The sequence below is a fragment of the Podarcis muralis genome, chromosome 7 (genome assembly GCF_964188315.1).
Source record: "Podarcis muralis chromosome 7, rPodMur119.hap1.1, whole genome shotgun sequence".
Lineage (NCBI taxonomy): Eukaryota > Metazoa > Chordata > Lepidosauria > Squamata > Lacertidae > Podarcis > Podarcis muralis.
The window spans coordinates 23,291,724-23,348,566 of NC_135661.1; the positions used below are offsets into that span (position 1 = coordinate 23,291,724).

The 56,843-nt window shown below is 45.7% G+C and overlaps 1 protein-coding gene across 3 annotated transcripts; it reads left to right on the forward strand.

Annotated features, from left to right (window-relative positions):
- The first annotated feature begins 1,065 nt into the window (after window positions 1–1,065).
- TMEM201 (transmembrane protein 201) lies at window positions 1,066–45,515 on the forward strand. Of its 3 annotated transcripts, none has more exons than XM_028740727.2 (11): window positions 1,068–2,378; window positions 11,932–12,052; window positions 15,451–15,645; window positions 18,288–18,464; window positions 19,760–20,160; window positions 21,961–22,164; window positions 35,722–35,945; window positions 38,448–38,519; window positions 39,800–40,078; window positions 41,819–41,950; window positions 42,477–45,515. In XM_028740727.2, exons 1-11 carry the CDS (start codon window positions 2,263–2,265, stop codon window positions 42,572–42,574), a joined length of 2,019 nt encoding a protein of 672 aa, XP_028596560.2. In that variant the 5' UTR covers window positions 1,068–2,262; the 3' UTR covers window positions 42,575–45,515. The 3 variants fall into 3 exon arrangements, with proteins under 3 accessions (XP_077787509.1, XP_028596560.2, XP_028596561.2); XM_028740728.2 differs by lacking the exon at window positions 1,068–2,378 and adding an exon at window positions 14,828–14,997 and having other exon boundaries at window positions 11,993–12,052; XM_077931383.1 differs by lacking the exon at window positions 11,932–12,052 and having other exon boundaries at window positions 1,066–2,378.
- The last annotated feature ends 11,328 nt before the right edge of the window (window positions 45,516–56,843 follow it).

A 56,843-nucleotide genomic window follows, 5' to 3' on the forward strand; every position in this document is an offset into this window, starting at 1 on the left:
TCTGAGATTCAGAATATTTTTTTTCCTTGTTTTCCTCCTCCAAAAACTAGGTGCGTCTTGTGGTCTGGTGCGTCTTATAGAGCGAAAAATACGGTAAGTACTTAACTCGAGGTACCACTGTACTTGAATCCATTAGTCTGGGTCCTAGCCACACAATTTGAATGAATTAGTCAGTTGGGTGGGGGTCAGCTTGCGGCAGGGGCATCTAATTTTTCTTGACCCACCCACCCTCCTCTGTGCAGTTGCTCTACCTCAGGGGTCAGCAACCCGCGGCTCCGGAGCCGCATGTGGCTCTTTTACACCTTTGCCGCGGCTCCGGGGCGGATACTAGCGAGGGGAGGAGGCGCATTGTGCGCCCCGACACTCCCCACTGTGGCGGGCGCTGTACTGGCTGTGACATCGCATGGGGGCGGTGCGTGCGTTAGTCACGCACCGTCCCGACGTCACCTTCCCAGTTTTGCGGCTCCCAGTTTTTTTTCCTTCGGAAACGGGTCCAAGTGGCTCTTTTTGTCTTAAAGGTTGCAGACCCCTGCTCTACCTCATGCCTGGTGTACCAGCCCTTGAAAGCTTCCCCATGCAGAAATGCAGCTCCATTTCAGTTCATTAGAAGCAGGAAAAATAAAAGTAAAATGTATACAAAATGGCCCAGCTAACTTTTTCTCAGAGTAGACGCAATGAAATTTGTTAATTTGACAGGTTAGTCCTGTCCTTGGAACCTTTCAGCGAAGCCTTATAAGCCAATGCTGGTCCTACTCAGAGTAAACCCACTAAAGTTAATGCACATGACTAACTTGGGTCCATTCATTTCAATGGGTCTCATCTGAGTAGGACTTAGATGGATGCAGCCCACAGCATTTCCTAACTCCTGAGTGTGCGGGGAGCCTACAACCCCTATGAGTCATTCCCACGATCTACTTTTTTCTCTCCTTCCCGGTTGCCTCGACTCCGCGTTACAGCGAGGGAGTCGTGGACCGAAAAGGTGGGCGACTGGGGGGGGGAGTGTTCGTGCTCGCCGCCGCGTGAAAGGCCAGCATCGTGCCAGCCTGCGCGCGTGAATCAGCTTTTGAGAGGAGGGGAGTTTTTCCAAGCACGAAAAGCCAGCTTTAAAAACGGGGTCTCGCTTCCTCCAAGGTCCTGCCACAAGCACGGATCAAGCATTTCAAAGGCGTGAGTCGTGACGGATATTTTCGATTTGCCAGCCGGGGGCGTGGAAGTCTCTTGCTTCCTTTTAGAATTTATTAGACTGAGCCGCTCAAGCTTTTTTTTTTAAAAAGATAAATAAAGGGCGATCCGCTTGATTTTTGACGCCACTCTGCGTGAACACACATAAAAGGTTTGCTTATTTTCGTCATTATTCCACAATGGGGTGAACAGTGCTTCAGTGTGCACAGAGCTCGTGTGCAAAGCTCCCACTTCCACAGCCACGTGCTGCGTTCACCAGCGCTTACTCCCAAAGGGGGAAAGCGTGCGTAAAAGGATCGCCGCCTCGGATTCTTTTTTTCCTTCCCCGCGCCGCCTCCAGCCATGCTTACCCACGCCTCGTGCCGGTGATTGGAAGGCGAGGCAGCCAGCGGCGGGTACATGCGAGAAGGGGGCGGATCGGTGCCTCCTGGAAGAGGAGGAGCGGCGGCGGCAGTGGAGGGAAGGTCATACCGCTTTATAGAAAGAGGGGAGGAGAAAAGGAACCGCTCCAATTGCCCGCTGTGTCTACTGAACCGGGCGGGGGGTAACGCTCTTGATCAACGCGTTTCGCCTTTGGCGCTTTTTCTGGATTTGCTCTGCCACGCGCGGGCGCGCTTTCTTCTAATTCTTCAAAGCGTTGGAGCAGAGGGCGCCGCGGGGGGTGGGGGAGTGAGGCGTGGAGGTGAGAAAGGGAGCCGGGCGCGCGATTGGACACTCCGCGTTCTAAAGAGGCTGCTCGTTACTCAGCGTTCCGAAAGGCTCGGCCGAGCATTCCAATCCGCATCCGGCGCTTCTCTCCTCCTCCTCGCGCTCCGAAAGCTGCAACTGAACGTTCTAAGAACGCTCCCCCTCGACGCGTTCTAAGAGGAGGCGCCGTTCTTTCTTTGCTGAGCGCGCGGTGGAAACAGCCTTTTATTATTTTTTTTCCCCTTCTCTTTTCGCGACCGCCCCCTCGCACGAGGAATCCGAGCAGCGGTCGTTGCAATTCCGTTTACTCCCCCCCCCCCCACCGCTCCCTTTTCAGTTCCCCTTCCCTCCTCCTCCCCCCCTGAGCCTTTTCTTCCGCAGAGCCCAGCGGCCATGGAGGGAGTCGGCGCGCTGCTGGCCGGCTGCCCCACCGCCGGCCTGGCCGGGGGCCTGGGGGTGACTGTGTGCGCCGCTGCCGGCGGAGTCCTGCTGTACAAAATCGCCCGGAGGTAAGCCGTGCTTTATTTTAAATGCCTACAGTATCCCATGGAATTGCGATCGAGGCAGTAATACAAATGATAATGTAATATAAAAGATCCGCCGCGCGGATTAAGCTGCCTCCAGGAGGCGAGCATGCTTTGGGAGGCCCAGCCAGGCAAGCTGGGCGGGGTTGCCGCCTTAAGCCTTCGGAAGGGGAGCGACCATGCTTGAGACTCGCCTCCCTTCGATTTGAACTGCCGGGATCTTCCTGCGGGAGGGCGAGTCTTTCCTCCCGCCTCTTTGCTTCTCTTGTTTCTTTTTGGGAGAGAGGAATATTTTTTTAAATGTCCGGGTTTTTTTCGGGGAGGGGGGTGAAGTCCCGCCCCCTTCCGGAGTCAGGAACCGCTTGTAGAGAAGCGTGCCATCCGAACGGGTTTCAATGAATGCCGAGTTAGCTTTATTAAAAAACGACCACAAAAGTTTTACAGTGATGAAAGACTGAAGCTGTATTTTAATTAAGGCGGAACTGACAACCTACCTGTCTCAGTGTTGTCAGCACGGACTGGCAGGTGCCTCTCCACGCCCTACCTGGAGGCTCCGTTGGGGATATAAAAGCTGCCTTGAGTCAGACCCTTTGTCCGTCTCGCTCAGTATTCTTCTACTGTGATTCCGAGCAGCTTTCTAGGGTTTCAGCCCTTCCTAGCCATACTGATTGTATATTAAAATTTACACGGTCCTGTGTTGCTCAGTGGATTTGAACCGGAGTTATGAGCGGATAAGCATATAAAGGGCGGTTTTGTTACTGAGGTTGTGATTTAGGGAATCCTGCCCAAATATTGGTGGTTGTGCACAAGAAGTGACCTTACAGTATCCCTGTTCTCTCAGCTTTGTTCCATATCCAGTACAGTGTTAGAAACTCTCATATACAAGCTTGGATGTGCATCTTGAAAGCCTGCTTAAAAGGTGGGTCTAATCCAGCCTTCTGTGGTCCTTGCGATGCTTGGGACTACAACTCACATCATCCCAGCCTGTTGGCAATGCTGGCTGAGGCTGGAGGCAGTCGTGGAAACTCAGATATATAAGCTAATCGCCAAATAGCACCTTAATCCTGGGTTGTGGTCACCACAATGGAATGTCTGGGCATCTTTTCCAGTGAATTGTTAATTATTTATTAATTTCATTTCTATGCCACTTTATATCTTTAAAAAATCTCAAGGTGGTTTACAACACATTAAAACATCAAATCAAACAATCCAGACTAAAACAAATGCAAGCTTTAAGGAAAATATTTCAGATCCTTCTCCAGGTGACATTTTGCTTTCCCCATATTTACTTACCTACGTAATTTTTAGAGCTGTTGCATAGCAGCAGGACTCTAGGAAGCCAGTGTGGTGTAGTGGTTAGAGTGTCAGACTAGGACCTGGGAGATCAGGTTCAAATTCCTCCTCAGTCATGAAGCTCGCTGGGTGACCTTGGGCCAGTCATAGCCTCTTAACCTACCTCACAGGGCTGATTTCTAACACTGGAGGGTGTTGGGTTGGCGAAAGCCCGGCCCAACTGTTGGATGCTTTGGGTAATGTTTTGCTTCTGTGGATCACTGTGGACATAAGACTGCCCAGGTGGACACAAGCTAGCTGATCCCATAAGGACTGCAATTCTCAAACTGTGCCTTGAGAAAGAAGTTGATGAGTCTGAAATGAGTAATATGCCCTTGGAAGTTTCCTAAAGAACTTCACGTTATGCGGTGACATACAAATGTTGTAAATAAATAAAACAGTCTAGGGAGCAGCCTGCTTTGAACTCCAGTGAAAGCTGACTTGGTAATTCTGCTGTTTCTGAACTAGATAGGCTTCAGTCAGTCAGTCACTCCCAGTTGCAGAGCTACGGCAAAGTGTCCTTGCTCTCAAGGGTTGTGCTTCTGTATGAGTTGCTGTTCTGGGCTTCGCCTCCTTCCAGTCCTAGAATCCCAAGGTGAGCAATGTATACAGAAGCATGGGGTGGTAGGAGGAAAGTAGAACACTTTCTCACACACACACATCCGTGTGTAAGATGTGGTGTAAGATTGAAATGTGCTTTCCAGTTATAATAGTTCCTTTGCTGCCAGAGGTTTAGGAAGAGTAAGACGTTCTCAATGGAACCAAGTCAGGTTTTGTTTTTTATAGATTGTAGAGTTGGAAGGTGTACTCCAAGGTTCATCTAGGTCAGCCCCTTGCAATGCAGAAATCGCAGCTAAAGAATCCACCCAACCCCTGTTTAAAAGCCTCCATTGAAGGAGAGTCCACCACCTTCCAAGGGAGTCTTTTCCACTGGTTTGCATTCTCTCTGTGTAAAGGCAAAGGGACCCCTGACCATTAGGTCCAGTTGTGGCCGACTCTGGGGTTGCGGTGCTCATCTCGCTTTATTGGCTGAGGGAGCCGGCGTACAGCTTCCGGGTCATGTGGCCAGCATGACTAAGCCGCTTCTGGCAAACCAGAGCAGCGCACAGAAACGCCGTTTACCTTCCTGCCAGAGCGGTACCTATTTATCTACTTGCACTTTGACGTGCTTTTGAACTGCTAGGTTGGCAGGAGCAGGGACCGAACAACGGGAGCTCACCCTGTTGCGGGGATTCAAACCGCCAACCTTCTGATCAGCAAGTCCTAGGCTCTGTGGTTTAACCCACAGCGCCACCTGTGTCCCTTCTCTCTCTGTGTGGAAACACATTATTGAAAGCCACGTCCTCTGCTGTTGCATGTTTCTAACTGAATAAAGTGCCCTCTGAGAACAGTTTGGGTCTGTGCATTTTAAAAATTTTATTGTTACGAACCTGTGTTGGTCCTGTGCTAATTCAGCTGTCATTGCTTCCCATGGTGGAGGTGTCAGGACTCGAGGAAGCTAGTAAATCATAAGATAATAATCATTTCCTCACGTTCCCAAGGGCCATATTCCCTTCTGAGGGCCACATCCTAGTATGGGTGGGGCTAGAGGCAAAAGTGGGCTGGGCAACTAATGTAGTTTCCTCCCCTTTCATCCGCGGGCTTGTTTCTCTAAACACACCTCTCCCAATTCTCCATCCAGGCAGGCAAAATCAGAGTTCAAGGCCACTCGAGGGTGCAGAGCAAGGCTCATGAGGATTCTGACTTTGGGGAAGGGGGTTCTGAGGAACAGATCGTGCGACCTGGAGGGGCCACCCTTTGCATACATGATAGATTACATGCTTTACAACAGCCCTGTAAGGTGGGATGGTAGCACAGGTAGGTTGGAGGCTGAAAGGGAGAGCGGTGACTTTGAATGAGGTTCCCCTTCCGTCTACTCAAAAGGAGGTCCGTTGATTGTTAGTCATGATGGCTGGGCTGTTCCTCCACAGTCAGAGGTAGCAATGTTTTTGAATGCCAGTTGCTGGAAACTGGAGGGGAGAGGGCTCTTGTGCTGGGGTCCTGCTTTTGCTGGTTTCTCACAGGTTGGCCGCTGTGAGAACATGATGCTGGACTAGCCACCAACCTGGGCTCTCAGAATGGAAATTTCAAAAAATTCTAGCAAAGCAGAGCTTATTTTGTTTTCACTCTGAAGCAGATGCTGCAGGTGAGCGTTAAGATTCCTGTTGTTTGACTAGGAGAATGATTAGAGGAGGCAGGCAAAAAACACACAAGTGAATGGTTTTTTTCATCAATTGCAGGCAAAGGATCAGCCTTGAGAATGTCTCTCTGGTGGAATGTGAGGAATGCCTTTCGTTTGGGGAGGAGGTCTTGTACAGCCACTTTTCTCCATCTTCCTCCAGGCCTGAGCAGAACTTGGGAAGAACATTTTAAAATGTCCACTGCCCTTTTTTGCAAGTTAATAACTGCTGTCTTGCATTGCAACAGTGGCCCCCAAAGTTTTAATCCTTAAAATGCACCTCACCCCCGATTAAAAAAAAACCACCACTTCTGGAATCATGTTACTCTTGCCTCTTAAATCTGGAAAAATATGTTTCCGTGTATTTCTCCATGAATCGTTATTTTGGACACGCAGAGGTGCAGTGGATACTCTGAGTGTAGCTGATTCTGGCAAGGAAAGGTTACCTTCCCAACAGCCTTTTCAGGTAGGCTAAGTGACAGCCTGATTTGTCCAAGGACCCCCACTGAGCTTCATGGCTGTGCAGTGTATTTTCCCTTATCCAGGATGTCTGACCTTGTTACTCATCATCTACGCTGCCTGCAAGTTAGTAGGGTTTTCGTTGAGCTTCTGTGTTCTGGCCCTTAAATTTTGGCTCCCTGCTTGAGCTTTGTGGCCCAGGAATCAGCCCCAGCCTTCATAGTTTTGAGTAACTTTGGAATGCCGTTTGTGGGGCAAGCAGCTTTTCCCAGATAAGAGTTTAATGTGTCTTTTATCAGCGCCTTTGCCTTTCTGCAGAGTGTCCTTGAATTGTGATAAAACTCATTGCTTTTCTGGTTATAAAATTGGGTGTAGCTCTCTGGCTTTTGCATGACTGGAATATAAGCTTACTTTGCAAAGGGAAGAGTCGCATCCCTTAACTGCTCACCTCTGCCTCTGGCATGTGGCCCCCAGAAGGTTACTAACAAGGGAATGTGGCCCTCAGGCTGGGAAAAAAGTTTCCTCTTCCTTGTTCTAAGATATGTGTTTTGCTGGGGTTTCATTGCACGTGGGGAGGGGGTGCTGACTTCAGCTTCAAAGAAAAAATAATGTGAGGCATCAGTCTATCAATGGCTATTGCTTATATTGATGAAACAGAACCTCCATATACAAAGGCAGCATACCTCAGAACCCCATGTGCTGGTAACAGATGGAGGAGTGTAACAAACGCTATGCAATGCTCCTGAATTTCTTGCCCTCTCCTAGACACCATGCTTGAGCAGACAGATTTGCAGGGCCTGTGATTTGCCTGATAATCTCCATCTTGTTCAGACCAGCCACCCCCTTCTGCGTTTTCTTGATCTAAAACAGCATTGTTTTTGTTCTTAATGCGTCTGTGGCCCCAGATAGAGTAGGATCACGGAAATGGTGCCATGAGATTATCGCTTCTTCGTCTGAGAAAGGCACAAGCCGAGGAAATCTCCACGCTGCTCCCAGTTTGTCTGAAATGAAAGGACTGCCATACAGCCTTCATTTGAGGAAGCAGAAGGTACAAGAGAGCTGAGTAGGGGCATCTGGAGCCAGAATGGCTGATAAGGCTTGACCTCGGTGGAAACTCTTGATTTGGCCTGTTTGTTGTTCTCTGCGGTTTGTGAGGAAGAAAAGCCATCTCTCGGACAGCTCTCATGTAGAATCCAGTAAGACTGGCTACCGCTGTCCTGGATTTTGCTGTTGTGCCTTCTAGATGTTGTCAGACTCCTTTGCATCAGCCCTGAGCAGTTTTAGAAACTCAGATATATAAGCTAGGCACCAAATGGCTTCTTAAACCAGGATTACAGTCAACCAAAATGGAACGCCCAGTTGCCCTTTTGGGGCCAGACGGCTCGAAAGTCATTTTTTCCCCATGCGACTTTGGGGTTCCTGAAATTCATTCTGATTGTGCAGATAAAATACAATGGCTAGAATTCCACAGGATGTGTCTGAAAATGGTCACGCTGCAAGAATCCCCAGGCATGCACCTCCAGGTGGGGGAGACGTCAGGTGCCATCCTGGCACCCGGGCACCTGGTAGCCGGGTGCAAAGTGTGCTGGGCGAATTTAGAACACTGGCCCTGACCATTATGCATGCTGGCTGGAGCTGATGAGCATTGGAGTCCAGCAGTGTACAGTGGGACCTCGGGTTAAGAACTTAATTTGTTCTGGAGGGCCATTCTTAACCTGAAACTGTTCTTAACCTGAAGCACCACTTTAGCTAATGGGGCCTCCTGCTGCCGCTGCACGATTTCTGTTCTCATCCTGAAGCAAAGTTCTTAACCCGAGTTTCTGGGTTAGCAGAGTCTGTAGCCTGAAGCGTCTGTAACCCGAGGTACCATGAATATATAATATTCATTAAGTGCCCTAAGGTCCCAATTTAAACACAGTGTTAAAAACAGTTAAAAACAACTTGTGATTGCAAAAATAAGGTGGGTCCTAAAAGTGGACATCACGAGTGTCAAAAGCTCAGGGTTAAGAGGTGTGAATATATACACATACACTGTTTAGCCCTTCTTAAAATAAGTTTTAAAAATAGTTCGGGTAAATTAAGTGGATTATTGTTACTGATGCTAAAAGGTGCCCCCTTGTGATAGATTGGTTGCCAGATTTTAAAGAAAAGTTAAGAGAGAGTGTGTGCGACACACACAGGTGTTCTCTCTGAGTCTCAGGGAGAGGAGGAAGAATACCTCTTCTAAAACAATGCCTGCTGTGGCAAAACGGGATTCATTATTTGTGACTCCTTTATTGCTGGGAGTTGGACTAGATGACCCTTGGGATCCCTCCCAACTGTACAATTCTGTGCGCCCTAATGAAAATAGTTTGTTAATTAATTTCAAGAAAGAAGGGTCTGTGACGCCCAAGCCTGCTGGTTGAGGACATGAGCCCAGGCAGGAGGTATGTCTGGCTTGCATTGCAGCAGATGGATGTCCCAAGCATTCCTTTGGCCCCTGTTTGCATCAGCTGGGCCTTTGTGCTCTGTGGTGCTTCCGACAGCTGTAGTTCAAAGGAGCCCTTGTGCTGAAGTCATGTGGAAACAGATGGTGGAGAGGTGTGTTGGGTAAGGGGAGCGGAATTCCCATCTCGGGCAGCTGTGCTTGGCGGAATTTGAAGTCTTGTTTTGCCTGGAGCAATACCTGGCACTATATTATTGCTGCTACTACTGTTGTTGTATTTATTTATATCCCGCTTTCCACCCAGATCGGGACTCAAGGCGACTGACACAGAATAAAACAACATTGAGATGATGATGATAATAATAATAATTAATTCTGCACCACCCTTCATCTGAGGATCACAGGGTGCTTTACAATGTAAAAACACAAAAATATATAACATCGTAACAAACAGAAACAATACCATCCCATCCTGCACACACAGTTTAAAAGGCCATAGATTGTTTAATTAGCCAAAGGCCTAGGAGAAAAGGAATGTTTTTTGCCTGGCGGCTAAAGAAACGTAGCAAAGATGCCTTGGGGAATACCTTGGCCGCGGACACACTTTGGGTGGGAGCAACTAGATGGCAGCTTTTTAGAAAATGTATTATACTTTAAACACAAGATTATGAACTGACCTGGACCCTGCAATTACAATCTGAGGCTCCTTTTCATGAGAGGTCAAAACAGAAAGCTAGAAGCATATAAAAGATAAAACTAATTGATCTCTAATAAAAAATTTTAAAATATATAAAGAAAACAAATCTATTAAAATACAATTAAAACAGCACAGCCCTATTAAAGGCCCTTTCCTTAAAAACCAGTCAATTCCCAAAGGCCTTTTGGAACGAGACAGTCTTTATCTGCCAGTCAAAGGACAACAAGCAGGGAGCCTGTTGAGCTTCTCTAGGAAGGGAGTTCCAGAGTCTGGGAGCAGCCACCGAGAAGGCCCTTTTCCACATCAACACCAAGCGTGCACATGGTGGTGGCACTGAAGATCACACAGCCCAAGCAGGTTCATATGGGAGAATATGGTCATCCTGATAGACTGGGCCTAAACTCTGTTGGGCTTTGTAAGTCATTAGCAGCACTTTGAGTTTATAGAGAGGAAAGCTGTGCTGATGCAATAACTAACTGGCATTTGGGTCACCCATAATTTTTATTTTTATTTTGCATGGCTTGGCTCTGCATATGCACAGACCCAAATACAAAACACATGCCCCCTACTTAAACGGGGGGGGGGGGGTATTTTTCATCCCAGGTCAGGTCTTTGATGGTTAGAAAAAAGTCCCCGGGTTCAATCCTTGGTGTCGTCAGGTAGTGGTGGCGAAATCCTTGGGAGTTGCTGCCAGTCAGTGCAGACAGTACAGAGCTTGTCTGACTCAATGTAATACAATGTAATGTGCTCCTGTCTGAGATGGCTTGTTCACATGAGTCAAGTCACCCACTTCTGTAGCTGCTGTGAAATAAAAGACCTTTATCATTATTTTATATACACACACAAGCTAGGCTTCTAAGCGCACTTTTCAAGCACTGAGGCACCATGGCCCGAAGTTTAATAAAAGAAATCCCATTAAAACATGAAAATATAAATGCACCTAATTAAAAGGAACACTAAAACAGTCTCATCGAAAATATGAACACTCACAGCTAAGATACGCAATTTAAAAATTCCATTATATATATAACAATCCAAGGTAAAATTATGCAGTATAAAAGTCATTTTGAAACAACACAGCAACTAAAACAGGTTGAGTGAGCAAGGGAATGTCTGTGTGAACAAGTCTGTCTTCAAAAGCCTGTTCTTAGACTTTTGCTTATCTTTTTTGAAAACAACAACAACAAAGCAAATGAATCTCCTTCTGTCCAAAAGGGTTAAGCCCCAACAGCTGCTCATTTTGATGGCAAGTGTTTCATTCCAGTGCATAGACAGGCAATCCTTTTCTATTGAAGTTCTGCTTTTCACTTGTGGCTCTGCACATTTAATGTTTACAGCTGCCCCGTTAAGCTCTCTGGCTTGGGGCAGCGAATTCTTCCCTTCCCAGAAAAATATGATGGGGAAATCCCAGCCATGGGCCCAGGCCTCCCTGGATTGGACATCTCCAGCTTTTCCATTTTCAGGGTCTCCATCTTATTTTTCCTTTTTGGCGGGAAAGGGGAAAATTTGGTCTGTTGCCTGGTAAAGAGAGGTGGGAGGATCTTGTGGTTGCAGTACTGTCCCGAATTGCTTCCAGGTCAACCTGCAAGCATTTCTGGGGGTATGCCAAGCAACCGCAGGGTGCTTGCTTCAGTAACCCTAGAAGTTGAGGTCTTCTAACTGCTTGCTGATGCTCAAAGGGATGCCCTGTGTTTGCTGTGTACTATGGTGGAGGTTGAAGCAAATTGAGGTTGTCTAGCAACCACAGGACATGACCTTTGAAAGCCTGCAGGAAGTGATTAGAAGGCACTGTCTTGTGGTTGCTAGACAACCACTATTATTATTATTATTATTATTATTATTATTAATAAAATCTTTAATCTCATTTTCTTCCCCCACCAGGTGGGCCTAAAGCAATTCCCGCTGTTAAAAAAGCAAAACATCAACAGCATACCTTTGAGCAGGAATTAAAAGTTTGTATCTTTACTAGGTCCTACTCAGAGTAGGCCCATTTGAAAATAAGGAACCCAAATCAGTCATGCCTGTTAACTTTAAGATGGGTCTACTCTGAGGAGGACTAGCTTTTGGATAATGGCCATGAGTAACTTTAGGTCCGTTTGAGGAGAATGTAGTTGGGTGTGGCCATAATTTGCATATAAACAAGCATATAAAAAGAGTATATCAAACCAGGTATTATTATATGATTCTCTAAGCCAAGGGTGGGGAATCTCAGGCAAATGAGACTAATGTGGCCCTCGAGGCTGCTCTTGTCTGGCCCTCGGAAATCTCTCCACAACCCTCCCTGGCCCTGCTTCATAACTTCCTTGCTGTGTTTTTGCCTGACTGGAATGTGTCACATTGGGCCTCCTCCTCCCAGGGCCCAATGTGATGTATGCTTTTTTTTTTTTTTTAATGCTGTTCCCCACAGGAAGAAACCCACCCACATGACCGTGAATTGCTGGTTCTGCAACCAGGACACCGTGGTTCCGTACGGGAACCGGAACTGTTGGGATTGCCCCAACTGCGAGCAGTACAATGGCTTCCAAGAGGTATGTTTCAAGGGTGGCGCCTCATAAAGCCTCTATGACGAGATGAAATGGCGGTCAAGGGCAAGTGCTTCTCCCAAAGCAAGCTGGGTTGCCTCCAACAGGCCACATTCACATCATGTGTTCAAAGCGCTGTGATACCACTTTAAACCGTCATGGCTCCCCCCCCCCCCCAATTTTTTTTAATATAGTTTGTTAAATGTGCTGAGAGCTGTTAGGAGGTCTCCTGTTCCCCTCATGGAGCTACAATTCCCAGCATTCTGGGAATTATAACTGTGAGGAAAATAGGGTCTCTTAAGCATCCTTGACCCTTATCAGTTCCCAGGATTTTTTGCCTAGGTGGGCCATGACTGGTAAAGTGCAGTAATAGTCCTTTAAATATATGGTGTGAATGTGGCCTAGGTTTTGCTCCAGAGTAGACCCATGGAAATTAACGGCCCTAAGTTAGTCATGGTCATTGCTTTCAGTGGGTCTGCTCTTGAGTAGGGCTAGCCTTGGGTACAAACCCAGTGCCAACCCATGTGCATAGATGTCTGTTCGATATTGGTGTGTATTAATTTATGAATCCCCTTTTACATCCATCTATCGATCTATCTATCATCTATCTATCTTAATTTCATTACATTTATATCCCACCTTTTTTCTCCCGAGAGGAGCTCAAGGTAGTGCACACACACTACTCCCTGCCTCCGTTTCATCCTCACAGCATCCCTGTGAGGTAGGCAAGGCTGACGGGTAGCGACTGGCACTGAAGATAACGCAATACAGTTTGAACACCTTAAGGCAAGAGACCTTTTCGCCCAGCTGGAAAAGCTTGTCAAAGCAAAAATGTAATTGGGTTGTTTCTGGGAAGTACAGATTGTGGGTGCCTGCTGTATCTCAGCAGGGCTGCTGTTCCACAGAACAGGGGCAACCACAGCAAAGGCCCTGCTTCCAAGTTGTTATGGTGTGGGCTTCTGGTTTTTTGGGTGTATGTCCCTGTTGGTAGAATTTACTGGCAGAGGTCGAGGGTGGGAGCTTAAATGCAAAAGTTGGTGTAACGAGTGAACCACCTTTGGGATTGAATGGAGCTAATAGTTTTGGGTGTGGAATGTTAAGGTAAGTGGGGTAGATTTGGGGTGAGCATTGAATGAGAATTGGATGGCAGTGGGCTTAGTAGGTAACTTAACAGCTTCAGACCAGTTTACCTGTGAGTTCACCTACCCCCAACCGTATATGCTTGCTCCGTCTCTTCATTCTGCAGAATGTTACAAGGCGCCACATAATACTCACTCTGCATTTATAAGGAATCTGTCCTTTTGCTTGGCAACACCCACACTTTGGAACTCCCTGCCTATTGAAACCAGGGAGGCGCCTTCACTGCACTCTTTTAGGCGCCTGCTAAAATTGTTTTTGTTTAGGCCAGCCTACCTAGACATAATTTTACCTTTCTAAAATCTGGATTTTAGGTTATCGTTGATTTTAACTATTATTCTTTATTGAATTTATATACCTCCTTATACCTAGGGGTCTCAGGGTGGTTTACAGAACGAAATCAAGATCTAAAACCACAAAATACATAATAAAAATAAAAACAACAACCCAATAGCCCCTCCCCACAAAAAAACACAACACATTTTAAAAGGGTGTAAATCAGATCAACCAAAGGCCTGGTTAAAAAGGAATGTTTTTGCCTGGTGCCTAAAGGTGTAGAATGAAGGCGCCAGGCGAACTTGCCTGGGGAGAGCATTCCACAGACGGGGGGCCACTGCAGAGAAGGTCCATTCTCTTGTTGCCACACTCCGGACCTCTCGAGGAGGAGGCACAAGATAATTACTTTTGAAGATTATAAATAGTTGCTTTTGATGGGTCATTTCCTTGTGTTATTCATTTTGTAAACCACTTTGAATCTTTCTGGGGGGTTTTTTTCAATCGAGAGGTATAATACACATTTTATGAAATAAAATCCATTGTACTTCATACTTTACTGTGAATTGGTTCCTCAAATAAACTCTGGTACAATTTTTATCCATCTTCCATACAAGAGAAGCGGACTGTTGTCCTCTCACTCAGTTCTGCCAATCTCGCCAGTTTTCCCGTAGGTCCTCCAGTTGGCGAGACTCATGAAACCAAATGCCCCTTTTAATCTTATGAATTGACTGAAAGATCCCTACTGAATCATCAGATCAGAAGGCTCATCTAGTCCAGCATCCTCAAAGTGGCCAACCAGGTGCCTATGGAAAGCCCACAAGTTCAGTGATGCACTCCCCTCTTGAGAACCACAGCAACTGGTTTTCAGAAGTTTACCGCCTCTAGCCCTGGAGGGTAGTACACAGCTGTCATGGCAAGTAACCACCAATAACCCTAGCAGTGAGAGTTGCTAGGACTTTAATTAAGGTTTGTTTTGAGGCATACCACTTGTGGGTTTTCCAAACCACGAGCCTGGGTTTGGCCATGATACTAAGCCCAATTGTTTCTTGGCTCACACCAGCAAGAGGAGCAAAAAAGAAGGGCGGGTTATAAACTTAAAACAATAATTTGAAATGATAATAAATAACTTTCCAAGGTTGCTTTTGTTGACCCTTAAAAATTAAAAGTATCTCAGGGTGCAAATAAATCTATGGATTTTGCCTCCATTTGGCAGCCATTTGTTACTTATGTGGCTGGCCAATCACGGGAATGACAAGTCCCAATGAAATACAGCTTTGCTTTGTATTCATAATATTTTGTATTCTTTTTTTTTACCACCACCACCCAATTATTTTTATTGATTTTCCAATTTTTAACCCAATTATACAGATTTCTGGGTCTTCTTAAGAGCTTGGTGCCCATGGGAAGGTCCCTAACCATAGGACCAGGGGAAAACTCTGGCCCTCCAGATGTTTTTGGGGCTGGAGTTCCATTTGACAACAAGAAACAGTATCTTCATCTCAGTATTGTGGAATGCTCTGCCAGCAGAGATTCAGCAGGTGCCTTCTGTCACAACTTTTAAATGCCTGCCGAAAACTTACATTCTATTAGGCTTATGCAGGCAGTTAAGAATCCATCTTTTCATTGTAGGTAGCTGATTTCTGATTTTAACTCTTTAATGTGTTTTTTATTGTATGGTGGCCCACAAAAGGGCCTTCTCTGTGGCAGCCCCTAAACTGTGGAGCCCCCTCCCCGCAAAGGTGCATCTGTCACCTTCATTATACAGCTTTTGACATTTGAGGTGTAAATTTTTAGGACCCACCTTATTTCTGGAACCACAGGCTGCAGATAATAAAAATGAAAACAGCGTACAATTGTTGTGAACTCCAATTTTTTTAAAAATGAATAGCAGTGTATAGATATTTTTATGAAAAAATAAAATAAAAATGTTGTAGAGCAGCAGGAAGGAGACTGGAGTAACCAATGCCTCCCCTTTTGATCCCTCTTGGCAGAATGGAGATTACAACAAGCCGATCCCAGCTCAGTACATGGAGCATCTGAACCACGTTGTCTCTGGGGCCGGCGCCTTCTACGACCCCACCAAGCCCCAGCAGTGGGTGAGCAGCCAGGTCCTTCTCTGTAGGAAGTGCAACAACCATCAGACCATGAAGATTAAGCAGCTGGCGTCCTTCACTCCCCGGGAGGAGGTATGAACTGATCTCGGGACTCAGAGCAGCCCTTCATTTTAAGGTTCTGGTACTTAACCTTCCCTAAACCCACAGAAGGGGAAGCTCGACCCAGGAGACAAATGCGACCCTCTGGATCTTAGGAAACGAACCTTTTATGGTTGTTTACATCGTTCTATTTCATGTACACACCATACTTTTAAATGTATACACTTAACGTCTCCACCAAAAATTGTGGGAGCTGTGGTTTGTGTGTGATTACTTTCATGGAAAACTTATAATTCAGCGACCAATTAAAGAGGAAACAATACAATTGCATTAAAATTACACAAAAAAGGATGCAGCTTTACATTGCTGCATTAACACTCCCTCGGAAAAATAATTATTATTGATATTGGGGTGGAGGTAGAAAGATGAGCTTTCCTTGCTTTTCTTTTTTCCTAAAGATTTGCTTTGTTAATAACTATCAAGATGTTCTTCATCAATGTCTTATGGTTGAAAAGTTTTTAAGAACTCCACAAAGAGTAGCCCATTTCACAGGAGGCTTTTGAATATTGTTATCATTTTATCTAAAATGAATTTTAATTTATGAATCTAAACTCTGACTGCATACATCTGCACCATACATTTTGAGCTTCCCCTACCAATAAAAAATAAAAAAATCTTAGGGAATGTGTTCTTCCTGTCAGAGCTGCAATTCTCCGCACACTTGAACTACAGTTCCCAGGACTCTTGGGGAGGGAGAAAGCCATGTTCTTTAAATGCATGATGTGTGTACAGCCACAGTCTGAATTTGCAATGCCCTGCAAGTGTCTTCTGCTGCTGCCTTGTCGTCCTACCCCCTTTGTCTCTATTACCTCCCTCCCCCCTGCTTTCATGTGTTACTGCCTTCCCCACTCCAGGTGGTGACATCTTTGAAAATGCCTGCCCCACTTATTTCAGGTGTCATGGCAACCAGGATAGCAATTGCAAGACACAGGCCGGCTTTCCCCATCCATGACTTAACACAAGAAGCTTTTTGTCTGGTTGGAGGGTGCCTTGAGGGAAAGTGAGCTTGCATGGCTAAGCACATGGGGAACCTTTTCCCCCTTAGTTGAGTTTCTGGGGGACGTATGATTGAGAGGGAACTGAATCTAATGCTGGTAGTTCTTAGGCCACGTTCACACAACACATTTTAAAGCACTATGATGATAATAATAATAATATAATTTATTATTTATACCCCGCCCATCTGGCTGGGTTTCCCCAGCCACTCTGGGCGGCTTCCAACCGAATAATAAAAACAATACAGCATCAGACATTAAAAACTCCCCTAAACAGGGCCACCTTCAGTTGTATTTTAAAAGTAAAATAGTTGTTTATTTCCTTGACATCTGCTGGGAGGGCGTTCCACAGGGTAGGCGCCACTACTGCTTTAAACAGCTGCAGCTTCCCCCAAAGAATCTATTTGTTAAGGGAGTTGAGAGTTGTTAGGAGACCCCCGTTCCCCTCACAGAGCAAAAATTCCCAGAGTTCCTCGGGAAGAGGGTTTTATGGTTAAGCCATTCTGGGAATTGTCCCTCTGGGAGGGTAATAGGAGCCTCTTAACAGCGCTTAGAACTCTTTAACAAGCAACCGCTCCCATAATTCTTTGGGATAAACCATGGCTGTTCCAAGTGGTATCATAGTGCTTTAAATGTGTGGTCTGAATGGGGTCATGCTTGTAACTTGGTAGAATGTTGCTCCCTGTGTTGTATACAATAAGACCCAGCAGAAAAATATTGATCCGTCAGTGAAATTTAAAATGGCCCAGGACAGTGGTTCACAAACTTTTTCTCTGGGCCACACTTTCAGAATAAAAATTTGCTCGTACCACCCTGAATTTTTTTATTGATAAGAAATACATTGGAAAACAAAAAGAAACAACTCCTAGCCCTGATTGATTTATAACATGGAACACAACTACTTCATAACATGACCATGGGACATCCAGAAAATATAAATCAATGCAGCTACATAAGAATATAGATTATTCCCAGAATATAATTATAAACGAGCCTCTTACGTATGTATCATAATAATGTATACATGAAATTCATACTTATTTAGTCATGTTCTGGATCACAACTAGGAATGTCCTCAAGTTTCACTTGATACTCTTGCTTTCTCCTTGAAAAGATAGCTGTCCCTTTTCTGCAAGAAAATAATATTTTTATACTATACCATACTTCACTACACTGAAATATTCAAATGTTTCCTTGAGTGTCTTTGAATCTCTCTGCCACACCAATGTGGTGTGCCACACCTTTTGAGAACCACTGGCCTAGGAGTTTAAAAAGCCTGAGAAGGTGAGGATCAAGGCTTTATTTTCCAGTCGGAACTCACCAGAACTCAGTTCCAGCACCTCCCAGGTGGGCGCCATTGCCATTATAAGAGAACAAGGGAGGTGTTCATGGTGAGTTCTGGCACCTTGTTCTAGAAAAATAGCACTAGTGAGGATGTTTTCTGCCTGGTACCGATGTTCCTCTCTTCTGCTTTGTCTCTAACAATGAAGTAGCAGAGATACTCATGAAATGGGAGCATGTGTCTGGTGCTCTTTTTCTGGTGTGGATTGAAGCCGGAAGTGTCTCGGCATGCAGAACTCCTCCTCTCCCGGCTAAGCTTCTGCTCCTTCTTCCGGGCAGGGCAAGTACGACGAGGAGATTGAGGTGTACAAGCATCACCTGGAGCAGACCTACAAGCTCTGCCGCCCTTGCCAGGCCGCAGTGGAGTACTACATCAAGCACCAGAACCGGCAGCTCCGCGCCCTGCTGCTTCGGCACCACTTCAACCACCGGAAGACAGACAAGACCTACATGCAGGTGAGGGAGAAGGAACAGGAAGGAACGGCTGTTGATTGGGGGTGGGTGGGGCATAGCACTTGGGCAGGAAGTGACAGCTGTTCATTGGGCAGGGCATCATGTTTGGATGGGCTGTGGGAGCAACAAGTGCTGAACCCAGAAGATGATGGACACACAGCGATGGTGGAATCTGAATCATGCATTTATTTTTAAATTGCCATATATTTTCTCTTAAGTAGGGCTTTCTGATCCAGCAGGCTTTTCTCATTCTCTGTTTCTTTACACCAGGCCTTCTCTCTTCTCCCCGTTTTTCTGCCACTGAATTTTCTCTTGCTCTTATTTTGCCACCCATGTGAAAATTGGACCTAGGGCTGCATGAAATTAGGTGTGAGGCTGCAAGTTGCCATCCATTACGCTACATCACAGTTTAGTACCATATGTGACCTGTTTCCTATGCTATGCCACAGTTTAGTGTTACATGGGACCTGGGTCATATGCTACATAAGCCCTTCATGGCCTAGGACCCTCGTACCTACGGAACCTCCTCTCCCAGTATGCCCCGCGGAGGACCTTATCCATAAATAGCAACACCCTAGAGGTCCTGGGCCCTAAGGAAGTCAGATTAGCCTCAACCAGAGCCAGCACCTTTTCAACACTGGCTCTGGCCTGGTGGAACGCCCTGTCTCATGAGACCAGGGCCCTGCAGGATCTGATTTCTTTCTGCAGGGCCTGTAAGACAGAGTTGTTCCGCCTGGCCTTTGGCTTGGAATCAACTTGATCTCCTCCCCCTCTTTCCTTTTTCCTTTCTCCTTCTGTGATGGAACTCCTATTTGGGGACTTCTCTGGCTTTTTTCTGGCCCACGTAGGACCAGTCTGGATAGTTGGCCTTGGTGAAGATTTGACGTTTTCATCCCCAAAAAGTTTTTGATTTGAGTTTCTACTGAAATGAGGCTGCATTTTAATGTTGTACCTTAATCTTGTTTTTAAGTTGTATTTTAATCATTTGTTTTTATACTTGGTGTTAGCCGCCCTGAGCTTGGTCTTGGCTGGGGAGGGCGGGTTATAAATAAAATGTATTATTATTTATTATTATTACATCACAGTTTAACGTTACATACAACTTGGGCCACATAACCTTTCCAGTGGTTTAGAAGCCTACCTAGAACGCAAGCATTTCTTGCCTGTTGGCTCAGAAGTTGCCAAGAGAGCCAGCTTGATCCCGCACAGTTGTGTTCCCTTCCATGTAGGTATACAGACGACTCACACAGCCTGCGCTGTAATCTTGTGATTCTGAAGGTTCTTCTCTTCCCCTGCAGAGTTTTTATGCTGCGGCTTCGTCCACCACCACAGCCACAACCACACCAGCCCAAGTGATTGCTCTCCGGTTCCTGGCCTTCCTCAGCTGCGTTGTTCTTGTCACGATGGCCTTGTACGGGTCGGGCAACCCGTTCTCCCCTGAGCATGCAACTCCTCCTGCTCCCGCAAGCCCTGGGCCAGCGAGGAACGACACTGGCTCATCGCCACCAGCAGTGCCACCACCGGACAATGGCACTTTCCTGGAAGTCCTCAGCTGGCAGGAAGTGATCCGGCTGTTGCCAGAGCAAGTCGTGGAGACTCTGAGAGTGGCTTGGTCTTACGGGAAGAATCACCAGATTGCGGTCGTCGTCCTTGGTCTTCTGACGTGCTCCTTAGCCATGCTGCTGGCGGGACGAATTAGGTATGGGGGATTTTGGGATGGGTTTTAAATCATTTATTCATGGCATTTATGTACTGCTTAATTATAAATTATACATTTTATGAAATAAGATTCCCAGACATGTAGAATGTTGATGTGTGTTTTAATCTTTTTTTAAAGTTTATTGCCGGTTTTTATCTTTTTAATATTTTCAAATTGTTGTCTTTACTGTTAATTTTACTGCTTTATTCTCTTCGTAAACCGCTTTGATGGTTTTGTAAGCGGTGTGTTTAAACTTTATGAAATAAATAAATTATTAACGTTTCTAAGCATTGTATGTAGAAGCCATACAGAGAAGAAAGCAGCAATAACAAAATCACCGTAAAACCATAAAAGGCTCACCTTTTAAAATCCCTGCTGGAGTCAGACAGTCACATACCTGAAGTTCCTTGTTAACTTTTTAAAATGGAAACAGGTTTTGTTTTCTTCTCTGCATTGTAGCTTGTGCAGTCCTTTTTTACTAGATTTTCTACCTGGCTGTGTGTCTTTGCAGCTGCAGTCAAAACTGACTTTTGCAAAGTTAGTTGGCATGTTAATTACGTTCAAAAGAGGAAACCCATCTGTAAATCAAACCCTGGGGATTTAGAAAGCGAAAGAATGGGGGCTGCTGGTTAAAGGAACCCTTCACCCATCCTTTCCCTGCTGTGGGAATTGGGAGACCAGCAATATCTAGGGGGCACAGGTTCCCCACCCCACTTCTAATAGGATGGTGGAGTCTTAGGATTGTGGCCAACACTATACCTACTCAGAGTGGACCCATTGAAATGCATGGGCTGTAGCCACAGCCACTGATTTTAGTGGGTCTTTGAGTAGGACTAGTGTTGGATACAACCCAGCACCTCCCTGTGAGTGTTTCTGTTCAATATATGTGTGTATTATAGGATGTATTAATTTACATGTTGCCTTTCACATATGTTTCAAGTTGACTTAAACCAAAAACAGCTAAAGGAACAGCTAAAAAAAACAGCTTGAGTACGAAACTCAGATCTATAAGCTAGGCGCCAAATAGCTCCTTAAACCATGGTTACATGGCCAAAACGGAATGTCTAGTTTCCATTTTGGGGCAAGACGGCTCTGAAGTCTTATTTTTCAAACAATGAACTGAATGTGATTGTTTCTCAGTTAAACATCTGGCTAGTTCAGATGGCAACCTTGAGCTAGATTAGGAGCTTTGAGAACTTAAATAAAAGTCACTTGATCCAGGGACAGCGTACATATATTTTGGCCTGTTCCAACCTCATTTTCTTAATGGTGACTGCTCCTGCTCAGGTTACACAGAAAATGCATTTTGGTTCCAGAAATTCATTCTGATTGTACAGATAAAATATAACTGGTAGAATTCTACAGGATGGGGCATTAATGTGTGAAAACAGTCCAGTTCCAATGATCCCCAGACATGCACCTCCAGATGGTGGAGATTTTAGGCGCCATCCCGGCACCCAGTCATCTTCAAGTGATTGAAAGTCAGGTGCAAAATGTGCTTGGCTCTTGGCTAATTTTGAACACTGCGTGCAGCTGGAAAGGCTTGTTGAAACAGAAGTGTTATTGTTTCTGGGAAGTACAAATAAGGGGGTGCCTGCTGTATCTCAAAAGAGGTGCTGTTCCACAGATTGGGGCAGCCACCCAGAAGGCCCTGCTCCGAGTTGCTCTAATCTCTTCCCCCTGAATGATCAGGGGGAATGAGTTGCTGAATGATCTCTTCCCCCTTCTTTCCATCATTGGTTATTACTGCACGGTGTAGCCAACAGAGGCTGGTTTCTAACTCTCCCCCTCATGTTTCAGGCTTCGCCGGATCGATGCCTTCGCCTCTGTCCTGTGGCTCCTGGTGATGGGCTTCCACTTGGTGGAGCGCTACCTGCAGGCAGACACCCCCAGCTGGCTCGACACAGCCAAGTTCGGCACCACCTCGCTGTGCTGCCTGGTGGGCTTTGCGGCTGCTGTGGCCACCCGGAAACCAACGGGCCAGCGGAGACCCCGGCCCCGAAGGTCAGAGCCAGAACAGTGACTGTCGGGGGTGGGACAAATACCCTGAAAAATCCAAGCCTTCAAATTCACTGCCGCTGGCGCTTCTCTTTTCTCTCCCTTCCTCTCTCTTCCTCCCTGCCCCCTTTTAATTTTGTTTTAGGTTGCTTCCCTCCCCCACACACTTTCTTCCCTCCTTTCTTATTATACCTTTAAGAAACTGTGAAGCATCTTCCTTCTCCTAGCTGGCTGTAGCACAATTGCAGACCTCTCCCAGTTGCTCCAGTACTCCTCCATCTAAACCCCAGACGCTTCCAAAACAAATCACACTCCGTGAATTGCCCCGCTCTGTGTGAATTGCCCCATAACACGTCGTCCATCTTGGTTTTTGTTTTCGTTTGGAGGTGGGAAGGCTCTCTTTCCCCCCTTTTTTTGTGGTGTGTGTACCACCAGTTATTCACAGTGAGAATCCCTGTGTGTTATCTCAACTTGCCGTCAGTGCTGCAGACTCTAAACCAGTTTGAAATGGGTTTCGCTGTCGCGTCTTCCCTCAGTACTCCCAAGAATTTTGTGTGCACATGCATTTTCTTTTTAAAGATTTTGCGAGTGTTGAGAATCAGTAGTTGGCGACCTTTTAGAACTGAACTGTATTTCCCAGGATTCCTTCTTTAGTTGGGAGCTGTGATGGTTCCAACTTGATTGAAACTAGTTTAAATGTATAGTGTAGGTGTGCTTTAAGGGGTTAGGTCTGCTTGCGTTGTGTGTGTGGGGTTAGGTCTGCTTGCGTTGTGTGTGTGTGTTTTGGAGGTTCTGATTTTTATACTGACGTACATTTTTATAACAAAACTACATAAATAGTGGAGTGGACTTGAAGTGGCTCTAAGCTGGACTCCCCCTGCCTTCCTTATTCTCAGTTCTTTATCCTCTGTTAACAGCATGTTGCTGCTTGTGTCTTTTTAATTTCAGAAATAATGGGGCGTGTGTGACTTAATTAGCATCAGCAAAAAACACCCTCTTTCAGTTCAAGTTGTGTTGTGCTAACCTTTGTTTAATGTATGGCTACTTTAGCCTCCCCCCCCCCCCAGTCTTCTCCCCTCCCCCCCCAAAAAAAATCCCCGCCCATAAGCTTTAGTTCCAGCCATCCTGGGATCCAAAGTGGATCAGGATGCTTGTCGTTCTGTCAAAGATAGTGACATCAGCCACACTCTGATGCTGATTTTTAAAAGGGGAAAGGGCGCAGTGATGTTGGCAGCTTCCTGTACGCTGAGCTAGCCGAAATGAGCCAAGAACCCTTCCTTTCTCCTTCTCAGTCCCGTCTATAATGTCTGCCAAGAATTCAGTGCTCAAACAACAGGGGGCCTGGCCGAGTCTCTTCCATTCACTGGAAGCCCTATCAGTCTCAGCTCTCCCCCTGCGTCTCTTTATTGAACATAATCTTTGCCTTATTTGCTGGTATGGAGTTGTACGTCATTTTTTTTAATTTATTTTTTTTAATTTCATAACATTTATACACTGCTTGATTGTTAAAAAATAAAAAGGCTCAAAACAGTTTACAAAAAGGTAAAAAGAGTTAAAACTATTTAAAACCTCCTACGAAATAATCAGTGATAAGCTAAAAACAGATTAAACACCTGTCAGCAATCTACATGTCTAGGTAGGCTTTTCTAATCTGAAACGTGTTTAACAAGTGCTGAAAAGACTGCAGCGAAGGCATCTGTTTGGTGTCAGTAGGCAAGGAGTTCCAAAGTGGGTGCTGCTACACTAAAAGATGAGTTTCTTGCAAATACAGAACAGGTATTATGTGGCACCTGGATCAGTGCCGGTTCTGCACTGGCATTTTTAAACATAACCATGCTTTTAAAAAAACTATACTTTGCAGCACACATCAAACACAAACCCCAAGGGGTAGAGTCCCTGCGGCACCCACCCAATCCAAGGGCTCAATCAGCCCTCTGCTGTTTGCCTTTAGCAAAACTACATCATTGAGCACTCCTGTGACCCTCTGAATTGTCTCTTGGCAGCTTTTCCTGCTAAAGTAGTGATGCTCCTAATCCTGTAAGACAACGAAGAAGGATCACTGTTTATTATTATTGTTATTTGATTTCTTCACCATAAGGTCCCATGTGGGGTTAAAACAGTTTTTTTTAAAAAGAGATTGAAATTGGTTGAAATAATTTACAGTTGGAAAGATAGTGTGGACCTTAAATATATATTTGTTGCAGCAACTTACAGAACAGAAGTTTTTAATTCTTACAGCAGACTTCCTCATTCCCATCAGTTGCTCTGATAAGTGATGCTATTCCCAAAGGTAGTGGCTACAGAGCTTTGAGGATAGAATGCTCAGAAGGCCTTCATTTGCTATTAGAATGTAAGGTTTCTGGTTTGTTCTGTCACTATAATAGATGCGTAGTTTCAGTGACTAGCTGCATCCCACCAGGACAAACTTGTCTGAAGTGCCATTTGATGCTTCAATTGTTATATTTCTTCTAAATAGTGTCTGATGTCAGAGGCCAGGGTGAAGAGGTGCATCGTCGGCCTATGCTGAAAGCTAGGAAGGTGCCCGTTGCAACTCTGTATGAAGTTGCTGCAGTGCTTGTTGCGAAAACCTTCCAGGGGTTCCTATTTTTAATTGTGGACTGGCTGTTGCCTTTCCCCACGCCCTCGATAGACTGATGACCTTTAATGTCGTATTCCTGATTGTTTATTACCAGATTGGTTCACAGCTTGAGTGGGAAGGCTCTGCACACCTTTTATAGTCTTTCTATTTATAATATTTTAGCTTTCTCCCTTGAAGGAACACTCACACAGCTTTCCCCTTTTTATCTGCCAGAGAACTCAGCTGTGTTGTTTTCCTGCCACAAGAACACGCTTAAGGCAGAGATTTCCAGACTTGTTCCAAATCTGAAATTTGTCTTCTGAGCAATCTCATTTGTCTGTGGCTGGCTGCAGGGGATTATAGAAAACATTCTGCGATATATGCACACCATTCATTGAGGCAGGAGACGGTTAGGGCTTCTTCACGCCAGCTGTGCTGTGATTGCATGAAGCCTAACACCATTCTCCATGGCTTCATGTTGCAAGGGAAGAAGGGGTAATAGGTTGGAGTGGCCATCCTAGAGGGAAGCTTGTCTTCCACTATTGAAAAACAATAATCAAAATACTTCAGAACACTCTTAGAACCATGCACTAAAATCTAGTTTGCCCTGACAGCAGCATAGAGGTCAGCATCCTCTGCACTTAGCTTCCAAAGGCCTGTTTGAACAGGAAGGTCTTAGCCTGACAGCAGAAGGATAACAAAGAAGGAACCAGGCTAACCTCTCTTGGGAGGGAATTCCGCATTGTGGAAGCAGCCACAGAAAAGGCTCCCCCCCCCCCTTCTGATGCTGATGGGTCTGAGAGAAGGCACTCACCTGAGTATCTTAGCACTGGGCAGGTTTGTATAGGGAAATAGATCTTTCAGGTAGCCTGAATAGCTCGAGCTATTATCCCTAGCATGATGAATTTTATTCTTTATTGCTGTTCACTAAACCTTTGCATGTTCCTTTTTCCCCCCCATGTGTGTGGTTGGGGTGGGGGCTGCTATTATACTTTACCCTAAACACGTTATCCTCTATCTCTACCCTCTTTCTCTCCCTTCTTTCCAAAAGTGTGTGTGTGTGTCTCAATGGACTGATGGTGCTTCCCTTTGCTTTTTGCTTTTTAAAAACTGCTTTAACTTTGGTTGTTGTTTTTTGTTTTTTTAATAGCCTGCTTTTGCAAACACGAAACATTTTTTTTATTTCATTTGCCATTGCATGAAGGCTGGCGATTGAATTTAGCCTCATTAGCCAACGTGAATATTTATTCTCTAATATTATTATTTTAAAAGCGTATTTAACAGAGGCAAATAGCTTCCTTTAAAGTCACAAAAATAGAAGGTAGATTAAAGGGGAATGGGGTGGGGCGGGTCATATAAACAGTTTTTCCTTCTGTGTGTACTACTTACGGTAAGGAAAAGTGTAGCCATTATTGCCTTGTTCCCCCTGAAAAAAATAATGCTTGATAAAACCTGCCTTTGAAGGAACAGTGTCTAGTTCTGAAGGGTGTATATGTGTGAATATCAGTCTGTCTTCTGTGAAATTTGCTAGGTTCTATGATGGATGCGGGTGGTGCTATGGTCTAAACCACAGAGCCTAGGACTTGCCGATCAGAAGGTTGGCGGTTCGAATCCCCGCAACGTGTGCTCCCGTTTCTCGGTCCCTGCTCCTGCCAACCTAGCAGTTCAAAAGCATGTCAAAGTGCAAGTAGATAAATAGGTTCTGCTCTGGCGGGAAGGTAAACTGTGTTTCCGTGTACTGCTCTGGTTCTCCAGAAGTGGCTTAGTCATGCTGGCCACCTGACCCGGAAGCTGTATGCCGGCTCCCTCGGCCAGTAAAGCAAGATGAGCGCGCAATCCCATAGTCCATCTTGCTTGGTTTTGTCTACACTGACTGGCAGCAGCTCTCCAGGGTTTCAGACAGAGAACCTTCCCAGCCCTGCCTGAGAATGCCAGGGATTGAACATGGGACCTTCTGCATGCAAAGCAGATTCTCTACCACTGAGCTATGGCAAATCATGGTTTTCAGTTCTGGGCTGCCAGGACATTGCAAAGTGTCCATTCAGAGTCCCGCTAAACCATCATCAAGCTCCCTGGCCCATGACTGGCACAGTGCCCAAACAGATCCTTCAAAGAGCACCCTGCAATCCATCACTAAGATGAGAAGACCTAAGGCTGAAAAGGGCATGCTAGCCACATGCTCTGTGTGGTCTTAATGTGTTCTTGCTGCTGAACATGCATTGCGGGGGGTTGGACTAGATGACCCTTGGGGATTCCTCCCAACTCTACAATTCTGTCACTTTGCCTAAAGAGAGGAGGGGATCCTTGAATGGGTTGCCTCTCCCACTTGCTCCACTGGGCAGGTCCTTATGCAAATTAGGTGCCATCCCCTCACGTAGGACAGCAACATCACTCCAGCTCCTTCCTGCCTGGCTCCCCAGTGCAGGCTGAGTGACAGAAGGCACCTGTCATCCTTGTATTTTGAGGATATATTTACAGGAGCGTATGCATTCAGAAAAATGGCTCTGCCTGGTTTGGAGGACTGCTAGCCCTATCACTAGGAACGCTATCAAAGCAATACCAAATGACACCTTGTGGTGGATATGTGTGAATGCATCGCAGCCTCTTTCGAAATTCCTTTCCGGTAGGCGAGTGGGGTTCTGATATGGACTTGGGACTGTGGCACGGAGTGAGGGAGCTATTTATCTCTCCCCCAGCCTTACCCCACACCAAAGAAAGACATTCTGCAGTAGCAAAGACATAAATGTGCCTTTGTTACCAGAGCGAGCAGCAGCTGGGGAGGGGGCAGCGGAGGGTTTCATCAGGAGAACAGCACAAGGAGGAAAAATTAATACTCTCCTCCTCTGTGCCACCTGATTCTGGATTGGAGCCCCTCTCTGCTGTGATCAGATTCTCTTTTTAAAAATAAGAATGCATCCATGAACCTCTGCTGCAATGTGGTGTTTGACCCTAAAAGAGGTTATGGGAAAGCTGTAGACCTACCAGGTGTTGTTGGACTTCAGCTTTCATCGCTTTCAACCATTGGCTGTGCTTGCTGGGGCTGATGGGAGTTGGAGTCCAACAACATCAAGAGGCCCCATCCCTAAAACCTGTGTGTGTGTGTGTGTGTGTGTGTGTGTGTGCGTGCATTAAAAGTTGCTCCTTAATACATTGTGGATGTTGCAGGAAAACAACTGAAAAACAGGCTTCCTTGAGTTATACTCGCCAAGTGGATCTGAGCCATCGCACTGGAAGGTTCTGATTTCCTGGTGGCTGCTGGGAAGGGCATGGCAACCTGCTGCATGGTGGCCCTGACCAAGAAGGTGGCAGCGGTCAAACACTCCATATCTTGGCTTATTAAGTCAAGATATGCCAAAGCTTTTTGACCAGGCTCTCTTCCCCTTCACTCCTTTCTTTTGCTGCAAAACCACAGTTGGAAGCCTCTTACTAGCCACAGTTTCCTAGTTTTCTTTTTCCTTTCGAACCGGGAAACCATGGTTACCCACTTCAACACAAGCCAAGGATATTTTAAGCCATGGCTTGAAGTTGTTTTTCACAGCTCAGTTTGCTTCAAAGGTACATACTTATCTCGCCCAGATAACTATGGGCAAAGGTCAGGTGTGGGATTTTCTCCTTAGGCCCTCCAGATGTAGCTGGACTCCCAACTCCCCATCAGCTGGACCAGCAAGTATGGTCAGTGGCCTGGAAGAATGGGGAGTTGTAGTTCCTAACTACATCTGTAGTCACAACAATATCTGGAGGACCAAAGGTTCTGCACACCTGACTGATCAAATCGTGGCTTGCACAAAGGGAAGAGTGAGCAGGCTTGCACATGAGAAAATGTAAAATGGACACTCTCCGTGTTACACCAGTGACTTAATGAAGACTCCGGATGAGTGGTATTGGAGTGTTCCTGCGTCACCTGTGATCCAGAGACATTTTTTGCATGATTTGGAATGGGGAGATAAACTCACAATACTTACATTCATCCAAAGTTTCCACACCTCGGTCAGGTGCTGGGGGTGGTCTTTCTCTTCTTCCTTCCCTTTTCTCAATTTGGTCCGGATTCCCTTTGGGCGAAAAAGGTGCAATTCTGCTGCCCACACTGATTTGTGCCTCAAGGTGCATGCATCCGCTTCGGTGTGAGTTTAGCTGTCCTTTTCTCCCCTTCCTCTGCAAACCCAGAAGATATGTGAGCACATAGCATATACCTCAGCACTGTACACTGTCCCATGACCAACTTGATGTGTCTTTATTTATTATTATTATTATTATTATTATTATTATTACTAAGCTTTTTAAAAATCTCATATTTTATGTAGCATAACTGTGCCTCGTTGTTTAGTAACACACTTATCATTGTTGTAAACACTACTTGAACTGCCAAGTTTTGAAAAATAAAGGGCTCCTTAGCCGTACACCTTTTCAAAAAGCGCTTTTGACTCCACATCCTTCTTTTTTTGTTTGTTGACTTACTTTCACTGCTCCCACTCCTTGGCAGTTTTGCGTTGCTGAGTTCAAGCATGCTTTAAAGGGGTTCTTTCCCATTTTTCTTGGCTGCCAGTACTGCAGGTGGGGCAATTTGTTCTAATCGCCAACAGAGAAATTGTAGTACAAAATCAATAAATCTTGAAACCCGGCCCCAAATGCACCATGAGGACTAGTAATAGAGAGCAAGCCAAACAATAGGAAGCCAGTGTGATCTGCATCAAGGTAAATTATGCTGGTCTATTTTATGCCTGTTCCAAACTCTGTTCAGGAGTGGAGCTACTGGCAGCCGAGCTGGCCCAAGCCTGGCAGAAGGGTGGGGGGAAGCTATTAAAACAAAGTTTGACGACTTCCACCTTTTTTTTCCTGGTGTAACTTCTGTGTTGCTAGGTCACGTGACTGAGCTGAAGGGAGTTTGGAACGGGTACAACTTCCACTTCCACAAAACATCAGTCTTTTGGATTTGCCCCAGCTGTCCTAGGATAGAGGACTTAAGGCCAGTGAAGGCAAAGATCTGCCTCTTTCCATCTCTGCTCATTCCATCTGATCTCGGGTTTGAATGTCTCCCCAACTTGTTCCAAAGTGAAAGCTCTCGGGATTTGAAAGGAATTTTTTTTGACCAAGAAGCCTGAGGGATCCCTCAACCCCCTCAGAGGCTGCCCAAGACCACCTACTTTTTGTATATTCATAGAGCCGTAGAATTGTGAAGTTTTAAGGGACCCTGAGGATTATCCCAGTGCAGGAATATGCAGTTGTCCCATACGGGGATCGAAACTGCAACCTTGGCATTATCAGCACCACGCTCTAACCAACTGACTATCCAGCTCCATCCTTCAGACAAGAATTAGCATCTGCATTACTGATGATTTGGCTTACTTTCCCCCCTTTTTAGTGGTATACTTCAATTTGCTCCTTAAAACTTAACATTTTGTTAAAAGTCTTTCCTTGGTACTAGATATTCCACCCTTTAAAAGAACAAACTGTTGTATCCAGAAACAACCTCCCAGGCCCAAAAACTCAAGATTTCCCCGAGAGATCCATTTACCTAGCAATGAATCTGAGACCTGCTTCAACCAAATGTCTGTAGCTCTGTCGCTGAGCCCATGGCCTTCTGTGGGTCGCTGCAACATGTGCTTTGGCGAGTCCTTGCCTCTTATTCCACCCACCTTGCCCTTCTTGTGGTATTCTGCCTTCTCAAGCACCCCTCCCAAGCTTAGCTGCTGTTACAGATTCCTGGCTGGTGGAAGAGCTGACGCTTGCATCTTTAAAAATGTTCGTATACTGTCTTCTCTGCCCTTCAAAGCATCCTGCACGCAGCATGTTAAACAAGGAGGACTGTATTTCTGCTGCAATCCTTCGCCTACCTGGTGCCTTCTGGATGCTTTGGACTACAACTCCCATCAGCCACCTGTGGCTGATGGGAGCTGTAGTACCCAAACATCTGGAGGGCCCCTGGATTGCAGAGGCTGTTCTGCAGTGCCTCATGGATGAGACACAGAAAGAGGAGCTCTCATTGCAAAACCTAGGTCTGGCAGAGGGTGAGTGTTTTTGTGTCCAAGAGAAGGGCCATGATCCTTCCAACCAAATCATAGAATTGAAGAGTTGGAAGGTACCCCAAGGGTCATCTAGTCCAACCCGCTGCAATGCCGGAAGAATCCCAACTAAAGCATTCTCCCACAGCCCAATATCCATGGCTGGCATTAACAAACACTTCGCTTTCGCCTTCTTTGAATGAGGGACTCACAGAATCTGAGAATCTTGGGGTGTTTTTTTGTAGTTCTTTCAAGGCCAGAGAGAGAGAGAAAATCTTCTGCACACTTAATTTACTTTTTCCCAGCCTCCGTGATCCAAATTCTCTCCTGTGAAATCCCAACAGGCGATGGCTTCCACAACCATGGTTCTCCATGCCTCAAGATTAATAAGGTCTCTTCTGCATTCTTTCTGAAAGGGGGGGGGGAATCCACCTCTATTATTGCCATAAAAGTTTCTGTTCTGCATCGAGCAGCAGGAGACAGTCTGGGACTGCTTTCTGTGTTCTAAAGCTTTGAATGGCGCCCTCCCTTCCAGGCTCTTCTTAGCCAATGGCTGCGAGGCATGCAGATGAGCCCTGATAACTGGCCTATCCATGATGCCGGAATTGGAATGCAAAGCAGGTCATAAGAGTCTTGCAAGTTGGCGGAGTAGGGGGAGAAGGAGAGCATTTTGCAGCATATAAAAGTGCATTTGTTAAAAATACACAAGGCAGCTCTCCTCTCTCTTTTTGAAGTCCTGATAAGATCGAGCAGCCATCCGCACTGGAGCTGATGTCAAGTAAGCACAAATAGAGGCAGCCCAGTTCTGTTTAGGTTTTCTGGTAAGCAAATCCTATTGAATTCAGCATTACTTCAAAGTAAATGGGCATTTGCTTGCAGTTTTCAACAGTATGTTAACTTTACTGTCACCGTCTATTTGCAGAGGTGCACCCTTCTATAAGCCATGTATGTGAAGTCAAATGATTTTCATTTATGAAAAGAACCCTTGGGTTTTGGTTTGGGGGGGAAATAAATAAAATTACTTTAAGTCCTCTTTGGCACGCATCCTTTTGATATGTAGCAGCAGGTAATGGTTTTATTTTTGAAGCCATTCTGATGAAATTCCCCAACTGCTTTTCAATCCCCATGGTTCAGCCCTATAAATGGTGGTTCTTCTGCCCCACCTCTCTATTTTATCTTCCCAACAACTCTGTGAAGTGGGAAGGATGCAACGAGCCTAAGATCACCCAGTGAGCGTCATGACAAAGTGGAGTTTTTCCTGGTTTTTGGCTTCCAACATTTGCAGCGTTTCTGGCCAAGAATCTTCTCCTGTTCCCAGAGTAGTTCTTTATGTCCTAAAACTTTTGCTCGATGTCTCTGTTCAGCTCTGGGATTTTTGACTAGGTTTTAACACATTTTTAGCTGCTGCTGACACAACTGAGACAAAATCAGTGCCTAGGCTCTCTTTTTTTCCTCTTCACACCTAGGTCGCTTTTCCTTTTGTGCCATGTCTCTTAGATTGTGAGCCTGAGGGGCACAAGGGCTGTCTTGTCATGGGTATTTGGGAGCCTTTTTTCAGCTGAAGAGCACAAGAAAAATGCCTTGTCGTCATAGCCATTTTGCCTTGTAACCATGAAGCTTTAATTAATGGGAAGGGGGAATCTTACAATGAGTGGCCACGACCCACCAAGATTTTAGGAGGAACTGTGGCATGAGAAATGCACACACTGCAGGACATGGGTGTAGTTCTCTTCTGGGATTTGGATAGATGGATGGATGGATGATTGAGATCCCCAAAGACAAGGTAGGTGATGGAGGGCTTTCAGTTACCTGTATCAACCCTTTGCAAATGATGTAATAATAATAATAATAATAATTTATTATTTATACCCCACCCATTGGCTGGGTTTCCCCAGCCACTCTGGGCAGCTTCCAACTGAATATTAAAAACAGTACAGCATCTGTACTGTAGCTTGTTTTTATACTGCATGCACATGTATAAGAACATAAGAAACTGCCTTATACTAAGTCAGAGCATCAGTCCATTGCTATAGATGATAGATAGATAGATAGATAGATATAGATTTTAACATATAAATTATAAAATGTACCACAAAACTTATCACTTATACAATCTTTTTAGACTTCCATCAGCACCTCTGATGATCCACTGTTTTAACCACTTCTTATGCATTTCTTAACTTTATATTGCCTTTACATCTCTTAACAAATCATCCTTCCCCTTCTCCATTTTTGCAATACTTCCAATAATACTCCTCACAAAACTTCTTGCAAACCTACAAACGTTGTCTGATCTTCAGCATCAGTCCATTGCTAGCTCAGTAACGTCTTCATGGACCGCTATCTATTCTCCAGGGTTTTAGGCAGGAAGCAAAGCAAGTTTTCTTCCACTGAGCTGTGGACCTTCCCTGAAGGTGTAGGGACACAGGAAATCACCTTATTTTGATTCCATCTAGCTCAGTATTGTCCCCACAGACTGGAAGTAGCTCTCCAGGGTTTCAGGCAGAGCATCTCTCCCAGGCAACGTTCGCCAGAAATTAAACCCAGAGCCCATTGCATGTGCTGCACTTGCGGACCCCCTATATAGAGATGACAGGGTACTTTGAGAACATAAGAGGAGCCTGGTTGCTGGATCAGGCCAATGGCCCAAATCGGAAGCCTGAAAGCAGGTCCTGAGTGCAACAGGATCTCTTCCCTACTTGTGATTCCCAGCCAGTGATATCCAGGGGCACACTGACATTGGAGGCAGGGCAATTGCCATTGTTTCTACTTTTTATACTTTTGTTGACTGTCCTCTGTAGAATTGCGGGGGGTGCACATTCTTAGATTCGTTGGCACAGGCTCAGTTCCCAAAACATTAATAGGCAAATAATCTCATCTGCAACAATGCCTCCTCAGTGTGGTTTTGCTGAATTTCAACCCTGCTATGGCAACTTTTCCCTTTCCACCCCAGCTAGAACTTTGTCTCAGGTGCTGTTGGCCTCTTGAAATCAATAGGGATCATTTTCTCTTCCAACCCTGTTGTGGAGCAACCATTATACCCCACCCCACCCCCAGGATTGCAAGTAGCTGCTCTCCCAGTTATTTCACCACTTTTTGATCAGGGCAAGAGGAGGAGGAAGTGTCCTTGCGTTCACTGTGGGGATGTATGTGTGTAGGGGCAAGAACTTTAAAAGCTTTGAAAAGCAAAATAACGAGCACTAGAAACTTGTGTGTGCATGCATGTGCATTTTAATAATTTAGCCTTCTGGAAGTTAGGGGCTCTAAACATGCAACATGTTCCTCTCTTTTAAAAGAATTTAAGATAGAGATTTTTGAGTCATCTCAGACTAGAATCAGGCAGCTTTTCTGTTGATATCTTCAGCAGCGTGGAGAGTGTTGACATTTAGACCTCTTTCTCCCAATCTCTAGTTGTTGTTGCCAAACCATTCAACGCAGCTGGGACAGGTCTTAACAGGGGCATTGATCTTAACATAGGAGTAGGGCATGCATGGTGCAACACAGGTAAATATCCCAATAGGTTTTACCCTCTAAGTGTGTTGATTTGGTTTCTTTAAATGAAATTTCCAGATCCCAGTATTGGGAATATTGTCTTCTACACCTTTACAAACCTTTACAAATACACTTTTCATAAGTGTATGACAGCACAGCGGGATAGCTGTCGGTAAGAAAATGAGACTCTAATCTCAGGGTCGTGAGTTTTAGCCACATTGGGTGAAAGATTCCTACATTGCAGGGGGTTGGACTAGATGACTCTCGTGGTCCCTTCTAACTCTCATGATTCTTTGTGGTCTGGTGTTGCTAAATGCTTGAGTTGTGAATCAGGAAATCTCTTGTTAGAATTAACAAGGTGGTCTTGGACAAGCCGTTAATCATCTCAGCTTCTCATCAGACCTACCACCCAGCATTGTCATAACAATTTATGAAAGGTCACTCTGACGAGCTTTTGAAACCCTTTGCGATTAAAAGACTTAATGATTGTGGTGAAAACCATCTAAAGGACATCAGCCCCAGCGTCACAGGCTCTCCACCCTTGGATTAAAGGGTCCTAGGAGCTGAAAGCAACACCCAGAAAGGAGGCTCCCTGTTGTGTCTCTGCATGAGTGTCTGGTCTGACTTCTATTACTCTGTAGAACTACAATAACTAGGGTTGTATCCTGAAGCTTCCATTGTCGCTGATGGACTTGTAGGCTATGCTCCACCTATACTGTGTTCAGACCATACATTTTAAAGCATCATGTTACCACTTTAAACAGTTCTGGCTTCTCCCAAAGAATTATGGGAGCTACCGTTAGTTGTGTGTGCTGAGAGTTGGTAAGTGAGACCCCTTATTCCCCCACCACAAAGTGGCTTCACACTCAATCCCAGGGAGCTCTGGGAACTGTAACTCTGGGCAGGGGATTGCAGTATATCCTAACACCTCTCAGCACCCTTAACAAACTACAGCTCCCAGGATTCTTTTGGGGGGAAGCCACGGCTGTTCAAAGTGGTGCCATACGGCTTTAAATAGTAAGCTGTGAGTGTTTCCTTACTCAAGAGTAGACCCAATGAAGTCAGTAGGCATAGCTGACTTCAGTTCATCAGTTTCATTGAACCTGCGCCGAGGATACCTTTGTTGGATTATGACCCTAGTTCTTCAGAATACAGTCATACCTCAGGATGAATACGTTTCAGCTTAAATATTTTCGGGTTGCGCGTTACTTCCGGGTTTTGCCGCTTGCACATGCGCAGACGCTCAAAATGACGTCATGCACAGAAGCAGCAAAACGCAACCCGCAGACGCGTCTTACGTTCGCTTCAGGATGTGAATGGGGCTCCGGAACAGATCCTGTTCGCATCCAGAGGTACCACTGTACTGTCTCTGTGGACTGATAATACACTGAAATGGCAATAATTTCAACTGTGTGCTAAACTGCTCTGTGAAAATGGTTTTGCAGTGGGCTGAGCCTACCAAGTGAATTGCCCTTTTGGGTCTCTCGTCCGCAGGTACCTCTCTGGGGATGGTTTCTCTCCGTTTCCGTACGGCGTTGATCTTGGCTTTCCGTCGCCTCCTTCTTCTCCCTCCATCTTCATCCCGACTCCTCCCAGCATGCTTCCACTGACCAGCCAGACACTCTTCCGCTCACCGCGCCGGACTTCCTCTTCCTCTCTCCCTGGAAGGCTGAACCGGGCCCTCTCCCTGGGCACTATCCCTTCTCTGGCCCGAACCGGTAAGATCATAAAAGAGGCGAGGCAATAGCCACAAGCCAAAGCATTTTTTTATTTGATTTCGCACTTGCACCCCACTTTTCCAGCAATGGAAGTCGAGCCCAAGGCGGCCCTCGCAGATCATTAACAGCTTCAAAAATGAGTAAAACATTGCAAAAAAAATCTTTAAAAGCAGTTCCAAGACAGATGCAAACCGGGAAAGATTTTCCACCTTAAAAACCTTGCTGGAAGAAGAGGAAGGTTTTTCATAGGGGCCAAGAGATGGCACCTGCCTAATATTCAAGGGGAGAGGATTCCAGACGGCAGCAGCCTCCACACTAAAGGCCTGCTTCCTGCTTTGTGCAGAACAGGACTCCTCATAAGGTGGTATCTTCAGGACGCCCTCCCCTGCAGAGTTCTGTCATCGGCTAGGCATATACAGTGGTACCTCGGGTTACATACGCTTCAGGTTACAAACTCCGCTAACCCAGAAATAGTGCCTCAGGTTAAGAACTTTGCTTCAGGATGAGAACAGAAATCATGCTTCAGTGGCGCAGCGGCAGCAGGAGGCCCCATTAGCTAAAGTGGTGCTTCAGGTTAAGAACAGTTTCAGGTTAAGAACGGACCTCCGGAATAAATTAAGTACTTAACCCGAGCTACCACTCTAAAGGAGTGAGAGGATCTTTTGGGTATCCTGGTCCTGAGCTGTATAAGGGGTTTGTGCACCAGCACCTTGAACTTGCCCTGCTAGCTAAGTGATAACTTACTGCTCTGTGTAAGGCCAGTTAGGCCAAGTGATAACTGACTATGGAGGCCTTGTTGCCACAGGACTGATCCAGCTGCAGACGTGTGTCAGAAGACATCTGCTCAGTGCAAGACAGTACAGATGCAGATCCATAAAGGGATGGGCACCTTCGACATGCTCTTTAGCTGTGGTTCCTGCATTGCAAGGGGTTGGACCAAGGTGATCCGCATGGTCCCTTCCAAATCTACCATCCTGTAATCCTGTGACGTTTTCCTGGCATCTTGGGACAAGCTTCAGGGCTGCGAGTCGGAGAAGGAAAACAGAAGGATCCTTTGAGCAAAAGGGATTTAGGAGAAAGATGGTAGGAGGGAGCTGGGGGTGGACCGAGGGAGAAATGCAAGAGGGATGCGGAATGAGAGGCGCTCCCAATGCTTTTTGGAAAACGGTGGTTTGATGGCATTCCTTTTCGTGGCTGCTCTGTTTAACTTTCTTCCTCCTGGCTTGACACAACATCTTCTTTCAATATGTATATATATTTAAACTGCACAACCACCCTCTGCAGAAAGCCTCTCTGGAGAAAATCGGTACGGTCATCTCATTCCTGTCTGGAAAGCCCCAACTTCTTTGGGTGGGGTCTGCAGAACAGCAATGCCATCTAAGTTGAGCTTCCATTTTCAGGCGCAGTCTATCTCAGCACTAGGAACTGGGGAGACAAAGTGTCAGGTGCCTTCCTACCCTGATTTGGGGCTTTCTGGCCATGCGGGAGATGGGATCCTAGACTTAGATGGGCTTTTGAGCCAGCCCTATAAGGACTCTTACTTTCCTTTAGTGGGAAGGGGCAATGGCATAGCTGTCAACATTTCCCTTTTTTTAAGGGAAATTCCCTTATTCTGAAAAGGATTCCTCGCAAGAAAAGGGAAAAGTTGACAGCTACGGGCATAGGCCAGTGGGAAGGGTACCTGGTATGCATGCAAAAGGCTGCAGATTCAATCCCTTGGACCTGGAGAGAACCCTCCCTGAAATCCCAGAGAGTTGCTGCCCGTCGGTGTAGACAATATTGAGCAAGGTGGACCATGGAAGTAACTTGAATTACAAAGCAGCTTCCTTATTATTTTAGCATAGGGTATAATTCTCACCTAGACAGCATCTTAAAAAGCAGAGACATCACTTTGCCCACAAAGGTCCGTATAGTTAAAGCTAAGGTTTTCCCAGTAGTGATGTATGGAAGTGAAAGCTGGACCATAAAGAAGGCTGATCGCCGAAGAATTGATGCTTTTGAATTATGGTGTTGGAGGAGACTCTTGAGAGTCCCATGGACTGCAAGAAGATCAAACCTTTCCATTCTTAAGGAAATCAGCCCTGAGTGCTCACTGGAAGGACAGATCGTGAAGCTGATGCTTCAATACTTTGGCCACCTCATGAGAAGAGAAGACTCCCTGGAAAAGACCCTGATGTTGGGAAAGAGAAGGGACGACAAGGAGAAGGGGACGACAGAGGACGAGATGGTTGGATAGTGTTCTCGAAGTTACCAACATGAGTCTGACCAAACTGTGGGAGGCAGTGGAAGACAGGAGTGCCTGGCGTGCTCTGGTCCATGGGGTCACGAAGAGTCGGACACGACTAAACGACTAAACAACAACAACATAATTCTCACTACAGCCTTGGGCCTCCAGACCCTCAGAAATGCATTATTTGACACTTATCATTCATTTAGCATTCTCCTATGTCGTTGGTGATTGCTGTCGCTGCATGTAATTTGAGTTCATTTTTATTTTTTTAGATTCTGGCTACCTCTTCAGCGGAAGCCGGCCACCATCCCAGACCTCTCACTCCAAAGAGTCTCCTACATCAGGTGAGAAGAGCCCAGGCATTGTTCTGGGGTGCTGGAACTTGCCAGGAGGTTCCAGAAAGAGCAGAGATACCATTCTCTTTTTTGAACAAAGCACACGCACAAAAGAGAGAGAAACACCTTTGTGGTCCTAAATTGCACCAGCGTTTCCAAATTAGGCAGGTCGCAGTAGCTTGCTCACACCGGTGACCTGTCTGTCACCCTTCTGAACCCTGTCTGGTTCTCTTCACCACCTTGGATACAAAGTAATCCATGCAGGCGTCACCCAAGGAACAGATCTGCACTGGTTCTAAACCGGTTTTGCAATCGCATCTTCAGATAACACACACAGAAAAACATTATGAGCAGCGTGGCTGAAGGGTGCCAAGACTTCTATTACTAGCAGCACCATTTCCACCCCATCCCGAAAAATCCTGGGAACCACACTTCCCCCTTGCAGGGTTAGCACCCTTAACAAACTACAGTTCCCAAGATTCTTTGGGGGAAGTCATGTGCTTTCAAGGTGCAATGTAGATGTGACCAGAATTACACTTTAATGTGCTTTAAATCAGCTTATAATGTATTATTATCATTTATGATTAAATTTATTACCCACGTTTCACTAGCAAATCCTAGCGCAGGTTGCAACAATTTTAAAATTCAGAATTTAAAACCCTTTTAAAAAATTATAGCAGCAGGGTCCCAGGGTGGGTTACAACAAAAGTTCCTTTTTGATCTGTCCTTGATGTCTGTTGCTGATTCTAATTTATTATATATTACATTACCCTTGATACTGTTTTGTTGTAAGCCACACAGGGAATAATTATTAAAGGGCATCTATCTAGATTTACTACTACTGATAATAATATCATAAATAAAGGCTGCATACACACCATTACATTCAAAGCACACAGCTTCACCTAATGAAACTTGGGAACTGTGGTTTACTGCTTGCAGAGCTACAATTCCCAGCACCATTTAACAAACTGCAGTTCCCAGGGTTTCTTTCTTTTCAGGGGAAGGGAACCTGCTTCAGGTGTCCTTCCACAGTGGTTTATCGCTGCTTGCTTTTAACTTCTTTGCTCTCGAATTTGCTTTTAATTGCTTCATGCATGGTTTTCATCTTTTTAATGTAAGCCACTTCAATATATATTTTTATGACTTCACTATATATAAACATATTTTTTTAAAAACCAGTTTGGCGCATACGCAGCCAAAATCCCCACTTCCTGATTTCTACATATACTGAAGCGCTGTTCCTCCCTCCCTCTCTCTCTGTTTCTTACTCCCATTTTCCCTCTCAGAATATTTTTCCCTCCTCTCGGGGAGCTGCGTCTCCTCTCCTGTGCCTTCGCCGGCACCGTCCGTGGCCGGCTCCGTGGCTTCCAGCTCTGGCTCCCTGCGTTACCGACGACCCCTCATCAGCCCTGCCCGGCTCAACCTGAAGGGCCAGCGGCTGATGCTGTTCTCGGCCCACAGCGAGGCCCAGCAGCAGGAGGACCTGGCCCACTCAGAGAGCAACGTTTTCACCACGGAGCTGCCCTCCTTTCCGAAAAGGAACCTAAGTGAGCGGGGACTGCATGGTACGTACCCGTCCGGGAGGTGGGACTTGAATCGGCTGTGCCAAGGTTGCAGTTTATCCTAGTTAAGGCTCCGGTGGCTGTGCCTGGAAACCCGAGCAGTCCAATAATAATAATAATAATAATAATAATAATAATAATAATAATGTGATACCTTGGGTTAAGTACTTAATTCGTTCTGGAGGTCTGTTCTTAACCTGAAACTGTTCTTAACCTGAAGCACCATTTTAGCTAATGGGACCTCCTGCTGCCGCCGCGCACAATTTCTGTTCTCATCCTGAAGCAAATAGTGAAGCACTATTTCTGGGTTAGCAGAGTCTGTAACCTGAAGAGTATGTAACCTGAAGCATATGTAACCTGAGGTACCACTGTAAATTTATTTATATCCCGCCCTCCCCAGCCGAATGTGGGCTCAGAGTGGCTAACAACAGTAAAAATAACACAGTTTACATAAAATCATAATCATTTAATTGAAATACATTCTAAAATCAATTGATTCTAAAATCAATTCAGAGTCAAATTAGTGGGAACCATTGGGCTAGAGTTCAACAGTGGCTGCCGTGAGGGGCTGGCAGTGCCAGATCAGGCCAAAGGCCCGCCTAGTCCAGCATCCTGGTCACACAGTGGCCAACCAGGTGCGGGCAGGGCCTGAGCACAACAGTACCCTGGTGCCTTGGGTAAAACTGGCATAGAGTAAAACTCCTTGGAGCTATTGGCAAAGTGCCGCTGGTTCCAGCCAACTCTGTTCGTTTTTCAGCAGAGGAAGAGCCTGCTGGACCAGGCCAGGGGGGTCCCATCTAAGTCCAGCATCCTGTTCTCACAGCGGCCACCCAGATCCCACAATCAGGCCCTGAGCGCAAGAGGTTTCCAGCCACTGCCATTCAGAAATGCTAATGCCCTCAGCCCATGGGCAGCTTTAAAAGAGGATTAGACAAATGCCTGGAGGAAAAAGCTATCAGGGTGGCTGTGCTCTACCCAAGGATGTACAAAGGGGGGTGCGGGGGTGCAATTCGCTCTGGGTTTCATCCTGATGGGAGGTGACAAAATGGCGGGCGGCACTCATCAACGCGGGGCCTGCAGCGTGCATGCGGGCGTCTCAGCGCCCACAAGCTCCATGCTGTCTGCCCACTGCCTCTCCCCCAGCTATAGGGTGGCTGAGGCCCCACTGGGTGCCTGTCCTTATGGGCACTGTGGCGTGCCCCATGCCGTCCCTCTTGGCACTGTGTGCCCCACCCCTATGAGTGGTTCGCCCCTCCCCACCCCTGGGCACGTCGCCCCAGGTGCCCAAGAGCCTTCCTCCGCCGCTGGCTCTGCCTCCGCAATGCTTCTGATCTGGTGTGATCCAGCATGCCACTCTTATATAGAAAAAGAGGTCCTAAACAGCCTCGGCCCTTCATACCTGAAGGAGCGTCTCCACCCGCATCGTTCAGCCCAGACACTGAGGTCCAGCTCCGAGGGCCTTCTGGCGGTTCCCTCACTGCGGGAAGTGAAGTTACAGAGAAACCAGGCAGAGGGCCTTCTCAGTAGTGGTGCCCACCCTGTGGAACACCCTCCCATCAGACTATCTTTTAGGGGACATCTGAAGGCAGCCCTGTTTAGGGAAGTTTTTAATGTTTGATGTTTTATTGTTTTTTAAATATTTTTATTATGTTTTTAATATTCTGTTAGGAGCTGCCCAGTGTGGCTGGGGCAACAAGATGGGATGCATATAAATAATACTATTAATTGTCCTCCTTTTTTAAGATATGAGAGCCATAACGGAAGCTGGGAGCATCTGCAGCGACGGCACCGTCAAGAAAGGGGAGAACTCATCGCACTCGTCGAGCTGCGTGGTGGACACCACGACGAAAGGGGAGGAACTAACAGGCTGGAGGGGTGAGTGTTGCGCAGGGTTTTGGTTGTGGTTTTTTTTGCTTAAAACATGGTTTGCCATGGCAAGAAAGTGTCTAAAATATAATTAATAATAATTAAAATATGAAAGCAATTGAAAAACATTACCTAGATAATAGATAAAAACAAAAACAGACATGCAAAAAAAAAACCAGCATAAAAAAGAAGCAAATATTTTATTTTAAAAAATAAACTACATTAAAACATCCCTTCCCCCCCCCCCTCAGAAAAAAGAAAAGAAAAGCCATCGTTAAAAGTCAAAGACCTGGTTAGAAAGGAACGTTTTTGCCTGGCACCTCATTAATGTAACAATGGCGCCAGGCGAGCCTCCCTGGGGAAAACATTCCACAAGCAGGGTGCCACCACCGATAAGTCCCTGCTCTTTTGTTGCCGTCCTCCTGTGGAGGGGGGGCACCTGGAAGAAGGGCCTGTCACAGATAATCATGAGCAGGCTGGTTGGTTCACACTGCTAATCCTCTTCCTTCTCCGGTCTCCTTTCTTTTCCAATCAGGCCGTTTTGGCAACTCAGCGCTCCGAGGTCTCCTTGCCGTGAGCCTGACCGTCAACGCCATCTTCACGTCAGCCTACCTCTACCAAAACCTGCGCTGAGCCACGTTCCTGGGGACTGATGGCCAAACCACCACCGCCACTTCCTCTTTGTCCTCTCCCAAAGTGTCGCCACACTCCTTCCAAAGAGAGAGAAGGGGGGGTGGCGATTCTAGGACGAGGAGGACCCAACCACTGTGCAGCCCTTCCGTCGTCATATCTGCCTCCTGGCCAGCCGCAAACTGCTGATCGCAAGAGAACACACATACCCCCAATCCATCGCCGCTGACCTTGCCTAGAAGCAGAACACTTTCTCTTTTTAGGGAACTTTTGTGACCCATGCTGGGCGATGGTGGGGCTGTTTCAGCCAGTGCTGGGCTTCTCCAGTTACTTTGCACCTTTTTTTGAACCGGTTTATCGGGATGAGCTCAAAGATGCTGGCCAAGGGACTTTCTTCCTCCCCTTGTTTAATGATGAAACGTTAGCGTTGCTGACGTCTTGTTTGCAAAAGGACTGGGAAACATGCCGTTTTGGTCTCTGATAGTTCCATGCCGTTTCGTTGCTTCGTTGGCCTCGTTATCCCTAACAAGACTTTCTCTCAGTTTCCCCCTCTCTCTAGTGAGAGAAGGAGAGGGAGAACCAGCACATAAACTCAGTTGCTCTGTGGTGTTCTTTTTCACCCTGGTTCCTTAACCACTTGCCACTCAGCTGCAGTTCATTTATTGGTGCTGCCATCGTATCTGTTTGTACTTGTTTGCAATGTTTTGCGGATTGGTGGATTGTGGGGGTTTTGTTTTTTTTAAGTCAGTATCCAGTATCGTAGCTCCATTTTTGCCTCACGTACAGGCACCACTTCTACTGTAACAAGACGTTCTGATGTCACTGATATACACTCCGGCTCTCGACGGCCAGGGTGTTCGCTGGGTGTATCTGAGTTGGATTTTTGAGAAATTTGCTCTCAACGTGGTGTACTAGAAATGCCACAACTGGGAGGCAAGGGGATGTAGAAACTGGCCACTGTTTGCGGCTTCAGAGGTCTGTCTCCCGCTGCATCTGTGACGTGTGGATATCTTCATTCAAAACTTCTATATATAGCCAAAAACTGAAGTAGGTCAGGTTAAGGAATTCTGCCTTGTGCTGCAAAACTCAAAAATGAAATTGGTGCTTGCTATATCACTTGGACTGTGTTTGGATTGCAAACATACAATCTAACCCGTTAGCTGGAACGGGTTACGTGACTGTACCTCTGAGCAACAAATAAGTAAATCCCTGCACTTAAAAAGCTAGCAAGTTGGGGAAGTTTGAACTGACACTCTAGTTATCTGTGTGCAGGGATTTTATTTTATTTTTATTTTATATATATCAATCGATCAGGTATCATGTTGCCACCTGCTATCTGGTGGTAGAGTCTAGACACATGTCAACCACCTCCTGCTCATCATCTCTTTTAGAGAACCAGATCACAGGTGCTAGGTCCAAAAACTTACCCCTCTCCTAAAAGTAATTCCAAAACGTCTCGCTTCACAGGCTTCCAGTCCTACATTCTACATGCTGTATTTTTTGGTGGGCATCCAATCACCACCACTTAACATGGGCAGAAACTCAAATTTTAATTCTTCCCAAGAAATTGCTCCTCTTTCTTCGGGGTATTCCCAAAAGTTAAATTCTGCCGCCGCCGCCCAGGAAAATGTCCCATTGCCAAATAGCTCAGCTTTTTTTGTTGCACTTACAGAAAATTTTTCAGGCTTGAGGTGTGTAATTCCGTGCCGCGACGTGACTGCTCACCAACAGTGAAATTAAGCCTGTGATTTTACACCTTACCTGGTGGGGAGGTTTGTTTGTAAGCAGGCTGTATTCCTTTGTAGTACTCTATTCCAGCAGCATCTGAAGGGAAGGCCACAGGTTACCCACCACACTGTAAATATCTTTCCACCTTTCAAACCACCTTTGGCTCTCTGTGGGGCAGGTGGGGAGCGATCACTCTGCTCTCTCTGCCTAAGGAGGGAGGAGGGAGACAGAATCCTTTGCACATGGTGCTAAAACACACTCGGTCGCAATCACTCTGGTGCAAATTCTTCAAATCACAGCGCGCCCAAGTAAAATGGGGTAAAGGTGTCTTGAAAGCACCGCGTCTGTGTCTTAATTCCTTTCCGCCTTAATGCAATTGATGTGTTTCTTTGTCTTGCTATTGTCCTTTCCCCTCGCACAAAGTGTGTGGGGGAACCGCTTGATGATGCCAATTTTTATTTATTTATGTATATATATATTGCCCTGTCAGTTAGAAGCAAACGACAACAACAATAACCCACCATTTCACTCTCTTCTTGAATTTGAATGCAGCACAACCACCTGCGTTTAAATAACTATCAATTCTCAACTAAGAACCTGGGTTTAAGTGGCCAATTCCTTCATGGGAGCAAAGGGTGGGGAATAACAGTTGTTTGCCCATCAGCCTTCCGTGTCCAAGAAAACATTTAAAAACACACATGTACACTGTTCGCAACAGACAGAGAGGGGATTGGCTGCTGACCCTCTTTTTCTGATGGGGTTACAGGCACGTGGTGATAGTTCTGTACATATAGAATGCATCCTTTGAGCAGCTTATCCGGGAGCCTCATGAGGACTAGTTCCCTGACGAATGTAAAAACAACTGCCTTCAGGAGTTAACTCTTACTATCGAAATACACTGTGTTCCTGAGAGGCTTGAATTTTGGGGGTTGGGTGGGGATTTGGTGGGTGGGAGTCTTAAGAGAAGAAAAATGGCAGAGTCCTGGTTTTGATGTTCCTCCACTGGGAAACGTTGTACATTTTGTACTTAATATGACTGTGGGGTGGGGTTAACTTTGTACAGTTTGGTTAGAAATTTGTGTCTTTAGTTTGGATGCGAGGGGTTTTGTTCTTTTCCCTCTTCTTGCCCCCTACCCCTCCAGGGAGTTTATGTTCTGTGTTTGAGAGATTATTTTTCATTATAAAAGTGGAGAATAAAAATGAAATTGAATCTTGAGCATCTTGTCCCATCACTTTCCTAAATGGGGAGGAAAAATTGCAAAAGCGGTGTGGCTTTTACGTTCAATTTCAAACCGACTCACCTCTCTGATCATTTTGCAGACAGCATAGGTCAAGACAAGGCTTTCTATTCCTTTCATAATGTAGACAGGCAGGCAAGGGAGGAAATTATATTCTATCCCATCTAAGTAGCTCATGGTCAACACGTCATCCTCACAACCCTGCAAATTAGATTAAACAGAGCAGTCCAAATGGGGATTTGAACCCAGATCTCTCTTGTCCCAGGCTAATGTTTGATGCAGGTTCGAGATATAATTTTATTTATTGTTTATTTAATTTATATCCCACCCTTTATCCCCCAAGGCAAACAGGGCGACAAACACCTGTACAATTTAAAAGCGAAAGCATTCTAAAACAGACTGAAGCCCAAAAACAATTACAATTGAAAACTTTGCAAAAGCAGTTTAAGTTAAAAAAAAAAAGCATTGCAAAAGCAGCTGCAATTTTAAAAAAACCATTCCATCCAATGATCTCAGGAACAGGATTCTTCTGCCACCAAATGGCAGGGTAAACAGGTAAGTTTTCCAATTCCTCCTGAAGGTTAATTAGGATGGAAGACTGGCACACCTCACTGTTTACAAGCAATATTAAAAGTATCAATAAAAAACATATAAAGACAATTAATAAAAATATATGTAAAAATAATAAAACTTAGGACTAGAAAGGTTAAAACACGTTGCCATCTATGTTTCTGGTTAGGTTTGCCTAAAACAAAAATGTTTTCAGCAGATGCTAAAAAGAATACAAATGAGGCACCTGCCTGCCTGATGTCCATACTTGGGGGGTTTTAAACCTGTGTCCAGGCAGTGCCATTTAAGCCAGCAACATCTGGGGGACTCCCTTGACAAAATACTTCTTTAATGTAAGGCCTTGTTTGCACACAATGCTAAGCTACGGTCAATGTTAAGTTGCTTTATAAACCAACTACAAACCTTGGTTAACAAGTAGCCTTTCACCATAGTTAATATGTCCATAGTTAAGCTACTGAAATGCTGAACTATGGTTTAATAATAATAATAATAATAATAATTTATTTATATCCCGCCCTCCCCAGCCGAAGCCGGGCTCAGAGCGGCTAACCACAATAAAAGTAACACAGTTTGCATAAAATCACAATCAATTGATTGAAATGCATTCTAAAACTAATTCATTCTAAAATCAATTCAAAACCAAATTAATGGCAACCATTGGGCTAGAGTTCTGTGAGGATTACCGAAGGAGGGGGTCAGACTGTGCCTTGGCCAAAAAAAAACCCCTAGCTTAATAAACCATGGTTTGGTGTTATGTTCAAACTAGCATCTGTGCAAAAAGATTTCTCAACATACTGTGTTGAAGAGTATTGCTTTAACAGGTCATGGGACCCTGCCTGCAGCTTGTCACAGATTTACCACCTTTGTGGATGTTCAGCCTGAACTAAACCAGCTCTGGTTTTGGCGCCAAGAATCCTTTGGCCTGGCACGTTAGTCTCATTTTGTATCGGCCAGGGTGACGCAAGCAAGCTTTGCAGGATCCACCATCAACTTCTACACATCCATACAGGTTCTGCTTCTTGGGTTGTGTGGTTGTGTCAGACCTCCTTTCTGTTGATAGATGCCGCAGATAACAATTTGTTTATTGTTCCATAAGGTGTGTTGGGGATTCAGTTGCCCAAGCTCTTTTGATCATCCTTGCCAGGTAAGTTCATGGTGATGTTTGTTGATGTTTATTGCTGTTCTAACCCTTCCTATTGTGTAATTTTTTAAATTTAAAAATGTGGTTCAAGGGGTGAAAATGGAATCTGTATGGAGCTGGAACACAAGCTACCTTAGACCAAATTGTGTATATAGGCCAATATTGTCTACTCTGACCGGCAGCAGTTCTCCAGAGTCTGAAGCAAGAAAATCTTTACTCTCAACTGTGACCTGCAGGGCCACATATCAAGTGCTTGAACAGAGTATAGAAACAAAATAAGGTACCTTTGGTCAGGGCCATGCTGAGCATGACGCGTGTTCCCTAACCCTGGGAAGCCCCATCCAGGAAGGAGGCTCCCTGTTGCAACTCTGCATGAGTGGCTGCTCTGGCTTTTGTTAAGACAGATTGGAAACGGGTGGGAGAATCTTTGACCCTCCCATCAGCCTCGGTCATGGATAATGGGGCTTGTAGTCCCAGCAGTATTTGGAGGCGGGGGCACAAGTTCCCTATTCCCGCTGCTGTAATATCTGCTAACAGACAGCACTCTTGGCTTTTCAGAACACCTCCAGAAATGTACCAAGCAGAAAACGTGCTTAGGAGAGGCAAACTTGTTGGACAGCCTCCTCCCACTGTTCTACGTGCTCTTAATTACCCATTTGAACTAATACCCTTTTTGGTAGTGGCCTAATCCTGCCAGTGCTTGAAAGAGATATTTTGTATGGTAAGCAAAGCTTGTACGTACTCTGTGCTCCTAACAAATAAAAGCTCTCCATAATCTATGCCAAAAAAAATAAAAGGTGAATTGTCATCCGCATGCAGCTTGCATTTGTAAAGTGATCCTGCTTGCTTGCTTGTTTTACGTACTTTATAACTTTTTTTAGTTTAATTCTGCTAGGTGCAGGTATAGCCATCTGATTTATTCAATTGTTATGGTTATATCCTTTTATCCAGCGCTCAAGGTTTGCCACATGCAAACTTCTCTCCATTTGCATCCTCACAACAACCCTTTGAGGTAGTTTAGGCTTAGAGATGGTGACTGGCCGAAAGTCACCCAGGGGGCTTCATGACTGAGTAGGGACTCAAATATGGGTCTCCCAGGTCCAGCACTCTAACCACTGCTCTACACTGGTTCTTTGATGTTAAAAAGGTAAAGGGACTCCTGACTGACTCTGGGGTTGCGGCGCTCATCTCGCTTTATTGGCAGAGGGAGCCGGCGTACAGCTTCCGGGTCATGTGGCCAGCATGATTAAGCTGCTTCTGGTGAATCAGAGCAGCGCACGGAAACACTGTTTACCTTCCCGCCGGAGCGGTACCTATTTATCTACTTGCACTTTGACATGCTTTCAAACTGCTAGATTGGCAGGAGCAGGGACCGAACAACGGGAGCTCACCCTGTCACGGGGATTCGAACCGCCGACCTTCTGATCGGCAAGTCCTAGGCTCTGTGGTGTAACCCACAGCGCCACCTGCGTCCCTTCTTTGATGTTAAAGGTGGGCATTTGCTCATATTGTGGAAATCATAAGGGCTAAAAACTCGTGTTGTTGTTTTTTTATCTCCAAATTTAGAAGCCGAAGTTCACAAAGCTCCCTTATGCCCCTAGCATCACATTCCTTTGGGATACAGGGGCAGGGGGAGCAATTTCTCCCCCACCCCACTACCTCCAACACACAAAACCATCTCTGGCCCTCAGTGGTTAGGTGACAGAAAGGCATTATTCACATACAAAATATAGTAATGAAAATGGCAATGAAAACAAGCCTGCTATTCTGAAGAGCCTGTCCAAGCCTAGGGCAAGGGAATTAATGTGAATCTTTAATATTTGGACCAAAGTTTGCACTTCCCCTAATCTGAACTTTGCCCCTTTCGTTGTCTTCTGTCTCCCCCACCCAGATATAGAGACATAGGATGCTGCCTTATGCTAAGTCAGACCACTGGTCCATCTAGCTTAGTATTGTCTGCACTGACTGGCAGCAGCTCTCCAGGACAACAGGAAGGAAGTCTCTCCCAGCCCTACCTGGAAACGCTGGGGGCTGAAGCTAGGACCTTTTGCATGCCAAGCAGGTGCTCTCCCACTGAACTATGGCCCTTCCCCATAGCATTTTCTGATGCCACCTCTGCCTGACTGCTAGGCTGCAAGCACAACTGCAAATGAATGCACCTGCCTATTTTGAGTTACTTGGGTCAAATTGTATGCCATGTGTTGGTCCTCTTTGTACAGATGGAGATGCATTTACCGGTATTTATTTTAAAACTACAGTAATTGTAACAAGAGAAAAGGATGAAGCCGCATTTTTTATGTTCCATGTTTTTATTAATGGCAGTTCTGTTCACTGAAAGGGCTGTCACACAGAAGACAGAGCAAGCTTGTTTTCTTATGCTCCAGAGGGTAAGATTCGAACCAGTGCCTTCAAGTTACAAGAAAGGAGATTCTGATTAACATCAGGAATAACTTTCTGACAGTAAGAGCCGTTGACTGTGGAATGGTCTCCTATGAAATGTGGTGGGTTCTCCTTTAAAGCCCTATGCGGCCTAGGACCCACGTACCTACGGGACCGCCTCTCCTGGTATGCCCCACGGGAGGACCTTAAGGTCCACAAATGACAACATTTTGGAGGTCCCAGGTCTCAAGGTGGTTAGATTGGTTACAACTAGGGCCAGGGCCTTTTCAGTACTGGCCCCGACTTGGCGAAACACTCTGTCACAAGAGACTAGGGCCCTGCGGGACTTGACATCTTTCCGCAGGGCCTGCAAGACAGAGCTGTTCCACCTGGCCTTTGGTTTGGACTTAGTCTGACCCTTATGTTTCCCTCTCTCCCCTTATGGTTTTGATGAGGCTGCATTTTAAATTGCATTTTAACCTGTATTTAAAATTTGTTCCCCCCCCCCATTATGTTTTTACTGTAGTTTTTTACTGTTGTTAGCTGCCGGGGAGGGTGGGGTATAAATAAAATTATTACTATTATTATTAATCAAAGATTGTTGAGCAGAGGCTGGATGGCCATCTGACATATATGATCTAGTTGAGATTCCTGCATTGCAGGGGGCTGGACTAGGTGAAAGAGAAAGCACTCTCTGCACATGTTCTCTTAGTTATTGCATGCCTCAGGCTGGAACCGCTTCTCAGGGGGCATAGAGCCTGAAGCAAATAGCTGCAGCCCAACATTCATCCTACTCAGAGCAGCAGCAGACCCATTGAAATGAATGGGCATTGCTAACTTAGCTCCACTCACTTCAAGGGCTCTACTCTGAGTTGAACTTGGATGGAAACAACCCTAGGCTCAGCTCCGGGTTCTAACCAAGTTCTGCCGTTTTGCCTTTGTTTCGCGTGCGCTGGGGCAAAAGTTTAAAAGCTTTTCCACAAAGTGAATTGGCAGCGGAGCAGCGAAATAAATAAGGATCCAAGCCATAGAAGTAATGGGTAAAAACTTCTTTTGGACGGAGAGTCAGGATCCTTGGCATTTTGGGGCAAAGCAACGTCATAAAAAGAATAAATCCATTAAAAAAGCAAGAGTTTAATTGAAATGATCCTAATTGGAGAGCGATTCTTGCTTCTCCGCAGTCTCTCATCAGCAAATCACAGTTCATGGGAGTACAGTATTGCAATTATTTCCTCCCCCTCGCTCCTCTTGACTCTTGGATTTTTGGCTCCGCGCAAGAAAATGGGTCTGTTCGCCAAAACTGGCACAGCGCCAAGGTGCACCCAAGTTCAGGGCAGCGGTGACCTCCCTCTTCGGGGTTCACACGCAGGTCACAAAAAATTGTAGCACATTTCAAAGATCCAACTCCCGTCTCCAATCAAAACAAAAAGAGAATGAACTCAAACATTTGGTCTTACAAAAGTGTTGGCGAAACTCCCGTTTGTTTCTTGCCCGCTAAACTTGGGCGCAATTTTGGTGTTCCGAGGGAGAGGGAGAGAATTACGCACGGAGCTCCAGGCGCGCTTTTGGAGAGGTAAGGAAAGCGCACCAGCAACCTGGAGAAAGGGAGGAGCGGAGCGCACTCAGCGCTTGGCGGATTGGGGGTGGCAACCGGGGGTGGGATAATGGGACTTTCGAAAGGGCTCGATCCACCATCTCTGTCCTTCAGGCAGAAGCTCCATGGAGGAAGCTGCGAGCTCCGGAGCCGTCGAGGCGACCTCGGGGACGAAGAAGGAGCAGCTCGCAGACGGAGAGTGTAACGCCGCCGCGCCGCCTGCTCCTCTCCAAAAGCCCCCGTATTCCTACATCGCTCTGATCACCATGGCCATCCGAGACAGCCCCGGACAGCGCTTGCCTCTGCGCGACATTTACCGGTACATCTCCCAGCGGTTCCCTTACTACAATTTGAGCCAGAAGAGCTGGCAGAACAGCATCCGGCACAACCTCAGCCTCAACGAGTGTTTCCTGAAGGTGTCCCGGGAGGGAGCCGGGCGCAAGGGCAACGACTGGATGCTGGATCCGGCCTTCGAAGGCATGTTCGAGCGGGGGAATTACCTGCGCCGGAGGCGCACCCGGAGGCGCTCGCGGGATCCCGCCCCTGCGCCTCCGCCGACGGCGCCTTGTTTCACCTGCCCGGAGACACCTGCGCCCGCTTACTTCCCTTATCACCCATATCCTCAGAGTCCGCTTCCGCCTCCTGCCTATCTTTTGGCCGGATCAGGTGTGGCGCAGCCCTCCCAGCCTTACCCGGTGAGCGGCTGCCTCCCAGCTATGGGGCCCGTCGGCGGCTACGGACCCTACCCCAGATTCCTGCTTCCTGGCGGGGCGGCCCAGCAGCCGCCGAGCCCGGTTGCAGGGGGGCCCGTCGCTCCTTTCCAGTCGCCCCCCGACCTGTCCCTTTTGCGCGGTTGGAATTGGCAAGAGAGGATCTCCTGCGCCCGCACGGACTTCTAAAGAGAGGACGACTTGATTCGGAGCAGCACCTAATGAACAGCCTCGGTTGTGACTCAAGGTTCTAGTCCTGCTTAAGGAAACTACCCGCTACCTCTTAAGGTCTCAGCGCTTGGGGGGGGGGCAGGATTGGGGGTGGAGAGCTAGGCATTTGAAAAGCAACGGGGCACGATTATTTCAAATCTGAGAAGAGAGCTGACGACATGTTTACACCAGGTCTGCTCCAGTGGTTTTCAACCACACCTGGTGTAATGCGGGGCGGGGGACGTAGTTGCCGATTTCTGCAGCTGAATGTTTTGTTGAAAGCGCAGGAGCAGGTAACTGGTCAGTTGGCAACTGTGCTTGGACTCAGTTTGCCAAACCTGGAAAGGATATTTTGATGAGGAACTGGGCAATCTTCCTTTAGAAGAAAGCCTGGGTGAGAGATATCAGGTCCCTTCCCCTCCACCCCCCGCGTGAAGAACCCAGCCATTTTTATTTTTATTTTATTGGCTGGGTTTTGAGGGAGATTGGGAGGAGTTCCCAAGGCAGTTGCCAACTTCTCAACCAGTCCCTGCTGCTTGTGCCTCAAAGTATGGTCTGATCTGCAGGGATTAGAAGATGCTGGGTGCTTTTTTCCTACTCTATGAACAATCTCATTTGTCAGTACCTGGCAATCAGGCTACTCTTCAAGGCACAGCACTGGGGACAGGCTGAAAAGTTGGCAACCCTTGTCTAGAGGAGGTTAAAAATCTCCCCTGTCGAATTGAAAGTAACAAAATTGATGTTTCCATTACAGTGATTTTTTTCTTAAAAAAAACCAACAACAAGCTGCCCAACAGTTTTTTTGTGCCTGTTGCAGAGCTGCAACTTTGTAAGTTCACCTGTTGACTTACAGCTTTTTTAATTGCTCCTTAGATGCAAGCGAGCTACAAGTATGGCAGGCAGGCAGAAATGGCCATTATATTAAGTATAGTTTGGAAGTAAGTTCCATTTAGCGTATTGGGACTTGCTTCCTAAGTAAGTGGCTCACCTAGACATGGTCATTGTCATTTGTAATCAACTGGAAGTTGTTACAGGTTAAATGTTGCATTTAAAATTGGTGTCAAGCACTGCTCGGTGCTCAGGGCCAAAGTACCACCCAGTTTGACTAAAGTGTGGAGATTTTTAGCTGTGAAACAGAAGAGGGGTCTTGTTTTTTTTTTTGTTTTGTTTCTGGTTGGGAGTTGTGTAATGATTTCAAGTGTTCGAATTAGCTGTTTCCAAAGGCAGCATAAATAGCCTGGCAGTGGAAATTGACAAGATATTGCATGTGTTTAAAATGTTTGGGAGGAGAAATATTGAAACTCCTCCCTTGGTTACTTTTCAAGTAGGATACTCCAGATTTAGTTCGTTACACACACCCACACACCTACTCCAGGGAAGTTCTGTTAACTTGAATAAAATTACTTTAGAGTAAAAAAAAAAAAATTGGATTAAAAAGTGTCTGTAGTTCCTATATCCTAACAATGGCTCTCTTTATTTCCACAAAGCATGGTAACCACATTCCCCCCTAAAATAACTGATTTCTAGCAAATGTTTAATCTACTCAGAGTAGAGACATTGAAATTAATTTCAATATGTTTACTCTGAGTAGCACCTAAAATCTGCCAAGAGTATTCACTTATTTTAGGTGGAGCGGGGACCAGCATTTGGAAGTTTAGATTCTTAGTTTGAAAGGGATTATTATTGTTGTTGTTGTTTTATTATAAGGCATGTGTCATTTGTGGCTTTGAGGGATGATTGAAGTGTCTTTCCCCCCCCCCCTTTTTTTGTGCTGGGGTTCCTGGGTCATTGGTGAGTAGAAAGCATTTCACCTGGTTACATTTAGGACTTACTGATCCTTGCTGCAATGTTGGAAAGTGAAGGACAGAGCCTAAAGAACTGATTTTTCCAGTCTGGACATGTCTGAAAATTGCAAGGCAAGGGAGACAGCTTTGCTTTTGAAAAAGGGGTTGCCAACATCTTGTGCTGGCTCCTGCTCCTCTACCTTTAACAAAAGGTTTATCCTGCAAACATTGTCTTGGTGGGTTCATGCTAATCTCCATCCCTTTGCTTATTTCTGCAGCTCAGATTGTTGGATTAATTCTGCCTGTAAAGCGAAATTGTGCAAAAGTTTAAAAAGTTGTTTTATGTCACTTCCTGTGTTTAAAACAGTATTTGAAATGCAACAAGTGTTGTAAATGTGTCACCCACCCTAAAAGAAACCAGAGATCATTTTTTCCCCTGGGAAGAATTAAGTGTTTGTTGGAGTAGGGATGTGAATGGACCTCCCTTTTGTGTTCAAGTTTTCTGATTCGGTTACACTGGAACTATTGATTTTTTAATGGTTACTGGACAATAAATGGTTTTTTTTATAGCAAGTGATGTCCTTTTAATGCAGGGCTGGGCTGCTATTTTTCTGTCTGAGGGCCACATTTCATCAGAGGAAATCACTTGAGGGCCACTTGCCAGTAGTGGGTGGAACCAGAGACCCAAGTCCACTGAGTTAACCAACCGAGAAAAAATATTAAGCTGTTTCAGTTTTCACCATTGCCACCTCAGATCAGAACTCCCAGTCCAATGCAGGTCTTACCCACTGGGTTTTGATGGGCTTACTCTTAATTGAGACAGCTTTGAAACCGGTTCCCATTTCTGGTATCAAAGAGCCCATGTACTGAGCAACTGGGAATAGCAAGTAGAACCATCTTCCTGGATTCTCCATTCCATTCCTCAGTTCCCCCTTGCCCTGCCCCTCTGTTAGCATTGCCTGCCCATTTAGCATGGAATCATGGAATTGTAAGGGGACACCCAAGGCTCATCTAGTCCAACCCGCTTCAATGCAGGATTCACAGCTGAAGAATCACTGGCAGTTAAACATCCAGCCTGTGTTTCAAAACTTCTAGTGTTGTGTTCTCATTGTGGTGGGGAGTCACTTCCCATATTTATTTTCCTAAATATATTTTGCATTTCTGAAAACTTCGCTGTTTTCCCCAAGCTGGCGGAAGCTTCTTTCTACATGTTGCCATCTGGTTCCATAAGAACGAGCACACAGATAATTATTATTATTACTATTACCAGTGCTTTTTTTTTTATCCTGGGGGGACGCAGGGGAATGCATACCCCGAAACATTTTGTGAATCTAAGTTGGGCCTCATTGGGGGCAGTATTTTAATATGAGTAAGAAAATGATAGTACCCCTAACCATTTTTTTTAAGGGAAAAAAAGCACTGACTATTATTATTATTATTATTATTATTATTATTATTATTATTAATCAACTAATTACCAGCCCTTCACCGTTGACTGATTTCTGCAAGACGTTCAAAGTAGCGTACATGGTTCTCCTCATGTAATCCTCACAACAACCCTGTAAGGTAAGTTTGGCTGAGAGGCAGTGTCTTCCCCAAGGTCATTTAGTGAGTTTTCTGGATTTGAGTGGGGTCTGAGCCATGGTATTCCAGGTCCTAGTCCGAGACTACTCTACAACGAATAAAAATTCAATATTTAAAATATTTAAAGAAATCACTGTCACACGGATTAGGGTGGGTTCTGAAGAAGATATCAGTTCACTGTTAGGAACGCCCACCCCCTTTGACCATAGCTGTCAAACGTTTCCCTTTTTTAAGGGCAAATTCCCTTATTCCGAATAGGATTCCTCGCAAGAAAAGGGAAAAGTTGACAGCTATGCCTTTGAGAACCCCTACATTAATTCATCTTTTCTCATTTTGCCTTCTGTCGCCACCAGGTGGCGCCAACGAATCACCCAGGGTTGGATTCCTAAATCAAAGCCATTTATTCCTCCTCGTGGTCAGTCCCCCGTGAAACATTGGCCACTTGGAAATTATCACATCCGTGCCACGCCCCCCCCCCCCCATAGCTCCTGGAAGCTATACCCTGCAAGGCAGCAGAAGTTTAGGATCAAGAGTTTTCCCTCCTGGCTGCCTTCCTAGGTTGACAAGCCCCACCTGCCCCTCAATTGCAGACATCGCCTTCTTGACCATTGGACCCACTATTGGTCTCATCCACTCAATCCATTGCAGCCTGTCTTTGCATGCGCCTTTGGAGAGGGAAAAAATCCCAGTGTTTGTCTGATCGGAGATCAAGCTGTTTCACTACACTCAGGTTGTAGTTCTTGGGCAATGAATGTGTACATGTGTACATAGGAACACTTTTGCAAAGGCCTTTAAATCACAATAGTTGCACCACATATTCCTTCATTGCATAGATGACCCTTTGGACCCCTTCCAAATCTACAGTTCTATTATTCTCTCCTGCCCTCTCCAAGTGCAATTTGCTTCCAGTGCCAGAGAACTTGTGCATTAAAGCACATTCCTCCCCCCCTCCAATGAGTCATAGGAACTATATAGCTTGCCCTTCAAAGCATTTGTGTTCCCAGCATCCTTAGCAAACTACAATTCCCAAGATCCTGGTGTGCGTGTGCTTTAAATGTATGATGTGCATGTATTTATTTAACCAAGGTTAAATTAAATGTAAGGAAATTAAATATAAGAAGGGCTGTCACATGGGAAATGGTGCAAAGATGTTTTCTGCTGCTCCAGAAGGTAGGATTTGAATCAGATTTTAGGAGATTCTGGATGGCCATCTGTCAGGAGTTCTTTAGCAGAGATTCCTGCATTGCAGGGGGTTGGAATAGATGACCCTTGGATCCCTTCCAGCTCTACAGTGGTACCTCGGGTTACATACACTTCAGGTTACATACGCTACA

Excerpts from the sequence above, each read along its gene's own strand:
- TMEM201 (XM_028740727.2), top strand. The coding sequence starts at position 2,263 with ATGGAGGGAGTCGGCGCGCTGCTGGCCGGCTGCCCCACCGCCGGCCTG. Across the intron at positions 12,053-15,450 it reads AGTACAATGGCTTCCAAGAG|AATGGAGATTACAACAAGCC; the intron begins GTATGTTTCAAG and ends CCCTCTTGGCAG. Across the intron at positions 20,161-21,960 it reads CTGCTGGCGGGACGAATTAG|GCTTCGCCGGATCGATGCCT; the intron begins GTATGGGGGATT and ends CTCATGTTTCAG.